This window comes from Mus caroli, unplaced genomic scaffold (genome assembly GCF_978045245.1).
Source record: "Mus caroli unplaced genomic scaffold, Mus_caroli_1 scaffold_2, whole genome shotgun sequence".
Lineage (NCBI taxonomy): Eukaryota > Metazoa > Chordata > Mammalia > Rodentia > Muridae > Mus > Mus caroli.
Window position 1 is genome coordinate 20,921,040 of NW_028227257.1, and position 71,085 is coordinate 20,992,124.

Here is a 71,085-nt window from a genome sequence, read left to right on the forward strand (position 1 = left end):
TAACTAATACAATAATTGATTAAGGAGGGAAAAAGAGTCAATAATAAATGCTAAAAATGTTGAATGAAGAATTACTCGATAAGGGAACATTCACTTGTTTGAACACATTACACAGGGCTGGGCATGGTGGCATACACCTATAATCTCAGCACTTGGGGGCCTGAGGCAGAAAGATCTCAAGTTCAAAACCAGCCTGGGCCACATAGAAGACCCTGGCTTAGAAAACCAAAACAAAGAAACTCATCTGTCTTAGTTGGGATTTCTACAGCTGGTACGGAGCACCATGACCAAAAGGCAAGTTGAGGAGAAAAGGGCTCATTTGGCTTACACTTCCACATTGTAGTCACTGAAGGAAGTCAGGACAGGAACCCAAACAGGGCAGGAACCAGGAGGCAGGAGTTGATGCAGAGGCCAGGGAGGGGAACTGTTTACTGGCTTGCTCCTCGTGGCTTGCTTAGCCTGCTTTCTTACAGAGCCCAGGACCACCAAACCAGAAATAGAACCATCTACAATGGGCTGGACCCTCCCCGATCAATCACCAAGTAAGAAAATGTCCTGCAGCTGCATCTTCTGGAGGTCTTTTCTCAACTGAGTTTCTTCCTTTTCAGATAACTATAGATCATGTCAAGTTGACATAAAACCAGGCAGCGTATCACCCACAGATTATTTACTAACTTAAAAGGGGGTCACACACACCTTCACAGTAAAAAGATGCATCTGTCTCGTTCTAAAGGCTCAAACTCAGTGTCATCCCGGAGGGGGCCAGTGTGACCTTGTTTGCTCTCTAACACGATGCACGGAGATGACCCAGCATCTTCAATGTCATTTTCTTGCCAAAAATACTTAACCTGATTTTAATCATGAGGAAAATTTAGACAAATCTAGAATGTGGGACATTCTAGAAGCCTAGAATCTCTTAAAAGTTAGTAGCCCTTTTTAAAGGTGGGAGTTATTCTAGGTTAATAGAGACTAAAGAGGCATAGCTCACTCTCTTGTATATGTGCATGCGCCTGTGTGTATGAATGTATGCATTTTGATTAGATCCTGGATAGGAAAAGGGAACAGCTAAGAAAGGAAGGCAGGTAGCTAGGAGTTCAGATGTTCTCTGTCCATGAGGAGATGGTTAGAACTTGATTTTGTTTTTATTTTAAGACATTTGTTTTTATTTTATGTGTATGAGTGTCTGTCTGCATGTATGTGCATCACATATGTCCCTGGTGCTTGAGGAGGCCAGAAGATGGCATCAGATCCCCTGGGGCTGGAATTTATTATAAGAGGCTGTAGTCCCTGATGCCGCTGGGAATTGAACCTGGGTCCTCTGGAACATCAGTGAGTTCTCTTAATGCTGAGACATCGTTCCAGCTCTGTTCCTTGGTGTTTTAACTTCTCTGGAGCTTTGAAATAAAAAGTTGGGGGGTAGGGTGGGAGAGGCAGAGTCCTTGAAGATCTGCAGTCTATGCCCTGGAGTGAGGCCTGGGATCTGCAGTTTTAAAAAGTGCTCAGATGACTGGCGTCTGGTACAGGATGTCACCACCTCCAAAGCCATTTTGGATGCCCCCGCAGCAGCCTGTGCCAGACGTTCAGCCCAACAGCTTTGTCTCGCCCTTTCCCCTCTGCCTGGCCCACGTCTCCACCCTTCCTTCAAGTCCAGATTCAAATGTCACTTCCTCAGGGAAGACCTCCAAGAGCACACTCAAAGACTGGAGAGATGACTCAGTGGTTATGAGCACTCTCTTCCAGAGACCTGAGTTCGATTCCCAGCACCCATATGACAGCTCACAGACCCATATACATTAACCTATATACATGAAATAAAAATTTTAGTTAAAAAAATAATAAAGAATTCAGTCACTCAGAGCCCCAGGCACTGGGCTGTAATTTTGTATCCAGTTGTGACTATTGAATTAATGTTGCCCCCTCGCATTCGGCAGTATCATAGTGTCATGGCTCAACCTCCACTCCGATGCATATGTTAAAGTTCTTACCCTCAGCTCCTCGGACTATGGCTATGTCTGCAAAGAGGCTCTTTGCTATGGCTTAAGTACATATGTGTCCCCTCAAGGCCAACTTGCTGAGTACATGGGTCCCCTGGGTGGTACTACTGGGAGTTTCTAGGTCATTAGGTCAAGTTCGCAAAGGGCACTGTGGAAGCCTGATCTCTCCCTCATTGTCTTTCCATCCTGATTTGTAGCATCAATGGTTTTGCTCTGCCAGGTCTTCTGTTGTCGTCTGTAGAGTTAATTTAAGGCAGCTTGTCTCTGAAAAAGAAGCTAAAATGCAGCCAAGTAATATTTTAGAAGTTATGAGGCATTCTTCCCTCCCATTTTTGTTCAGTTGCACAGTGGCTGTGGCCCTCAGCTCTCCAGTTAATCATCTATTGTCTGTAGTTGAGCCTGGATATCACTGCCTAGCAAAGAGGACAGGTTCCCCAGTCGTGATGTGGGACGTCTACAGCAGGTGGAAGCCTGCATGTTCCCACCTAAAGCAAGGGAGGAAGAGCCCTCCGAGTTCTTAAAAATCTAGACTTAGGAGAGACACACACAGAGCTGAGTTGGTATGACAGGATGTTTATCCCCGGACAGCAGGCAGGTTGAAGAGTGGCCCAGCTTCTGACCATCAGGAAATGTAACTATGGCAGCCAGGATGTAAGCCCACAGCCACGTGACAGAGAAGGTCTGCCAGCGTTCTTGCAAATGAGGACTGTGGAACCTTGGACCGACATGGCATTATGTAAGAAAGTTGGATGCACAAGTCTTGTCACCCCAGCAAGCAGGCTTAGGGTGTAGCTCAGTCGGTAAAGTGTTTGCCTAGCAAGTGCAAGACCCTAGCTTCGATCCCCAGGGCAGCGGTGGTGCACACCTGTAATTCCAACACTTAGTTGGTGGAGGTGAAAGGATTGGGGTTCAAGGTTAGCTTGGGATACACGAAATTCTGTCTCAAAAACAATAGGAAACCTAGGAAATGGCCATGCCTGCCTAGAGAAAAATCCCCACCTATGCAGTAGAACCAATGTCCATCTGTAAGAGCAAACACACAGCAGGCTAAATGGCTGCCAGCAGGGAAGTAATGGGACTCTAAACAACAGAAATGAACTGAAGTGGAGCCACCTGTGGAACATGTCACGTGTGGCCAACAGGACGGAGGAAAATTATAGCCACGCTGGAAATGACACCTGCCGTGGGATGTCTCTATGTTTTAGAAGTATGTGACAGGCACATGGGCAGCAGAGGGCTAGAACAAGGTGGGCTGGCTCTCCTCGATGATCCCTATAGATCGGCTCAGCTTCCCACATCGCTGGGGGAATAAAACTGTAAAGGTCACCGTTCTGCTGGCTTCTCACAGGGTTCAGTCCCAACAGACTAATGGTAGGTCCCACAGAACAGCAGGAAGTGAGTTGGTTGTGTCCCCCGGCTGAAGACCCCAGACCCTGTAAGTGGTTCCCTCCAGGATGTGGCCATTTCTCGCTCCCCTTACCTCAGTTTCCCTAACCATAAAATGGGGATGATAAAATCTCTTATAGTCACTATGTGGGATGGGATGGTGTGTCTGGTGGGTTATAAACACTGAGCAGGCATTACATTCCCTTTAATATCGCCTACTCTCTATCATTGCAAAGAAGCCTTTTCTCTCTCAATATAAAGATTGTGTGTGTGTGTGTGTGTGTGTGTGTGTGTGCATGCGAGCCACAGGCCAACATCTGGTATCTTCCTTACGTATTCTACACATTATATAAGCTTTTAAAAATGTTTGCTTTTATTTTATGGGCATGAGTATTTGCCGGCATGTGTGTATGTTCACCACATGCATACCTGATGCCTTCTGAAGTCAGAAGACAGCTTCACACCCCTAGAACAAGAGTCACAGGCAGCCGTGGACTGCCTACGTCATCTGCAAATGCAGCAAGTGTGGGTTTTTCTGTTTGGCTTTTTGTTCATTTTGTTTTGTTTTGTTTGTTTGTTTATCTGTTTTGTTGTTTGTTTGTTTTGTTTTGTTTGTTTTGTTTTTGAGACAGGAGTTCTCTGTGTAGCCCTAGCTGACCTACATCAGGCTGGCCTTGAACTCACAGAGATCCAACTGCATCTGCCTCTTGAGTGCTGGGACTAAAGGCATGCGCCACCACGCCAGACACAGCAGCAAGTGTTTTTGATCACTGAGACATCTCTCCAGCCCCCATGATATATATATATTTTTTTTTACAAACATTTAACCCACAACAGTGACAGACTGTGAAAGTCTATGGAGTGGATGAGTTACTTAAGAGTTTCGGGAAAAGAGCTGTGTGTGCAGATTCTGCTGGCCACTAGGTGGCAGCATCCCCTCTGTCAAGGCCGGGAGTGTTCCGCTGGGATCTGGTTGGTTGTTGAGATCAGGGTTTTGCTGTGCTGCCTGGCCTAGCCTTGAACTCCCACTCCTCCTGCCTCAGCTCCCAGTGCTGAGATTACAGGCAGGTGTCACTATACCTGGACGTTTCTCTGCTTTTACAGGGCAGATCAAGGCTGGTGGGAGCTCCTTTGGGAGTGCTCTGGAGAGGGAGTTATGAGTGAAGCAACCCTTTCACTAAGCTCATGAGTTCTACCGGTCCGGTCCAAATTTAGAAGGGGAGCATCCAGAACACCCTGGCTCTGTCCCACACAACTGGGCACCAGCTGGAAAGAGTCTATGGCTGACCTGGAGACATCATCATCCAGGTGTCTGGTGAATAATGGAGATTGCTGGGGGCTTGGGGGTGGGGGCGTGCCTACCGTCCTTCAGGGTGGCCCACTGAGAAGGTTTAACACAAGTTTCCTACTTCAGGGTAACTAGACTCGAAATCAGAAGCCATGATTTGTCCCTTGAATCCCAGAACTCAGGAGGCAGAAGCAGGTGGATTTCTGCGAGTTATAGGTCAGCTCATTCAACCTAACAGTCTACGTACAGTTCCAGATTAGCCAGGGATAGTGAGACCTTGTCTCGAAATCAGCAGCAGCAGCAACACCATCATCATCTTTAAAAGATAAAAACCAACCAACCAATAAAAAGAAGCATGCACTTTCAAGGATGTACACAGAGCCCCTCTCTGGGTCACCATGTCACTGGATAAGATTAGCACTACCGTCCTGACTATGTCAGGCTGACTGATTTCCCTGGTTCTGGGTGTTAAGAGATCCACAGTTGAGGGAGCAAGCCTCAGGCGCACTTTCTTCTGAGCCCTCACTCTTTGACACATTCCCGCATGACCTTTCCTCTGTGCACACATGCCATGGCATCTCTGTGTTTAAGTTCTCTCTTATAAAAAAAACAGCAGTCAGATTGGATTAAGGCCACTCCGACAGCTTCATTTTAATTTAATCACCACTTCGAGGCCCCGGTCTCCAAAAATAACCCCATGCTGTTGGGAGCCCAGACTCCAGCATATGAAGTGGGCATGGACCACAACAGGGCCCATTACAGTCATAGAGCATGGGGTGCATTCATCTTGAGAAAATGCATTCTGTTCTTGTGGTCTCGTCCAGAGCCAGATTGTTAAGTGCATTGCCACTCTGACCCCCAAGCCTTTGACCCTTAGATAAAGGGTGGTCCCAGCAGGAGGCTGGCAGGCAGGGGTACTTCCCTCTTGTTCAGCCATCCTGAGCCCCTGCTCTCTAAGGATTCCTGATGCCTGTGGCAGGCTCCACTAGCCACTGTCATCTTGCATCCCCTTTGTTGCATTGGTTACGGTCTCTGCCACTTACAGCCTGCTCCCCTCTCGAGAGAAGCACTTGCTAACACATTTTATTGCACAACCTTGTGCAGTCAGTTGCACAGACGGGAAGACCAACAATGAGGACGTGGAGGGCCACAGAACTGGTGAATGGCAGAGAGAAGACTTGAACCCAGCTCCACCTGGCTCCTGGGCCTGAGTTCTTGCTACTGAGTCTGAGAGCACTGGCCTTCAGTAGCCCTTTCTTCTGTGCTCCCCCTCCTCTGATCAATCCTCTCACCAAAGCCTAGGCTCTTCAGTAGCTCAGTCTACACTGGATCTCTTACATGCTTGTAGTTGGCCTCCCTCGAGAAGCCTCCCCACCCACACCCTAGACCTGGGCTTATAGACAGAAGGTGAACCAGGCCTGCCTTGTTCTTCACACCACATCCCCATGACATCCACAGGGCTGAACTTCCTCACTGTGCCCCCACAGTGGCTTAGAGCACATCAGGGACTTGTTTTGGCCAAAGGGCTACCAGCCAAGAGAATACAGGCAGGAGATCAAAAAACTGACTATGTGCCTGGCTTTCTTGGAACACGCCCACCTCATGCATGGAGCCAGGGTAGAGAGGCTGGCAAATGGCCCAGTCCAGTGCTTGCCACCAAACCTGAGGACCCGAGGATGGATCCCCAGCAGCCACACCTAAGGCCAAAAGTGGGCGTGTCACCCCAGCCATGAGGAGGCCCAGACAGGCAGATCCCTGAACTCACTGGCCAGCCAGTCCAGCTAAACTGGTGCACTTGAGCTTCGGTGAGAGACCCTGTCACAAAAACTAAGGTGGGGTGTGGCTGAGGAAAACACTTGAGGTTGACCTCTGGTTGACATGTGCCCATGCACGCACACCACCACCGCCACCGCCAATAACAACAAACCAGACAGACAGACAGACAAACTACTACTGTACACTGTTGATAAATTGGCTCAGCAAGTGAAGGCTCTTGCTGCCAAGTCTGACGACTTGAGCTTAATCCTGAACCCCACATAACGGAAGGAGAGAATTGATCCCTGAAAGTTGTCCTCTGACCTCTACACATATGTCATGGCATGTACACACACACACACACACACACACACACACACAATAGATTTGAAAAAGGAAAGCCTAGAGAAGATCTTCATTGTTTTGAGACAGGATCTCACTATGTAGCCCAGGCTGTCCTGGAACTCACTATGTAGACCAGGCTGGCCTCAAACTCACAGAGCTCCACCTGCCTCTGTCCCCTGAGTGCTGGGATTAAAGGTGTGCACAACGTGCCCAACTAAACTAAATGACAGGAAATCAACAGGACCTGGTGGGGGCATGCCTGTAATGTCAGCCTAAGGGAGGCAAAGGCACCAGGTAGGCATAGGCCCAGAGCCAGCCTGGTCTCCAGAGCAGATATGAGACCAGCCAGAGCTTTTACAGGGAGAGGAGACTCTTGAGAAGGGCCCAGTCTACCCCTCATCCCAGAAACCCTAGCTGAGACTCCAGACATGAGTGAGGCCACCTGGGCTACCTGTCCCAGTAGGTCTCTATGACTGTAGACACAGCAGAGACTCTGACGTGATGTGCTGGAGATGATCCTCCCAGTGAGACCCAGCAGGAACGGCAGATCCCTGGGATACTGGACAGATGTAGTAATCCTTTGTACTGGCTAGTTTTGTGTCAACTTGACACAGCTGGAGTTATCACAGAGAAAGGAGCTTCAGTTGAGGAAATGCCTCCATGAGATCCAACTGTAAGGCATTTTCTCAATTAGTGATCAAGGGGGAAAGGCCCCTTGTGGGTGGGACCATCTCTGGGCTGGTAGTCTTGGTTCTATAAGAGAGCAGGCTGAGCAAGCCAGGGGAAGCAAGCCAGTAAAGAACATCCCTCCATGGCCTCTGCATCAGCTCCTGCTTCCTGACCTGCTTGAGTTCCAGTCCTGACTTCCTTTGGTGATGAACAGCAACATGGAAGTGTAAGCTGAATAAACCCTTTCCTCCCCAACTTGCTTCTTGGTCATGGTGTTTGTGCAGGAATAGAAACCCTCACTAACACATCCTTATGCACTCAGAGCGTGGGAGCTCAAGGTTTCTTGTCCGTTGTGGATGCCAATCAGTGGACAGGAACTGGATCTTCAGAACCACTCAGAGAGCCCCCAGTCTGAAAAGACCATGGACCAATATCCTCAAAAACGGTCTTCCAACTCACCACCAGCCACGCATTCTACAGAGAGAAGCAGAAGGTGGTAGTTAGCCATTCTGTAATACAGTCTTGCCCCTCTGGGCAGGTAGGGAACCTACCTGCTGCGACCTGTGATATCTGTGCCTCTCTCATTATCCCTGCACTCGTCCCTTATTCTCTGGATGTCTGGACTTGGGCACGTCTTGGAAAGCTGTCTAGTGTTTGCCCAGTACCAACTTCACACTCCTCTAACAGCCTCTGGGTTTCTGGGAGGAGATTAACACAAAACAACAAGCCGGTAGCCATGTGCAGTGTTAGCATGTATATGCTGCCTCTTTGTCACAATATGGAGTACATGTGTGTCTTTATAATCCAGAACATGGGTGCCCCTATCATTTGCTTTAAGGCACTTCATAAGAATGGTTGGCTCTGTAACAGGGGGTAACTGACCCCTTATTGTTGCCCAGTCTGCTCAGGCACCCTTCATCAAAGCTTCTAGAACACTCTCCCCACTGCCGCTATTGTGTCCATTAGAAAAGCATTCAGGATGTGAGGGGCCAATGCCGACCCTAGGGACTGTTTGTCTCCTGGGGCCTGACAATCATGTTTGTGGCTCAGCTCTCAAAGAATTCTGCCTGGAACACGTTCAGGCAAGGCTGGATCCAGAGCCTGGTGATGTCTTCCTGGGCTCTCTGCTTGATTCTGCTTGATCCTTGTTCATTGGGTTGACTCTGTAAACAGCCATAGCCTTCAGGGGCTTCCATATCCTACCCTGGCATGGGCCATGCAGGGGCTTGCCACCAGGCGTGCAGTGGAGAAAGATGTGAGCTAAGCCTCCACAGAGCCGTGGTGGTCACTGGGTCAGTGACTCATGGCCTCCAGCCAGGAGACAGACAAGCAGTGATGCCCCAGTTGAGACCAGTGTGAGAACTGGGTTATGGTCATTTTATTTCTCGCTGTGAGCTCCTCCTGAGTACCAAGCCCGGGACCCACATTACTTTGTTCCAGCGTAGTCTCTGAGTTTATCCTCAGATTCGCTCTGATGTTTTCATAGTATCGTGTTCTTCTTCCATCTGCCGATTTCTTTCTTTATAGTCACATTGCCCTCGCCTATGGTTGATTTGTTGTTTGTGGGTTTTGTTTGCTTGTTTGGGTTTTGTTTTTGTTTGTTTGTTTCGTTTGTTGGTTGGTTGGTTTTGGAGGGCAAGGAGATAGGTTTTTCAACATAGTCTAGACTGGTCTTAAACTCACTCTGCTTCCCAAGCTGGCCATGAGTTTGTAATCCTCCTGCCTCAGCCTCCCAAGTGTTGAGACTGACAACTATCTGCCACGCCTGGCTGGCTTGCTTCCTTGCTTGCTTGCTTGCTTCCTTCCTTCCTTCCTTCCTTCCTTCCTTCCTTCCTCTCTTTCAATCAGGGTCTCACTATGTAGCTCAGGCTAGCCTCAAACCTGTGATCCACCCTGCATCAGCCTATAGAGTGCTGAAATACAGGCATGAACCACCACACCTGACTTCGCTATTCAAATTTTTTGGTCTAGCAATTCCATTCGTAGTAACAACATTCCCAGTCACACACCCAAATGCAATTTGTGCAGGGGCTTTTTTTTTTTTTTTTTTTTTTTTTTGCAGCACTATTTATAATCGAGTAAAATTGGAAACATTTATTCAAATGACAGCCAGAGGTGGAATGAAGTGAAGCACGATGGGATACAATTCAAGTGCTTACACAAGTGAGAGGCTTCAGGAGAAATGGGTGGGGACCTTGCAGATAATCCCACTAAAATCTGTTATGTGAGATGAAGGCCTGGCTGCAAAGAACGGGCACATCTCGCTAAGGGACAGAGGATCCAATAAAGGAAAGATACTGCCTCTCTCTGAATCAATAATAGGATGCAAATAAGTATACCAGCAGGATTATTTTGGAACCTGACAAATTAATTCCAAACACATCACAGAGAGAAAACCAATAGTAAAAATTAAATAAGGGCCAGGGAAACGGCTCTGTCAGGAAAGGGCTTGCTGCACAGGCATACAGTCCTGAGTTGGGCTCCTCAGCCCCCACAAGCAGTCAGGCATGGCAGCACATGCCTGTGATCCCAGCCCTGGGGGGACAGAGGTGAGTAGGTCCCTGGAGCCTAGTGGCCAGCCAGTCTAGACAATCTGCCAGCTCCAGGATCACCAAGAGTCCCTGTCACAAAAACAAGGAAGAAGTCAATTGAGGAAGATAATCACAATGTCACCCTCTGTCCTCCACACCTGCCTTTGCAGGCTAGTGCAAATGTATACATACCTGCACACTCAAGGACATAAATACACACACTCACACACACATACATACACACACACATACATACATATATACACATACACACAAACACACATATATACTAAGGCAGAGAGTAATCAAGGACATCTAATATCAATCTCTGGTCTCCACATGCACATATACACACATGCATCTGTATACACAGGTGTACATGCACACAAGTAATCATGGAAGAAAACTAAAAACAACATTGAGGCTAGAGAGAAGGGAATAGGGAAAAGGAGGGGGGAAGGAAGAAGATTTAGAACTCGAGAACCACCGAATGATCTGGGGAAAATATGTTTGTTTAAGATAGGGTTTCTCAGTGTAGCTGTGGCTGGTCTTGAGTTCCTGATCCTCCTGCCTCAGCTTCCACTCCTGGGCATACAGGCTTGTGCCGCCATGGATAGAGAGTGACTCTGATGAATGTGTTACTCTTGGTGATTCAGAATTAAAAAGAGATGAATGGAACGGACAAGTGAGTCTGAAAGTGGACCCAAGACACAAATCCTTTATATACAATGCGAGCAGAGTTTAAACAGTGCAGAGAAGACTGATCGCTCAATAAAGACTGTTGGTCCGACTGGCTAGTCCTCTGAGAAGACGTTGGAGCCCCACCACAATCCCACACCAAGGCAAATGCCATCTGGATAAGTAAATGATGCGATACACAGGCAATAAAATAGCACACAACAACAGCAGATGGAATAAAAGAAAGAAAAAAGCCCGATCCCTTAGTCCATCAAAGGAGCTCAGGCACCTGGATTCTTTGTCATGCCAATGCCGGCTGTGGAATACAGGGCCCAGTGTGCTGCAATAGCTACCTCTCATTCCTAGGACAAAATACCCAACTAAAGCAACTTAAGGAAGCCTGCGTTTGGCTTACGGTTCCAGGGGTAACAGTCCGTCATGGTAGGAGCCTGAGACGGCTGGTCACATTGTGACCACAGACAGGAAGCAGAGTGAGGAAGGTTTGCTCGCCAAGAGCCCCTCCCCGTGGACTGGTGCCTCCCACATTTCAGGTGGGTTTTGTAAGATGAGTTATTTTTAATATAAGTGTAGGTAGTAAATTAATCCAGCACTATATTTCTTTACCTTTGCTAGCCCCCAATAACCACACAGAGGAACCAAGATTTATTTCAAGCTGAGCCCCAATAGCTGGGTAGCTAAATGGCTATATGAATCCTTTTTGGCTAATCTGTCTACTTCCCAGTCCCAGTCCATGATACTTTGTGATACTATGTGATTATTGACCTGGCTTTTTGGTTTTTTTTTTTTTCTTTTTTTTTTTTTTTTTTTTTTTGGCTTTTTTCGGATGTTGTTTTTCTTATGGTGTCTTCTCAGACTCTCTCCTCCTCTTGGAGATCTGAATCAATCAATCTCTCTGTGTTTCTGTGTCTCTGTGTCTCTGTGTCTCTGTCTCTCTCTCTCTCTCTCTCCCCAACCACTGGATGATCAGCATTTATTGACAAGGCAGAGAATAAATGGTAAGAATTGTTTCCACAAATTTCAGAGAGGAGGTTCTTTCTTTTTGGGTTTTTTCTTTTTCTTTCTTTCTTTTTTTTTTTTTTTTTTTGGTTTTTCGAGACAGGGTTTCTCTGTGTAGTCGTGGCTGTCCTGGAACTCACTCTGTAGCCCAGGCTGGCCTCGAACTCAGAAATCCGCCTGCCTCTGCCTCCCAAGTGCTGGGATTAAAGGTGTACGCCACCACCACCGGGTGAGAGGAGGTTCTTGACCTAAGCATTACAGTGCTGTGTCTGGACTGAAACAAGATCCAAGGGCAGATAAATCAGCATTTGAATCACACAAGGACAATCTTTACATGGTTCCTGGGTGCTTCCCATCTCACCTAATCTAGATAATCCCTCACAGACACACCCAGAGGCTTGTTACCATGGCGATTCTAAATCCCATCAAGTTAACAATCAATCAAAATTAAACCTTATGGGCTGAGGAAACGGCTCATTGTACACAGTGCTTGTCAAGCAAGCACGAGGATCGGAGTGTGGATCCCCAGAGCCCACATAAAAAGGCTGGGCAGGTGTGGTGAACCCACCTGCAATTCCAGCAGTCAAGGACGAGGCAGGGATTCCCAGAGCAAGCTGCTAACTGGACTAGCCAAGCTGGTCAGCTCAAAGATCAGTGATTCTAGCTTGGGAGAGAAGTGCCAACCTCTAGACTCAACATGCATGCAAATACACAGGCAAACACACGTACATACATGTACCAACACATGAGCACATTCTAAACAGGTGCAAGAACAACAGAGCCAAACCCGGCCCACCATGGAAGAAGACTCACAAGACTTTGGGGTGTGTTATTATTAGTGGGGTGCTTCTTCAATGTGGGTCTTGGATGTCCCCAAAGGATACGCAAAAGCTGTCACCCCCAGCTTCATGTTACTGGCAGGTGGTCAAACTTTAAGAGGTGGGGCCTTCTGCGAGGACAAAGGTCATTGGGAGTGTGTCCTTGAAGGTGATAGAGAAGCCACAGCGGCTCCTCTCCCACCTTCTTTCCCTGGGCATCTGGTGATGCCTCTGCCTCCCTACACCAACCACCATGCTGCAATGTATGCCTTTACTCCAGACCACGATCTGAAAACAGCAACACTGTAAGCCAAAGGCAGGCTTAGGAATCTGCATCCCAAGCTGGCCTCAGACTAGTTATGCAGCCTAGGGTGACCTCGAACTCCTGATCCTCCAGTTTGGACCTTCCAGGTGCTGGAATTTCAAGCGTGTGCCACGTTATCCAGCTGGAAACTAGCTTTTGTCTTCAGATTTCATCATCACTGTGTATGTGCATAAGCGTGTTCATCACGGCTGGTGTGAGGAGCTCCCACCCCACCTATGTGGACTGGAGGGATTGAGCTCAGGTTGCTTGACTCCCCAGATGTGCCTTTATCTACTGAGCCTCCTTCCCAGCCCCAAACGAGTATTTTTGAAAGAGAAGATACATCATGTGTTCGTATTGGTATCTGCAATTCTGAGTAACTGAATCTTCTTTGTTTTATATTTTTACATCTTGTCACACTAAAATGTTTGGCTCCTAAGATTAGAATATTTATTTGAATATAGACGTATATTGATCCTCAGAATAACCATATTGTACTATTATTAACATAATTATGAAAATATTCCTTTGCCACTTCTTTCTGTTTTAGAACACATCCCACTAAAGATACACACTCAACTATTTTTTTCCTCAACAACTGTGAAAGTCACTTAAAAATAAAGTGATCTACTTTAAGTCATTTAAAATGAGCCCTTCTGTGTAAGCCGCCAGTTATATAATTGGGCTGCCTGGCTTCTGCATGTCACTTCTGATTTATGGATTGTGCCCTTATTTGGGTTAGTTTGTCACAACACATGACTTCCAGTTCAAGCACACAGAATACGTGCAGGTTCCTTTGTTGTGAAGCTGGGAATAGAACTCCAGGTCTTACACATCTGGGCCAAGGGCTGCATTCCTGAGATGACCATACTCACACCCTAAAACATGGATTCTCTTGCTTTGTTTTTTAAGGCAGGAAGTTGCTCTGTAGCCCAGTGTCTCGTATCTCTGAGTACTGTGATTATATGCATGTGCCACCACCCCTAGCCAGAACATATTCATTTAAAATGAGACCTAAGGGCCTGGAGCAAGTGCTGGCTGCTCTTGCAGAAAACCAAAGACTGGCTCCCACCACATGCATGGGGCTCACCATCACTCCAGTTCTGGGGGATCAGGCCTCCTCTTCTAGTCTCTGCTGGGTCCTGCACGTACGTGGTGCAGGAAGGTATACGCACATAAAGTACACCTTTAAAAAACAAAAACAAAAACAAAAACAAGCCTGTCAGTGGTGGCACATGCCTTTAATCCCAGCACTTGGGAGGCAGAGGCAGGCGGATTTCTGAGTTCGAGGCCAGCCTGGTCTACAGAGTGAGTTCCAGGACAGCCAGGACTACACAGAGAAACCCTGTCTCAAAAAAACCAAAAAAAAAAAAAAAAAAAAAAAAACATAAAGTACACCTTTAAAACAAGACATAAACCGGGTATGGTGGCATACACCTATGATCTGAGCACTGGGTGGGAGAAGTGGGGATGGGGGGTGGGGTCAGACTTTCTCAAAGACCAAAGCTAAGGTAAAATGAGATATGGGTTCCCAGAATGTTCTATTTTTAAATACTTATTTTAGTTGTTTCTTTAAGACAGGGCCTTGCTAATAAGTAGCCCAGAATGGCCTGGAATTTGTGATCCTCCTGTCTCCTCCAGCCAAGAGCTAGAAATGTAGGCACGCGAGACTCCAGTCCAGCTTCTCAAGAGAAAATGTGAGTTCTGCCAAAGCAGCAATGTATACCTTTGTTTCTAAAAACAATTTAAGTGGGTATTTTCTTTTGATGAAGATGGGGTCTCGGGCTGGCCTCAAAGTTACTATGTATCGCCGTGTATCTCTATGCCTCTCTTGCCTCCCCCTCCTCCTCAAGAGCCGGGATTACGAAACCGCCCATGTTGATGCTGCACTGGTGACTAAACCCAGGGTTCGGTGCATGGGAGGCAAGCATCCCACTGAGCTACATCTTCCGCCCCAAAGCACTTAAAAAACCAACCAACGAGGAGGACATGGTTTGCACAGAAAGCCAGGTGGCTCATGTGACTCCTTTCTTTCACACGGCATTTCAAACAGACTGAAAACAGGATGGGGCCTCTCCATGCAGGAGCTCATTTGGAGCTAAGGGGGAAGCTGGGTTGCCAGCCAGCTATTGCCACATAAGTCTTCATCACACCAGGCCCTTGGAACCAGCTTCAAGATGCTCTCAGGAGCACTGCTTTTTCAAGCTTGCAGGAGAAGGGGAACATCTCTTCCTTGCCAGTCGGTAGGCTCTGCTTTCTGGAGGCCACGTGCAAGAATCCCACAGAAGTACAGAGGGAAAGGGGCACCCACATGGCACAAGGAAAGCAGCAACCTGACCATCCAAACTTCTGCCTGCATCTCTCCCTCCCTGCCCAGCCCCAGCATCTTATATAGCCCAACTGCTAGGACAATAGGCTCCAGCCACACCTGCTTGAAATTCTCCTTGAAGACTCTTCCACTACAGCGCCCCAACCCGCCCTGTCCCAGACTACACCTGTGCTCTCAGCCTCCTCACCCCATCCTCTTGGGGAAGCGCTCTCCAATGTGGTCCTTATCCAAACTGTGTATGGAAGTGCAGCTACCAATCCTGGCACAGAGAGGCCAGGGTGGGAGGATCTAGGGTTTGAAGCCAGTCTATGAATCAAGACCCTGACACAGAAAAAAGGGAGCCAGGTGGGTGGTGAAAGTGGCAGGAGCTCTCAAGAGTCCCTGGGGTCAGAGTCGGCACCATCTTGGTTTCAGAGTATACTGTGCGCTTACAAATAAATTTGGTCCTTTCCGAAAAGCAACCCTGAATTCAGAGAGCCTATGCATTTGCATCCAGGGCATTGTGGCTCCTCAGAAAGCCACCAGGTGGCACTAGAGGACCAGGGCTTGCTGGCTCACCAGTGTATTCCCACAGTGAGGGGCTCCAGGATTGACTGGTATATTCCCAACTTTCCGGTGTAGCTCAGCAGTACTGTAATGTCCATACTTTGGGGGCTAGAATGTGGGAAAAGACAGCAAGAACAGGAGGGCAAGCCCGTGCAAACACGCAGACCAACTGTTATCATGTGCTTATGCACAAGGTACTCCTGCATCTGAGAATGCCTACACCAGTCTCAAGGGCTGACAGACAGGATGCTATCAGTAGGTCTCCAGGCAGACACTTGGACGTTCTTCTGTTGTTACTATGGCCTGAAGCCAGGCCCTCTTGCATGCAAGGCGATCGATCACTCTACCACTGAGCCAAGCATGCCCTCAGCCTGCAATGTTCTCTAGTAACCATCAGGCTTGGCTATTACTGATCCAGCTGTCGGCCTCAGAGCAGTCACACCATCACACCACCTGTGATGAACCCAGGGAAAATCGCCACCGCTGGAGGTACAAAGGAAGAACAGGGAACTCATCCCTCCCCAGCAGGATTAAAACTAAGTCCCCTGAAGTTTGTCTGGGTTACAGAATGTCCACCAACCTCAAGCCCCACCAAGTGCCGGGTGATATCAAGGTGGGATGGTTGACAAAGAAAACCCCAGATTGGCCAGATGTTCAACAAAACATCCTAGGCTGTTAAGACCCAGGCAACCGGACTCAGTCCTCTTACTGAACCAGGTTGAGAATCAGCTCTCAGACCTCTATCTCCACACCCCCAAGGGCTTGATGAGTGTAGCTCAGTGGTGGGGCCTAGCAGGCACGGAGGCCCTTGGTTCATTCCTAGCAGTGGGAAACAAAAAGAAACACAAACAATTCTAAAAGGTTCTCAAAGCCAGACAGTAGCCAGAGGGGAAGAAGGTCCCTTCCTCGTCTTCCTGAACATTCTGGGGGACACCCAAGTAACCCTGCTCTCCTGTTAATGAGGATTTTTTAAACTGCCAGATCCACTTCTCTCCATTCTTCTAGAAGACGAGTGACTGAAAGTATTAATAGACCAGACACAGCAGTGAACATGCTAACACCAAGCAGGCCAGGGTGGAGGCTTTACATCCTACACCGGTGTGACCTTTCAGTTTGGGCTGGGTGCGGGCTGGATGTGGGATGTAGGTGGCTGAGGATGCAGGCTGTCATTGCAGAGTAGCCACCAAGCACTGGCAGAGAGGCAGAGCCCAGTACAAGTGAAACAGAACCCTGGGGAATTAAACTTCCTAGACACACATAGCCAACAGGCGCTGGGAAAGACGTCAACTCCATCAGCCAGCAGGTAAATACAGAAAAGTAGGAACTGGTGAAGAGAAGGAGCCAGAACCCAGGGCCTTCTGCTGGGATGAAAAGATGGCTGCTGCTCTGTAAACAGCTTCCTTAGACATTCAAGTCCAGCTCACACTCCATCCAGTACCCATGCCAAAGGAGGCCTGCAGCCTCTAATGTTACCAACAGCTGAGAGAGAGGTGACCTGCATGCCCAGCACCACAGATAAAGAAGGCATGGAACAGCCCAGTGTGCTGGTTCACGTCTACAATCCCAGCATCCTGGAGGCAGAGGCAGGAGGGCTACCACAAGCTTTGGGGCAACCGGGTTCACACAGTGAGGACTAGGGTAGCCAGTGACGGTCAGACCATCCCTAAAACAAGGGTGTGTGTGTGTGTGTGTGTATAGGGACAAGGGAGAGAGACAGGAGACAATACACACAACTGCAGCTCAGGATGCTGTGCCATCTGTGCCATCACGCTAGGTAAAATAGACCATCCCGGGATAAGCACTGCATGATCCACTTTTACGGGGCCCATAGACCAGTCACAATGATAGAAGCTGACTGACCGCCTGGCCTCCTGGCTTCTGTGACCTATTCCAAAGAGCGGGTAGGGGGCAGAGCAGGATGTTTCTTCTTTCACAGCTCTGAAGGCCAAGGCACCCTCTGCCCTGCATAACTCCTGATCTTGAGAGAAATGTCACTGCTTACAAAGGACCAGCTAGAGTCTAAGGCACACAGTACATGGTGAACACTTGTGTGAAGGCCTAGGAAAACTGCAGGTAGCAAACTCCTGGCTAGCTCTGGGAATGGGTAGGATTCCCTAAGGGCCAATTGGAGGCCAAAGGTAAAAGGTCTGACATACTTCACAGGAGACAAAACTAGAGAGCTCGCAGCTCAGCCCCTTGGCCCTCAGCTCCTGATCTCCTCCTGTGTTGATCACCGCCTAAAAACCTGAGCTATCCAGCCTACTGCTCGTTGCATTGTGTGAAGCACCAGGTTCACCCGCTCCGGGCCCTTCACCACCTGCCTGTCCTCCAAAGGCTATCTCATTTAAACCGAAGAAGGCAGGCTAAGATGGATGGCCAGTGGTCAGCACCATCTCTTGTCCTGGATGGTGCTATGAATACATCTCTCCTATGGAGATTGGTCCATGTTCTTTCTGCCATCCCATCAGTCCTTGGCCCAGCCTAGCACGGCCAATGACTCAATAGGAAACACCTTAGGAACTCATGGGTCAGCTGCCAGGGTCTTCTTCCCCTATACTCAGGCCCTTCAGACCTGCAGTTTCCCAGCCTGAGGACTGGAGATACAGGAGATTGCTCAGGCACACTGAGCACACAGGTTGTGTCCTGGGTGCACCGCAGCAGCATCTCAAGGTTCCCTGGGATCAGGACGTGGCTTCTGTGGTGCCATGAGCTCTGGAGCCACTGGGCTCAGTTCTTGGGTGTGTCTGAGAGTTAACAATCTTAGCAACAATCTATAAAAAATGATGTTTGGCAGGGGGGGGGGGGTGTCACTAGGAAGGCTGAGGCAGGAAGACTGAGGTGAAGCCAGCCTGAGCTGCACCATGAGACCCTAGTCCTAAAGCAACAGAAGGGGAAGAGGGCAGCTACCTGGTCAAGGTCACACTGTAAAGGCGTGGGGGCAGGGGGACAGAGCCAAATGAAAAGTCCCTGGGATGGGCTCTCCCCCCGCCCCCGTCAGTTCTGCAGAGTGGCCTGAAAAGGGCATGTCACCAACAAACCCACAAAAGAGAAGAACAAATCTCTGGCAAGGCTTCAGTGTGGGAGCATCCCCCGCAAAGCAAGAGTTAGAAGACTGGACACAAGCGCCACCTTCCACTTAAGACAGGAACCAGGCAGAGAATGGGGTGGGGGCGGGGTGGGTCTTCCCACTCCAGGGGCTCAGTGGATGGCCACTTCCACAGCTTCAGCAGCAGCTTGGAGCACGCTCTGCAAAGTCAGAGGACAGTGGCACACAGGACAGTGGCACACACAGTATAAACGCTCCATGGATAACTTTAGAGCTTTAAAAACAAAACAAAACAGTGCAAAGAGCAGCACTGCCCACTTCTCCCTCCAGCCGTTTCCCTCACTGCTGAGGAAGGCAGTCCCCCAGCTTGTCCACAGTTCTTGGTGCCAGAGGCCACTGTGTCCTTCACTGAGGTAGATCATCTGCTCTCCTCTGCTGGGTTCCCAGGGGAGATCCAGTCACTGGCCAAACAAGGCTGTTAGACCCAGGCAGCACCATGGAGCACTGTCCTTGTCCCAAACACTGCCTCTATGGCAAGGGCGAAGCACAAGGTCATCTGGCGTCCCCTCTGCTAGGCCTGATCACCAGCTCCACTTCCGCTGGCGCCAGAGCCTCGCCCGGAAGTCTGCGTCTCTGAGGCACGTGAGGCCTGCTTAGGCAGGCGGATGGGGACGTACGTGTTGGAGGCACAATGTTCCTTGAGGTACTCGCCCCCCTTTTCTTCATAGTCCTTCCTGGTGACCCAGGCTCCACTGTCTTCTAGGTGATCCAAGGCCCAGTCACGGGCACCGTACCACGCATCCAGCACAGGGTTCGAGGCAAGCTGAACCTGGAACAAGAAGCAGATGCACTCTAAAGAATCCACGGCTCCTCCCAGGGCTCCCGGCCCAGTCAGGAAGGTTCTGCAGCCTCGGCCAACCATTTGTACATCCTCAGAAGCACACAGAAAGGCCCAGAGATGCCTCCATTTTGAGAGTACACAGTTGCCCAGGGGTGTGTGTGTGTGTGTGTGTGTGTGTGTGTATGTGCCTGCACGGGTGCCTGTGTAGCATTTACATGTCCAGTGCTCATGGAGGCCAGAAGAGGCAGTGGATCTCCACAAATCTGGCCTACAGACAGTTGTGAGCCGCCACGCAGGTGCTGGGACCCAAACCCAAGGCCTCTGCAAGAGCAGCAAGTGCTCTAACCACCGAGCCACCTCTCCAGGCCCTACTGTGTTTCCTCTTTTCACTTCAGCTGATTTAATTGTCTGGGACACGGCTGAGCAGGTAGAGTGGCCTGCACAGCTTGTAAGCAGCCCTAGGCTTCCACCAGTGATTTTTTTCCACCAAAAAAATCACAAAGATAACAAAGACAGTAAAACCAGCAAAAGAAAAACAATGCGATCCGTCCTGTTTGTATCACACTAGAGAGTGAGCTCCCAGCCTCAGGATCCAGACGGATACTCCACACTGAGCCCCAGCCCAGCCCTAGAAAGTCAGTGTTTTGTTTTGTTTTGTCGAGACAGGGTTTCTCTGTGTAGCCCTGGCTGTCCTCGAACTCAGAAATCCATCTGCCTCTGCCTCCTATCCCAAGTGCTGGGATTAAAGGAGTCCGTCTGCCTCTGCCTCCTATCCCAAGTGCTGGGATTAAAGGAGTCCGCCTGCCTCTGCCTCCTATCCCAAGTGCTGGGATTAAAGGAATCCGTCTGCCTCTGCCTCCTATCCCAAGTGCTGGGATTAAAGGAGTCCGCCTGCCTCTGCCTCCTATCCCAAGTGCTGGGATTAAAGGAATCCGTCTGCCTCTGCCTCCTATCCCAAGTGCTGGGATTAAAGGAGTCCGCCTGCCTCTGCCTCCTATCCCAAGTGCTGGGATTAAAGGAGTCCGTCTGCCTCTGCCTCCTATCCCAAGTGCTGGGATTAAAGGAGTCCGTCTGCCTCTGCCTCCTATCCCAAGTGCTGGGATTAAAGGAGTGCACCACCACCCAGTGAAAGTCAGTGTTTTGAAGTTAGTGTAAAATAACTGGACAAGAGCTACTGCTACCTGACACTGCCATCCCACAAACTGATACAGGACATGGGTGGGCACGGTGGGTGCGTCATGAGAAGTAGCGCTCTTACAACCAGGCTCTCACAGCATGGCAGGGGGATTCTCGGATTGCCAAGTGGACAGCATGACCATTCCAAGAGCCCTTTACCCAACAACTTTCTCCTCAGCTGCCCTGCCAGGTCCAGTCAGGCACAGGCTTACAGCCTGAAAAGCCACTCCTTGGTGTCAACACTGCTGTCCCTCCTCCGGCTGCCTCTCTCCTCAACTCCACCGAGATGTCTTCCAGCTCCCAAGCGCCCTTAAAGGCTGGGGTTAGGGCTGGATCCTTGGTGTTCCCTGCTCTCCCAGGGAGGGCCCTGAGTTCCTAATGGCCTCTCACCTTTCCCCTGAGTGCTAGCCACAGCCTGAGACAGTGCATTTTCCTCCACTTCAAGCCTGTCCAGCACTCCTGATCTAGTGAAAAATCTCACCCTCTCCTCTTGAAAATTTCTGAGAATGAGTCTATATAACTTAGGCTGGCTTGAATTTACTCATTAGTTCAGGCTGACCTTATACTACCCCCCTAAAATGTGAATTAATCACATGACTCGTGGCTCAGGCTCCTTCCAAGTCTCGCTTGACCTAAAGTAACAACTATGCAGAGAGGAGCCGTCAAAGCATCTTCCTGGTTACTCCAGAAAAACAAGACCCTGTCCAGAGATAAGTAAACAGCCAGAGACGATGCACTTCATTACGGGAAGACATAGGTGAGAATCCCCTCTGCTGAGGATGCTCTTTGGATTTCAGAACACGCTCAATACTGGCAACTAACAGAAGAGCAGAGCGATATTCAAGTAGGATTGCCGTCCGCATAAGCTGACGGTGGCTTAAAGACAAGGCCAGCAATGACCCTCTGCAGTGGATGATGGGATTGCAGAATCCAGTCCTTACACCCTGACTATGGCAGCCACCACTAATCAAGCAGTCAGTGGCTGGGATGCCAATCACAAACAGTGGGTGGGGAGAGCAGTCTGTACCTGGAAGGAGGACTGGAAGGGCCTCATCTCCAGCAGCTCCTTCTCCACTCGGGCCTTCATGCCTGGGTACATCACGTTCCCACCGGTGAGGAAAACGTTCTGAACCAGGGTGTCCTGAATGGCCTTTGGGTACCTAGGAGAGAAAGCATGGACCAACCTGGCTGCTGACCCCACGGAAGCAAGACCTGGAGAGGCAAGCTCTTGGTACAACAGTCAACTCAAATTAAAAGAAACTAAACCAGTATTTTTGTTTTCATTCACAACTCCATACTATAGGCCATGTGTGCATACTTCCCCCATACTTAAAAACAAGATGAAATAAAAATCACTAGTCTCTCAGGGTCTGGCGTCTACACTTGTGATCCCAGCTACTCTGAAGCTTCAAGGTCAAGGCTGCCGAGTACATAGGGAGACCCTATCTCAGTGAACACACAAATAAAATGAGCACTGGCTTTTAGCAATGGCAAATTTCACATGAAAGCCAGGGGACATCCTGGCCAGGACTCAAAGGCTTAGTTGGTAAAGCTCACAGATGAAGGAATGGAGCTTGTACCTGCTCTGCCTGCAGGCCTGGGTCAGTGGGCAGACTACCTGCATCCAGGCAGCAATGGTAAGAGCTGGCTTGGGGAGGCTGAGGGGTATCACGGCTCACCTGTCCAGGACAAAATGGAGGGTCTCTGCGATCCCCGCCTGCTCCTCTCCTATGAGGGATGGCTGGAAAATAATCTCCGGAGCACGGATCCTCTCTGTCCCAACAGACAGCTGATGATACGCTGCCAAGTTAAACACGGGCTTCAAACCCAAGGTTTAAGAGATGTTTTTAGACTAAGATGACCATTCGCTCGCTGTCAGTTTTCTCAAACCACATCTCCAGCCCAGCACCACCAGCCTTAAGCTCTCCTCCCTTCAAGCTCCGTCTTCTACCTCTGCTCACACTCAAGTGACAAATCCCCATACACTGTGTCACGCCTGAGCCCAAGTTACAGGAAGAGACTCTGAAGTGCAGCAGTCAAGTGGCCCAGAGGGACAGACCCTGTCCCTGCTCACCCTGGTTCAACACCTCCCCCCATCCCCAAGGGCTCAGGTTCAGTCACTTTATTTTGCTGCTACCAGCATAAGAGGCACAGACCCCAGTAAGGATGGTGATAATGGCTAAGAGCCCATGTGCAGGTTTGGAGACCTCAGTCACTGGCAGTGCTCACATGAGGGGTGGCACCAGCCCCTCAACTGTCCACCAGGGGAAAGCCTCTGACTGACGCTGAGAGCACAACGGGGCTCTCCAGTGCTCCCCAAGAAGCGGACTGGGCCAGTCACTTATGCAAACAGCTTCAAATGTACAGGTGGTCTTGGTAACAGTGGTCAAACCTGGACTGTGGTGACTTGCGGCTTCTCCACTTCGGGCGTTTCCTCTGAGAACAAAGGCTCAAAATCACTGATGTTCTCCACATCCTCCATGGTGGGCTCCAGCGGCTCCAGGTCAGGGGTCTGAGGACAGGACAGACAGATAAGCAAACACCAGCAAACCTCAGCTCCGATCTGATCCTGGAACCGGATGGGGTCTCATCTCACCCAATGTTCCAAGCATTGGTGCAGAAACTAAACACTCTTCAAAGCAATTCACATGGGAAGGGGTGAGGATAATACAAGTTAGCAAAAGACTAACATAGGACCAGCAAGGTGGCTCAGAAGGTAAGAGGGCTTGCCACAAAACTGACAACCTGAGTTCAATTCCTGAAACCTCCGTGGGGGAAGAAAAGAATTAACTGCCAAAATTGTCCTCTGGCCTTCATGTTTGTGCACTACAGTGTACACACACACACACACACACACACACACACCTCTTAGCAAAGTTTGAAGCCAGCCAGAGCTGCAGAGTGAGAACCTGTCTCAAGAAGGGAAAAGAGACAGAGTGAAGAGAGCTAGAGAGAAAGAGGGGGAGAAAGAGAGAATACTACCAAAGTTCTATATCTAGTCCTTACAGCATTCTCATGAGAACAAACAACTCGGCACTCCAGGAACCACAATGGAATGGTCTATAGGAAAAATAGATGCTAGGGAATGCTGGTTCAAACTCCCAGCTGTGTTAATTCAGCCTGCAGTCCACAGCTGGGCTTCACCTGTACCTTGCAGGGCCCACACTATTCACTTCATCCTAACTGAATTACATTGTGGCAATACTAAAAGGCAGAACAGATTAGTCAATGTCATGGCTGAGTTCATCAGGACTAGAACTCATCCCACCACCAGCAGTCATCCTCCAACAACACAGAACAACTGCTCCAGATTTGGTGACAGATTACTGCATCCAAATTGCTAAACTGAGTGCAACCTGTGTGTGTGTGTATTGTCCTGGCTAGTTTTGTGTCAACTTGACACAGCTGGAGTTATCACAGAGAAAGGAGCTTCAGTTGAGGAAATGCCTCCATGAGATCCAACTGTAAGGCATTTTCTCAATTAGTGATCAAGGGGGAAAGGCCCCTTGTGGGTGGTGCCATCTCTGGGCTGGTAGTTTTGGGTTCTATAAGAGAGAAGGCTGAGCAAGCCAAATGAAGCAAGCCAGTAAAGAACATCCCTCCATGGCCTCTGCATCAGCTCCTGTATCCTGACCTGTTTGAGTTCCAGTCCTGACTTCCTTGGTGATGAACAGCAGTGTGGAAGTGTAAGCTGAATAAACCCTTTCCTCCCCAACTGCTTCTTGGTCATGATGTTTGTACAGGAATAGAAACTCTGACTAAGACATGTACTGTACACACGTGGCCAGTGTCTTCCTCCATTGTTTCCATCTTACTTAGACACATAAACAATGTGTGTCTATATCTGTGTGGGGTTGTGTGCATGTGTGGCCATGTGCCCCTAGGAGGCCAGAGTCGTCAGATTCCTAAAGCTGTAGAGGCAGGTGGTTGTGAGCCGCCCAATGTAGACAGTGAACATTGAAATCAGGCCCTCAAGCTGGGCGTGGTGGCGCACGCCTTTAATCCCAGCACTCGGGAGGCAGAGGCAGGCGGATTTCTGAGTTCGAGGCCAGCCTGGTCTACAGAGTGAGTTCCAGGACAGCCAGGGCTACACAGAGAAACCCTGTCTCGAAAAACCAAAAAAAAATAAAAAAAGAAATCAGGCCCTCTGAAAGAGCATGCTCTTAAGAGCTGAACCATCTCTCTTGTCCCTCCACCTACCTCTTTGATGATTTTTCCATGAACCTGATGCTCACTGGCTCAGCTGAGAACTCTAAGGACCCTTCTGTCTTTGCCTCCTCCCTGGGCTAGGATTTCAGGCACACTCCACCATGCCCAACTTCTGCCTGAGTACTGAGGATCCAAACTCAATACTCATGCTTGAGGGGCCAAGCCCCTAAAACAAGCTTTGACATACACGTAAGCCTTCCCAAGCCCACAAAGACCTGCTGTGTGTCTCCAAAGCACAGACACGATGCACAAGTCCCCTGACCAGACGGAGGGATGCTGATGAGAGCTCAGGACTATATGATCAGAACCTGCACACAGAAGAGCAGCGCTCCCACTGCCTGGGTCCCGTCTTCGGCTGCTTAGTTCTCCTCTGGATTCAAAGCCCCTAGACTACATCTGACCCTGCGGGACTTGCACATCTTAAGAACACGTTAATGGATGAATCCACAACAGACAATGTAGCTGTAAGCCCCAGAAGAGATCTCAAAAGTGACCTCTGTACAACTACTGAAGATTCCTCTGCATCCCACATTATCAACGCTTACCCAGGATTGAATTCCTATATAAAACTAAACACACCCTTCTCATCAGCATGCAATGTTGTTTTCATTTAGTGAATGGCAGAGCTGCATCTCTACACCAGGATTATGTAAACCGTTCTCTAGGTACAATGGGGTCATCAGCAGAAAAGGTTTTCTAAGCCTGTGCTAGAGCAGTGAGTGGAGGCAGGGATGCAGGACTGAGTGCTGAGCTATGGTGGAGCTAGGAGCCTGTCTCTGAGAGTAAGTCCACATTGACTCAGACACAGCTGTGACATCATGGGGCACACTACCCCATACCCGGCATCAAATGGCACCAACCCTGACTTTTCCATGGTATCGTTTTAGAGTTTAAAGCAAGCTGACTCAATGGCTTGGGGGCCGGGGGGTAGTGTGAATGGTAGTAGAGTAGTTGTCTAGCATTCGTGAGGCAGCCCAGGCTCTGACTCCCAGTACCCCATTAGCCGGTCACGGTGGCAGCACACACTTAAAATCCCAGCACTGGGGAGGCAGAAGCAGGAGGATCAGAAGTTCAAGGTCATCTTGGCTACATGCTACGCTCAAGGCCAGCGTAGCCCTTATGTGAAATCCCATCTCAAAAAGAAGAAGCTAAGGCTGGGTAGATGGCTTGGTGAGTGAACGCACTTGTCACCAAGCCTAAGGGCCCAAAGGGCTTCCCTCCCCAGGCCCAGTCACCTCTGGCTTGCTGTCTACCACATCCACCTCCAGGTTGGCTTCGGCCTGCAGGATTTTCTGTTTGGCCTGCTCCACTGCCAAGGTGAGCTTCTGTATGTAGGACTGCAGTTCTTCTGGGGAGTCCATGTTCAGCTCCATCAGAGCTTTGTGAAACTGGTCCATCTGTCCTTCCTCTAGGAGCTCCTAAAACCAGAGCAATCACAAGCCACTCTCACAGACGGGCAGTGTGGTCATCAACAAGGGGAAGGCAGCTAGGAAGCCAGCAGAAGTACAGGCGGGGGCCCTAGTCAGTCCCCAGCAGAGCTGCCCCGCAAGCTCCCACCACACTCCTACCCGCCCTCCTCTCCAGCTGTCTGGGCCTGCTAGTACCGCACACCGCTTTCAGCACTGCTTAATTAGGCAAAACTAATCTAAGTTGACAGACATCAAAGATGCCACCACCTTGAGAGGGAAGGAGTCACTGAGAGGAGATGACAGCTGCTCCTCGATCTGGCAGCAAAGACAGTGTTACTTTGTGACATTCACAGGGAGCCCCACCCTAAGGTCTGTGCATGCTGCACTTACATGGAAAGAAAATAAATCAATAAACAGAGCTTGAGTCCACAGCTCTCTACAGCCACTTGCTGCTGTGCATGCTAATCATCTCCATGATTCTGGTCTCTGGACTCCCTAATTCAAGGTGACTCGACAGCCAATGCACATTATGGCCAAGGGAACCAGACAGGAAGAGAGCACCTTGCAGAGCAAGGCCAGGGTCCAGCACCACAGACATCACCTGCCTGCACATATAACAGCCGCTCCAGCCGCTCCTGATCCAGTTGCAGCTTCTCCTCCCGCCGCCGGGCGTTGAGCTCTTGCAGCCTGCGCAGCTGCTGCTGCCGCCGCTCCTGCTTCTCCTCCGCCGTCAGTGTGCTGCCCAGGAGCTTGCTGGAGAACGGGAGCTGCATCTTGTGGACATTGTTCTCGTAGTAATTGGGACACTGCCACTTCTGCAATTCTTCAAACAAACAGTTTAGGGGAGTTAGAGAACAGTGAAGTGGAAAGTCGATGCCAGTCATGAGCGGACGAACTCCGAACCTCTGAACACACCCAGGCACACAAAGACCTGCTGCGAGGGTCTGCAGACAGAAACCACACAGGAAATCTGGAACTGCCAGAGCAGGGGAAAAACTGTTAAACTCACGGGCTGACTGCCTCATGAGTGCCTTAAAACTTGATTGATAACTGGAACTAAAACTAGTAATATCACTGTCTGACCAGCTCCCAGCGTTCACAGGGTTAATATGGGAGACACTTTAACACAGAAGCCTAGTGCTAACACTGTTACCCTGACCAATACTTAATCTACACAGATGAGGAAAAGCTATGCATTCCTGTATTTTCTAGTAACCACATAAGTAATACAGGCACAAGGGGGAAGAAAAAAAGTTTAGCTGACCAAGGTGATGCTCACCTTGAACCCCAGGAACTAGCTGACAGATCTCTCAGTTCAAGGTAAGCATGGACTATACAGTGAGCTCCGGGCCAGCTAGAGCTCACAGTGATAGCTTGCCTCAAAAGTAAAATAAAAGAAATCCAGGGCTGGTGAGATGGCTCAGTGGTTAGTAAGAGCACCCGACTGCTCTTCCGAAGGTCCAGAGTTCAAATCCCAGCAACCACATGGTGGCTCACAACCACCCGAAATGAGATCTGACACCCTCTTCTGGTGTGTCTGAAGACAGCTACAGTGTACTTACATATAATAAAGAAAGAAAGAAAAAAAGAAAGAAATCCAATAACCTAAAAAGCAGAGAAAAAAGGACAAAAATAAAATAGTAATGCCGAATTCAAACACAAATACGCTAACTGCAAACGGTCCCAGCACACACAGGAGGCTACTTAGGGGCGCAAGGCCCAGCTGCCATCCCCATGGAAAGAGTAATAAGCATTTATTATAACACAACCACAAGCACATCTTGATGACATTGACAAAGTAGATCAGAGGTAAAGGGATACAAGCAGGGGATGGTAGCGCCTGCCCCCAATCTTAACACTTGAGAAGAGGAGGCAGAAGGATTGAGAGTTCAAGGTTGTCTTCACACATTCAAGGGAATTTTGAGGCTAGCCTGAGCCACACGAGACCCTGTTGCTTAATAAATGAAAGGAAAATATGCCAATGTAAACTGCATTCAAAAGAAAGCTGGGTATTCAAAAGAAAGCTGGGTGCCTTGTTGCCAATGTTATTTTCAGATAAGATCTCACTATGGATACCTGGCTAGCCTGGAATATACTAACAGGCCAGGCTGGCCTCAAACTCAAAATCCACCTGCCTCTGCTTCCCTAATGCTGTGATTAAAGGTGTGTCTAAAAGAAAAAGAAATAAAATGAAATACACTACAGAATGACAAAAGGTCAGCTGACAGGAAGCTATGACCATGTTAAATATGAAACTAACAAGACAAAGTCACAAACTGACAGCACACTCTGACAGATCTGGGCTGGGAACACAGTGCAGAAACAGGCGTGCTCATCTTGTCAATGTTGTCCTCAGTGACAGAACAGAGGAGAAGTGGGGACGCCCACCACCACTCCTAGTGACAGCGACACACTTCTCCCAATTATCAGCAGGACTAGTAGAAGGCAGGTGACCAAGTGCTGGCCACCATCACCACCAGACACCAAAGGACACCAAAGCCACAAGAGCACAGTGCACGCTCTTCAGGTGTGTGAGGAACTCCTGCCAAAGATGATGACATGCCGGGTCATGCAATAAACAAGCTTAGCAGACATCAAACAAAGTTCTTTCACTATAATGGGGCTGAACCAATGATAAATCACAGGAAGGCACTTCACAACATATTTGTAAGCAATCACTTCAAGAAATTAGAAAATATTTGTAAACTCAGTAACAAGTAAGGAAATTTATCAAAACCCATGGGATGCGGACACAGCTGCAGCACTGAAAAGGGAAACACACAGAATCAAATGCTGGTTGTTTTGTTTACTTAGTCTGTGCAGGAGTATTTTGCCTGCATTTGAACAGGAACCACCTGCATGGCTTATGGAAGCCACAAGAGGGCATCGCCCCCCCCCCCCATCTGGGATTACATATGTTTGTGAGCTAGGACTACATAAACAAAAGCAAAAATAAGCTAATACCAAAGTATATCAAGAAAAGGGAGCCCACACTCACAAATTCTCTTTCCATGTCTATCTCCCCAGTTTCTTTGTACCTCATAAACCACAGGTGCTTAACAAAAGTGCTCTGAACACACAGCTTGTAAACACCACTTAATTCTTCGAATATGGTTAAGATGAACCCTTCAATTGGGAAGCTGAGACAGAAGAGCCAGACATGTGATGTTAGGCTGAGCCTACACAGGAGACTGTCTGAAAGGAGAGAGGGCGAGGGGTGGGGGGAGGAAAGGCTGATGGTAAATTTTATGTCCTATGGTTTGTTTGTTTTTTAAAAACAATTAGGATTAGGCTTTATTTGGTTTTGCTTTTTGCTGGACTTTATGTATGCCTCTGCGTAATTTTTTTTTTTTTTTGGTCTCTTTAAACACCACTTCTTTATATTTTCTGTGTATGCGCGTGTTTAAGGGCACTATGTACATGCCCACTGAAAGTGAGAGCAGCAGATCCCCTGAGACTGGAATCAGGGATGATAGTGAGCCACTCCTAAGGAAACACAGGAAACTGCAAAAGCCGCAAAGCTCTGAACCATCCATCCTTCCACCTGCAGGTTTGTTTCTTTGAAGTAGCATCTCACACAGTCTTTGCAGGCTTCGAACTCACCGTGACACAAAGACTGCATATCTGATCCTCCTACCTCTACCCTGGGCAGTGGCAGTGACGCCTTTAATCCCAGCACTTGGAAGGCAGAGGCAGGCGAATCTTTATGAGTCTTTGGCCAGCCTGGTCTAAGAGTTGAGTTCCAGGACAGCCAGGGATAGACAAAGAAACCTGTCTCAGAAAAAAGCAAACCAAACCAACAAACCAAAAGATTGAGATACTTAGAGGCTAAGGCAGGAAGATGGAGGATCTGAGGCCACACTGAGAGACAGTGGCCAGCCTGAGCTATATAAGGAGACTCTGACTCAAAAATAAAAGTTCAGGATAGGTGGGAGACTGAGAGGTGCTGTGACATCACTCTAACGATGTGAGATAAAGCATTTTCAATTGGTATCAAACTTTTTTTTGGCTTTTTGAGACAGGGTTTCTTTGTGTAGCCCTGGCTGTCTTCAAACACTAGACTCCACAGAGGCAAACTGCAAAAGCTATGTTGTGTGACAGGACAACATAGTTTATGTTTATGACAATTAGTTTACTTAATACTCTCACCATGTGAGCACCGAAAGGAGAGGTGGATCTGAGCGAGCAAGAGTCACACTGCTAACGAAGTCAAGAACCCTCCACAGTCAACAGAGTTGGAAACCTGGAGCAAGTTCCTCTGTATCACCCGCCATGCCCCCCTGTGTCACCTGCCCCGTAGTCCTCGGCAATGTAGCTATGCTCCTGCAGGATCTCCTCCATGCGGCTGAGCGTGATGGCTGCCAGGTGGCCCGGATACTTCAGCTGGAGAAGCCGCTGCAGGTAGCCAGCTGCCTGACTTCCTCCGAGATTGATGCGCTTGCAGTTTTTGGCATCGAGCCTATACCGAAATAATAAAGAACAACACTGAGAGTCAGTGCAGCAGAAAAGACAAAATGTAGACCATCTTGGGGAAAGCAGGAGAATTGAATTCAGACAAAGGGGCAGACTAGACTAGTGGAGGGTGAGGACACCTAAAACCCTATCAGGAAGATTCCCTTGGTACAGCCTCTTACCCAACACCAGAACTCCTACTGCAGACCCCGGCATGTGGCTTCTACCGCAGAAAAGTGGTTTAGGCCAGTAGTGGCACCATACCTTTAATCCCACCACTTGGGGGGTAGACACAGGCAGAGGCCATCCTGGTCTATAGAGTGAGTTCCAGGGCTATGTAAAGACCCTGTCTCAATTTAAAAAACAAAACAAAAAACAGTTCAGTAGGATGTCTAAGTGACATGTGACAAGTGTGTACTTCTGGGGGCTAGAAATAATAATAATAAAATGGTCAAGCAGACCAATCCCAAGGGCTACTTGCTCTGGGCCTTAAGAGTCTGATTTCACAAGCTTCCTGGGAACTGCTTCTCTCCACAATCAGATGAACAAGCACATACATGCTGGCTGGTAAAGGGACCAGAGCCTCATCTTAGCAGGGCTGCAAAGCTAAGCGTCCACGCTAGAGCCAGGGCTCACTGCCTGCGGCACACAGCCCTTCTGGCAATGTGGGAACTTTTAAGGGCACAATGCTAGCTTCATCACACAAGAAAATAAAATAAGGGCTGGTGAGATGGCTCAGTGGGTAAGAGCACCCGACTGCTCTTCCGAAGGTCCAGAGTTCAAATCCCAGCAACCACATGGTGGCTCACAACCATCCGTAATGAGATCTGGCACCCTCTTCTGGAGTGTCTGAAGACAGCTACAGTGTACTTACATATAATAAATAGATAAATCTTAAAAAAAATAAATAAATAAAATAAAATAAAACTAAACTCTGAGACATGAACAGACAAAAACCATCTCTGTCTTTTATTCTACTAAACAGTTCCAGAATTGCCTAGTATGTATTAGGCAATGTAATCAAAAATAAAAGGTATGGACAATATGAATTAAAGAGTTTGCAGTGCAAGTTTTTTTTTTTGGGGGGAGGGGGCGGCAAAAAATCTTAATTAAAAATTAATTCCAGAATACCAAGATGGTCTCAATTAAATGATTCAACTAAGAGAAAGGGAGATGGCCCAGCAGTAAAGGCACTTGCTGTCAAGGCTCAGGACCTCTGGGTTCAATTCCTAAGACCCACATGGTGGAAATAGAGAACCAATGCCCTTATACGGTTCTCTGCTTCCAGCTTCCTGTCAAGCACTGTCAAATCCAGACAGACAGACACAGATGTGCTCCTGCACGCAAAAGCACACAAGCACACACACAATTTTTTTTAAGAAGAACGAAATAAATATAATGGAATAACTTACTCAAACCATGCTTACTGAATACCTACTATGGGCAGGTATCATGTTAACTGTTCCCCCATAAATCAGAATTATAACACTGTATAACTGTCAATCAGATATAAGACCAACTTGAAGTCCCTCCAGGAGGTCCCAAAGGGCAGGTAGAATAACTTGTGAAGGCACTCACTGATGTAGGTCTGAGCCCAGCTCAGTTAAACCATCTAGCACTTCCCAGACTTTCCAACAGGCACCTTTTACGTCCCATGTTTCCAGTCAGCCCTAAAACGATGCTTCTCCAACACAATGCCACGGCACAGCTCACCTTCCTTCCAAGACCGGTAAGATGTGTGTGCACTGGTAGCCGGATGAAATGATGAGGCCGCTGGAAAGGGCATTCTTGGGCACGTTGTGGTAGAAGCTGAAGAGGCTGTCTATCCCATAGGCAACCTTCGGGATCCTGTAGCATTCGAAAAGGAGCTCCGACATCATTTGGCGGGAGTAGAGGGGGTTACACACAGCCTCCGTCAGAACTATGGGATGATCGACGCAGCCCTACTTTGAAAGACAAGCACAAAGAGACAAACGGAAGCATGCATGAAATGCAAAAATAACCCAAATCCTTACTGCGGGGCTGAATTTGCTTTTGATCTCTAATTAAAAGCATGAGGGTGTGGAGGGAGACACACTCAAGGCTAGACAAGAGGACTAGAGAGAACACATTAGAACCCAACTCTGTTGCCCAGCACCTACTCTCTGACTCCTGTCACAGAAGATCGCCCGCCTAAGGCACCTACACTCTTGTACACAAACACTCTCACACATATAACTTTGAAATAATACATCTTTAAAAAGGTGCTCACATGCCTTTTCTTTTTTCTTTCTTTCTTTCTTTTTTTTTTTTTTTTGGCTTTTTTCAAGACAGGGTTTCTCTGTGTAGCCCTGGCTGTCCTGGCACTCACTTTGTAGTCCAGGCTGGCCTTGAACTCAGAAATACACCTGCCTCTGCCTCCCAAGTGCTGGGATTAAAGGTGTGCGCCGCCACCACCCGGCTCACAAGCCATTTTAAAGAATACATTTCATCTCTATTGGAGATTATTTTGGGAAGCCAAAATAACATGGTCAACTTAAGCTTTTCGTATGTCTGTCTGTTGGTTTTTTGTTTTTTTAAGATAAGGTTTCTCTGTGTAGCCCTGGCTGTCCTGGAACTCACTCTGTAGACCAGGCTGGCCTTGAACTCAGAAATAACTGCCTGCTTCTGCCTACTGAGTGCCCGGATTAAAGGGCGGTGAAACCACACCCGGTTCATTTCAAGTTTATTAAGTCAAACTTTGGCTAAACTGTTAACTGATAAACCCCGTTGGTTTTATCTTCAAAATACTTCCAGGATCGGACTGGTGCTGGTAAAACTCATCTCACTTGGACTATTGCAAACTGGACCCTTGTGCCTGTGACAGCCCATCTCTGGAAGATACAAGACTTCGTGGTGTACCCTTAGCTCCTAGCACAAGGCCGACAAACTTGTGTTCAATACCCGACTGCCTGGCATGACGGCTGAAGCGGAGCGCGCCCTGCCCGGCAGGCCCTCACCTGCGAGGAGACGCCGAGGTGCTGGAAGCTGTAGTCCAGCAGCAGTTCCTGCAGTTCCAGGTTGACCGGGACGTTGCGATCAAAGGGCGAGCGCAGCATCCAGCGCAGAGGCTCCAGGCTTCCCAGCGCGTTGCCCACCTGCGGCCCCGGCCCGCCGCGCGCCCCGCCGCGGCCGCGCGCGCACACGGCGCGGAACTGCAGGCGCGGCTCCGGACCCGGGTCCGGCCCGGGGCACGCCCACCCGGCCCGAGCCTGGAACGACCCGTTGTCCAGCACCAGAGGCACCGGCTGCGACCCGAAGGCCACCGGCCCGGCTTCGAGCACGGGATCCGGAGCAGAGCGGGCATCTCGGAAGCGGAACACGTTGGCCTCCATCTTGGCCAGCGCCGGTCCCGCCCCGACGCCGAGTGCGTCACGAAACCTCGGGCCGCGTCTGAGTCTCAGGGCCCCGAAGCGTCCGGAAGCCTCCTTCTTACGGGAGGACTCGCTGGTTTCAGCACCTCATTCCCGCCTGGCGCTCCAGAACTTTCTGTGGGTTTCTATTCCCCGCTGATCCAAGCCTCAAGTCCAACCGTAGATCTAGCTTGTCCGCAACGGCCTCCGTGTGGCCACGCCTCTTCGCGCTAACTGGCTGTCCACGAGCCCCGCCCCCAGCTCGGAACGTGGAGGCGTGGCCACGCCCCTTGCTCTAACTAAGGGACCAAAGGCTCCACCCACACTAGGCTGGACTCCGCCCCTCCCTGTCCCCTACTCTCCCTTGGTCTCTGTCTGCATAGCCTTGCAAATCTAGCCCTTAATTTTGTGACCGTGTTAAGCTATTCTCCTTTCCCTTTGACTTCTTTTTCTGTTCATTTGTTTATTTATTGCGTGATTGGTGTGGGAGCGTGCCAAGATGCCTGTTCTCTTCACCCAATAGGTTCCAGGGATGGAACTCAGGGCCCTCAAGGGCCCAGTCAAACTCCAAACTCTGAGGTACTACTAACTTCGGTTTCTGGGAGTGGCAGCTAAAATGAATATTTAATGAGTTTGTAAAAATTCATCAGCTGGGCAGTGGTGGCGCACGCCTTTAATCCCAGCACTTGGGAGGCAGAGGCAGGCGGATTTCTGAGTTCAAGGCCAGCCTGGTCTACAGAATGAGTTCCAGGACAGCCAGGGCTACACAGAGAAACCCTGTCTCGAAAAAAAAAAAAAATCATCAAGCTATGTACTTAAGATTGCATATTTCACTTTTTTGTTGTTGTTGTTGTTGTTTTTTTTTGGTTGGTTTTTTGAGACAGGGTTTCTCTGTGTAGCTCTGGCTGTCTTGAACTTACTTTGTAGACCAGGCTGGCCTCGAACTCAGAAATCCGCCTGCCTCTGCCTCCCAAGTGCTGGGATTAAAGGCGTGTGCCACCACTGCCCTGCTTTGTTTTTGTTTTTAATCATGTTGTATCTCATGCTGGCCTTCAACTCTCAGCCATCCTCCTGTTCCAGCCTTTTATGTATTAGGGTTATTGACATCTCACACACACACACACCAGTTTACCCCTTGTTTTGGAGTGCATTCTATAAAAGCTTCTGGAATACAGAAGAGGATATGGGAGATAATTTTTTTGAGACCGATCAAGTGTCTTCATTTTATCCATTGCCTGATTGAACATTTGACTGAATTCCTACCAGGACGGCTCCACCCTATAAGATTGCCCTGAAAGCCTGCTGACCATCCTCCCCCCCCCATCCCCCACCCATGCTTTCTGGTCTTTGCAGCTGTTGTTTGGGGCTTAGACACCCTGATCACCACTCCAGCATTCTTTTTTTTTTTTTCTCTTTCCTCTTTCCTCAAGCAAGTACTTACTCCATGACAGCTCTAGTTTTCCATTTTCTTGATTGCTGTATTTTCTTTCTTCTTTTAAGCTTTAGCCCCACACTTTGAAGGCTGGTTTATTTACATGACGTTTTAAGAAAAGTGGCCAAAAAAAAAAAAAAAAAGCCGGCCGTGGTGGCACACGCCTTTAATCCCAGCACTCGGGAAGCAGAGGCAGGCGGATTTCTGAGTTCGAGGCCAGCCTGGTTCCAGGATAGCCAGGGCTACACAGAGAAACCCTGTCTCGAAAAACCAAAAGAAAGAAAGAAAGAAAGAAAGAAAGAAAGAAAGAAAGAAAGAAAGAAAGAAAGAAAGTGGCAGCCCACTACGGTGGCATGGGCCTGTGGCACGGGCCTGCCATCTCAGCACCTGGAATGTGGGAACAAAGGGATCTAGACTCTAGATCTTACAGTTCATGGCCAGCCTGGGCTACACAGTGAGATGGAGGCCAGCCAGGGGATCTGAGAGCCTGTCCTTGCCATTTTATTTATTTATTTATTTTTTTGCATTTTTTAAAAAGAAAAAAATGTAAATAGACAGAGGACCATCAAGATGGTGAGCAGTTAAAGACACTGATGCCCTCACAACCCAAATTTGATCACAGGTCCCACAGGGTGGAGGAAAGGAACTGACTCCTGCAAGTTGTCATCTGACCTCCACATGCACACATGGTATATGTACAAACACACACACACACACACACACACGAAAGAAACTTGAAGTCACATTACCCTGCTGAAACCCAGGTTTTAGTTTGCTCCATCCTTGGGCCATAGTTCATGCTCCCCACTTTCCAGGAAGAGCACCCATTGCTTTTACACCAAGAGGGGCCTGCAGGTTGGACTGTTATCAGTTCAAATTCCCCTGGCCCTTACCTACTTCTGCTTCCTTACTGGGAACCTCCCATGGTCATTCTCATTCCTGCCCAAAGTCTCCCAGTTGTCCTGAAACTGCCCAGGTAACCTTCCAGATGTGCCTACTAACATCTCTTCTCCCAGAATCCTTCAGGCCCTTTTTGCCATCAGTGGTTCTTAACTTTCCTAATGCTGCAACCCTATAATACAAATCCTTACATTATAGTGACCCCCAATCATAAAATTATTACTGTTGCTTTGCAATTTTGCTAGTGCTATGAATCAAAATATAAATAGCTGATATTCAAACCCTGTGAAAAGGACGTTCAACTCCCCCTATGGGGTCATGACCCACAGGTTGAGAACCACTGCCTTATGGAGTTCTTCCACAAAGCCAGAACTTCGAGATTCTGTGCCAACACTGTTTGTGATGGTTTATATATGCTCGGACTAGGGAGTGGCAGGATTAGAGTATGTGGCTCTGTTGGAGTAGGGTTATAAGACTCATTCTAGCTGCCTGGAAGTCAGTATTCTGCTAGAAGCCTTCAGATGAAGATATAGAACTCCTGCACTACGCCTGCTTGGATGCTGCCATGTTCCTACCTTGATGATAATGGAGTGAATCTCTGAACCTGTAAGCCAGCTCCAATTAAATGTCCATATGAGTTGCCTTGATCATGGTATCTGTTGACAGCAGTAAAACCCTAAGACACCACTGTCCTGGCAGACAGATGTTGTTTTCCTCATTTATATTCATTGTTTGGAGCCACAAGCCAACATGATTTGGTATTTATTGTATGGCAGAGACTTAAGTTTAACAGCTTTTGTGTTTTTCTAAATAGCCCTTCTTCCTAGGGCCAGCGCCAGCTCTATTTTCTAGAGCACATATGCCATCAGGTGCCGTGCTGGCTTTAGAATGTCCCCACTCCACACCTTCCTTTCCTGGTTCTTCCCTGAGAACGGTTTCTCTGCCAGGAGGCTCCCCACTACCTCACACACATTGACTACATGGTCACACTGGCAGAATTCTTAGCCAGAAGCCCGTACAGGGTATGCACTCCAACTGTGGGGGATGCAGTCAGCCATCTGGGTTGAGAGATCAGCAGTACATTCAAAGGTGACACAGTGTGACATTAGAAGGTGGGTGCCACACCTTATAACCTATCATTCTAAAACCTCCCCTAAAACTTCTAAACTTCTAGTGTATAGCAGTCCCCTACATTACCACTGTATACATCAGCACCTTCACTGACTTTAGAACCTACAGTCAGAGAGCCCCTCATCTAAAGTCTCCAGAGTGGGGGATTTCCTTTGCTCTGTGGGCTGCTGTTAGATCTCCTAACCCAGCTTCTCCCATGGTGAGCAGCTACTTGTGATAGAAGCTACTTAATGCTGGAGGTTCTCTTAAACCCTCACTTATCATTTGGCCTCGTGAGCTTGAGGCCAAATGATCTGGTTCTCATTTTAATCTCTGGGGCCTGTGCCAAGGCCTCCGTAACAAATGACACTGGAGCCTGGGGACATTGTGCTAGGCACAGCTACCAAGCACACTTTGGCTCCTTACTGTCCTGTCAGTGCCTGTGCTGTATCTAACAGCTTTCTGGGACCACAGAAACATTTTGAGGGTATGACAGGCTGGAAGTGCGCCGTAACTACCACCACGTCCCTGAAGCTCCAGCTGGTGGAGGTTCAACGGTGATAATTCATGACCTCTGCCCCCCAAATTTCTCATTGGGAAGCTGTGTTGCTTCCTGGGGGAACCGAGCTCCAAGTTCCCACAGGAGTATACCTGCCTGTGAGCTGATCTTCGTTTTCTGTCCCTTACTTCTCTGCTGTGGCTCAAGTGATCCTGGTACTGGCTAGCTAATGTGTTGCCCAACTCAAAGGCCTCCAGTGTGACCCCTGTGTGCTGTGTCACAGGGAAACCCTAACTGCAGGCAGCCAAGTTCCCACTTCGGCTTTGTTTCTGTGTGCTCTTCAGAACCCTCTGCAGAGATGGCCCGACAGAGATGGACACTTTTCAAGTGCTTGCTTCCCTGCTCCTTGGGAAGCTGCTTGGGTTTCCTGGGACAAAGGAACAAACAAGAGGGCATTTGTTCAGAGAAAAGAAACAAAGTCTTTCCCTTTCTTCCTTGAAAGCTGTTCTTCAGTTCCAGCTTGTCAACCTGTTGTAATTCTACCTCTCGGGCTACCTCTCGCCCATCTCGACTCTTCCTCTGCTTCATCTTGAAATAGTATTTCTCTAGAGCCCTGCCCTAGGAATTTTGTTCCACAGACTTCACTGGCTTGACCACATGTCTTGTTTTCCTGTGGTTTTACTATTTCAACGTGATGATAATCTTTCTGTAAACATATGGATCTATCTATTATAAAACCCATTCAGGTATGTTCTGCGAATGAGATCCCTGTTAGTGAAGATACAGTAGGGAACTAAACAGAGAATATCTGCCCTGGAAGTTTACTACGCTTAAAGATTGTCACCGTGAGCCTGGTGTGGTGACATACACCTGTAATCACAGCGTTCAAGATGTGGAAGAACAGGGAGTTTAAAGGTAGCGCTGGCTACAAGCAAGTTAAAGCCAGCCTGGACTAGGTGAGATTCTAAATACTAAACAAACCAGGTGTGGTGGTACACACCTTTAACCCTATCACTGAGGAGGCAAAAGTAGGGGGATTTCTGTGAGTTCAAAGCCAGCCGGGTCTGTATAATGAATTCCAGGTTAGCCAGGTCTGTATAACGAATTCCAGTGAGACCATGTCAGAACAAAACAAAATAAAACAAAACAGGAGAGTTCCCCTGGACACATTTACCTCTACTTTCCTTTCCTCCCATCCATTGATCTAGACATTAATCATTTCACTGACTCGTTTACTATCTGTCCATTTTTCCTTCCATTCACTCATCTACCTACCCATTAGCTCATTCATCCAACCACTGACACTCATGGCAGCACTCACCCACCATCCATCTGTCCATCTGTCCGTCCATCCATCCATCCATCCATCCATCCATCCATCCATATATCCACCAGCCCATTGCTTCAGTCTTCCTCACAGCAGCGGTCCCAATGATACATCAGGAAGAGGGGAAAATAGAGTAGGTTATTAACTCTGAACTTATAGGTGGGGTAGGGGAGAAGTCTCTGACGTACTTGTCGTTTGACCCTACTTCTTCCAGCCTGGCCCATGTCTCTGAGTAGATATCTCAGGAGAGTGGGGTGCTACTGTGTTAGATGAAAACCTTGTTTTTTTTTCTTTCTACGTATTATTCCATTAAGTGATTAAAAGTCTTGTAAATAAATGTCTTGCCTTAGATTTCCACAAAAGGAACCCCTGAGATGAAGTTTCCAGTGCACTCTGTTTGTTTAGGAGGTGATCCCAGGCAGTGCAGGGAGGGAACAGGGACAGAGGAAGTCAGAGAAAACTTGTCTGATGAGCCAGCAGACCCCTCTGGAGCATCCTTGTGGGACAGGCCTCAAAGCCACTCTATCGGAGGGCCAGAGACAGGAATCACTAACTGGCTCAGTGTTGGGGAATAACTCTCTAACTCCAAATTGTGCCTCAGCACACCCTAGGAAGCCTTCAGGGAGGTAAGCCTGGAGTTCAGGGGCTGGGAGGCATCAGAGTTTTAGGTATGCACAGCTTCCTTCAGGTGAACTTGGGTGCATCCAGGAGATGAAGGGGTGGCATTGACAGTTTTAACAGAGACTATATCTGTCTGGTTGACTACTGTACTCTGGGGATAACTGTAGCTGGTGCTCCGTCATCTGCAAGTGGTTCCCTGGCATCCCTGAAGCAGGAGATGTGCAGCCCTAGCAATCCCTTTCCTGTGTCCACCCTCACCGCTGCTTCCCTCCCCAGCCCAGGGGCTGCACCTCTCACCCCTTTTACAGCACCCTCAGTTTCTGCCATGTTTCACCCCCACCCCATAGAGCTGGGTCCTCAGCATTGCAGAGTAGCTTCTTGGGTGCCTCTGGATGGGAGCTGGTCTCTCTTGTCCCCTTTGAGACCCCACAGCGGTCAGAGGCACCCACAGCATCACTGTGGAGTCCCTTGTTGACTGTCAGAAATGTTCAAGCCAGATCTCCAGAGAATTTCCTCCTCTCCCAGGCTTTACCTTACACCCAGGGCTGCGAAATACAGCTGGAGGCCAAAGGAAAACACTGGCCTCAGGAGCAACATTGAAGAGGGTGTCAAAAACATGCAAGAAGCAAGTTGCATATCTCTTTAAAATGGATTTCTGTTTGTTTTGTTTTTGTTTGTTTGTTTGTTTTTGAGGTAGAATCTTTCTCTGTAGGCCATGCTAGCCTGGAACTTGAAGTATTCCTGTCTCTGCCTCATAAGTGGTTGCACCACAGATGGGTACCACGACCTCTGAGTTTTCAGTACTTGGGGGCAGATGGAGTTGGTGACAGAAATCAGAACTCGAGTCCTCTCACGCCTATGCACTAAGAGTTCTATTGATCAAGCCATCTCCCCAACCATTTTTTGTTTTGTTTTTGTTTGTTTTTTCGAAACAGGGTTTCTCTGTCTAGCCCCTGGCTGTCCTGGAACTCACTCTGTAGACCAGGCTGGCCTTGAACTCAGAAATCCACCTGTCTCTGCCTCCCAAGTGCTGGGATTAAAGGCGTGCGCCACCATGCCCAGCCCCAACCCTTTTAAAATAGTTTTAAAGTCAAAAGCAATGCAAAACGAACCCTGCCGTCCACAATAGTCTGGTGGTTATAAAAGTGAAGTGTGAAGTAAAGACAGAACTATGGTTGACAATATGTAAAGACAATAACTATGGTTGTTTGCTTTTGCCTTGGGCTCCAGGAGCGCTTGACTAATACTGTCCCTCACCCCCAGGTCACATCAAGGTCCTCCTACTTAAGTATCAGAGACTGAAACAGATGAGCATAGGCGAGCTAAGAAGGCATTGCTTTTAAAGGGCTGCTGGATGGACAGATGTACGGTGGCTGGTGTCATGGAATGAGTGTCTTTATGTCTGGGTGATGGGTATCCACATGTTGAGTGTAAAATTCTCTCTCTCTCTCTCTCTCTCTCTCTCTCTTTTGTATTTTAGAAAGTGCATAATATTCAACAGGGAAAAATAAAAGAACACTAGGGTGGGGGGTACAGGGACTTAAGGCTAGCTCTCTGGGGTCAATCTAGCCTAACTGGAATGCCTGGATGGCTGTCCAGCCTGCTCCACCCTCAACCCCATTCATTTCCAGGACTAAGCTCCTGACTCCATCAAAGTCCCTCTCTGAATCTTGTCTCTGATCCCCCTCCCAACAGCAAGGCCTGGTTCCCTTCCACTGCTTAATAGTTCCCCTTGGACCTGTTTGGCTCTCTTCGTCCATCTAAGGCCCTTGAGCAAGGAGCACGTCAGTCTCTGAGATAGGATGCATCATAAATAACGAGCTATCCCGTAATAGAGCATCAACTCAGCCTGGCAAACGTCCACTATTGAAAAGTGATAATGGGGATAAAGTCCACAAAGCACTGGAGGATGGGGGCGAGGGTAGGAGTCGGGGTGGGGATGGGATGGGGGTGGAGGTGGAGATAGGCTAGGGGAAGAAGCAGTAAGAACTCTGAGATCTGCCCCCCAAACAGTTACTCAAGTCATAAAGAAAGAAGCCCGCTTTAGGCTCAGCAGCTTGTGCTCTGGCCACTGGGGCGGTGAGATGGGGTCACTTGTAGACTCTGCGGCTGACCCTCGTGGTTTCTCAAGGGCACAAGTCTGGAACACCAACATATCTCTGCTGAAGACAGGGGCAGCTTATTGGCATCAACGACAAATGGAGTCTGATGCACTGTAAGAACGGATGGGAGCCGTGTGTGTGTGTGTGTGTGTGTGTGTGTGTGTGTGTGTGTGTGTGTGTGTGTGAGAGAGAGAGAGAGAGAGAGAGAGAGAGAGAGAGTTTTCCTAGGGCCCAGACACCTGAGACTAGTACCCGGTAGCTAGGACTTTTGCTTTTTATTCATGCACACTGGAGAGAAGTGAGGAAATGTGGAGCCGGGTCCCATCTGGCCTACATTTATCCCAGGAGCCCAAATCCTAACTTGATAATTAGTGACCCACTCACTAGGGTGTAGCATTCCATTTTGACTCTAGGGTACTGTCTGCCAACCTCAGGATTTGCTCTTGAAGACCTGAGCTCCTGTAAGTTGAGCCCAAAGATTGGAGCCAAAACCCACTGGAGGAATGTAAGCAAAAACCCCCAGAGCTAGCAGCTACTGTCCATAACCTGCCGATAATCTCATTTGTCCTTCTGAAGATAACAAGGGCATAGCTGGCACAGTGGAACAGAATACCACCCTTTATAGCTTTGTCTCGGGGCTGCAGTGTAGGCTCTGAGTCTGAAAGTACTCCTGGTCCACTGAGGAGCAGACAGATACAAGGTGGGAGGATGGACAGCCATGCCGTCCTCTCTGGGTTAGTCATGGAGGACTGGAAACAGAATTCTTTGGTTTGTGCTGGGGCCCAAGCATTCAGCAGTGAGGAAGGGAAAGAGAGCGAGGAGGCAGGGAGGGGGACAGGCATCTCAGATAGCCTTCTTAGAGCGGCTTGGCAGCCTTCTTCCTCCTACTACTGTTCTGTGGCTGCAAAATCACAGGGACTCCAGCTCACCTCTGTCGTAGGTGCATCACAGACCCGCCCACACACACACTCATTTACCAAGGTTTTTCTGAGACATAGATACACCTCTTTACCTTCCCTCGCCTCCTTTCTCCCTCTCCTCTCCCTCCTTCCGACCTCCCCCATTGCAGAGAACGGCACCTCTATTGGACAGCAGATTCACTCTAAACGTCCTTGCCTAGATGATGACTCCTCCCACAGTGGGGGCGGGGGGACCCTAGAGCGGCTCAGCCCTTCAGCTCCCACAGGGGAAGTGTACCCCGATCTTTCCCAGCAGCCCTAGGAAGAAGCCTCTGAAGGCAGCACAGGAAAACAAAAACACCCAAGGCAGTCCCGAGGCGATTCCTCGGATAAACCAGGCAATCACATCCCTAAGTGGCCAGTCCCTTTCCCGGGGCTGTACATGCCCCAGCTGGGGCGTGAGACAGGGTGCTTTCGGGTATTAGATGCCTGCAAGGCAATGGTTTTGGCTCCTGGTCCAGGGGGCTGGGGGGTGGCGGGCTGGAAAATCTACAACCCTCTTCTTTATCCGTCTCTTCACAGTTTGCAGTCCCACCGGGAATTCATGCTTTTGGTAGTTTGTTTGTCTGGCTTTCCCCCCCTCCCTGGAATCCACGCCTCCCCCACCCCCACTCGGCCCCTCATTGTAAGCTAAGAGTTTGCTCTGTTTCCCAATGCAACCCTAGCCCCAATAGTCATTTGTTCAGTAAATTTGCACCCCTCCCGCTTTAGGGTTGGAAGCAGAAAGAACTCACCACATTTGCTATGCATCCTCCGGGGCGTTAGCTCTTGCATCCTAACATCCCAGAGCGAACCAAATTATTTCTCCCAGGACCCTTTAACCACAGTTGCTCCTTGCCTTCGTCCTGTCTCCCTTGTCAAAATCTGATGTCCTCCATCACCTGCCTCCCACTTACCACTGTGCTGGGCAGCCGTGAACAGAAGGCCAGAGACGCCTTTGTTTCTTCTTTATTTGCGGATATAATTATTATGCACCGCACTCTAAATTAGAGATAGATTTTTTTTCTGATATACATTTCATCTTATTCACCACGAGCACACCACACGCACAGTATACAGTTCCACGACCGGATACATTGCACAAGATGAGTTTGGGTTCCTGAAAACCGGCAGGCAAACGGGGCCCCTGCCGCGGCTTCTCCAGAGTGAAGTCGCCCGCCCGAAATGAATTTCCCGGTTAACCTTTCAGGCCGCAAGGTTGAAATGTCCAGGGCATGGGGAGCGCTCTTGCTGGAAATGGCTGGACGCTGTAGATTCCAAGCACTGAATGGCTGTGAAATGGCCCCACCCCACCCTCAAGGTCAAGTTTCCAAGCCTGCGAACTTTCCCTCCCTTCCCACCCCCGTCGTTGACTGGAGCCAAAATTTGGTGGTGGTGGTGGGGTGTTCCAGGAAGGACAGAAAATACCCTTCACTAATTACGCTCCTCTCCCTCCCCCCAATCAGGGCGATGTGGAATAGAAAGGACGACAGAAACGCAGACGCAGTGGACCTTGGATGTCTATCCCCTCCCTCCCCCACCCGGTCCCCGAATAATCAGCAACTAGGAACCGGAGGTGTTTAAAGCTCGGCCTCCCTAGCGCAACGACGCAGGGGGCTGGGAGTGGGGGTGGGGGCGGGGATGACGGGGAGTTGGGGTGGGCGGGGAGGGAGCTGGGGGCAGGGTCCCCACCCCCTAGTCCTCTGCGTTGGTTCGGTAGGCCTCGATGAGACCCTCGAGTGAATGCACGAAGCCGGACACGCTGCAGATGCCGCCGATGACGAAGATGGCCACATCGAAGAAGACCTGGTGCCACAGCAGCTTGCGCCAGAGAAGGCGCAAGTGGAAGAGGCTGGGCAGCAGGAAGCAGAGGCCGGCGCCTGTGAGGCTGCCCGTGAGGCCCATGAGCAGCGCGAAGTGTGGCACGTAGATGGCCATGAGCAGTGTGAAGACCACCAGCGCGCAGCGCAGCGTCAGCCCCCAGGACTTAAGGCGACCGTCGCCTCCATAGCAGGCGGGGAAGAAGGCGCGACTGCCTTCCTGGAAGAGAGACTTCTCCAGCACTTCGACGGCCGCGAAGAAGGGCAATGGATAGGACAGCAGCGCCTTGGCCACCAGGAAGAGGTTGACCACGGCGCGGATGGAGCCGGGCAGGTTATCCGTGATGACTTCCTTGGTTTCGTCGGCCCAGGTGAGGTAGGCGACGAGCGCGAAGAGACCCTTGAGCACGCAGGCGGCGATGTGTGTCCAGTTCATCATGCAGTGGAATTCGCTGGGCTGCTGCATGTTGCCTTCGAGAGAGGGCAGGAAGATCTGCGACGTGTAGCTGAACACGATGATGCCAATGGAGATAGGAAACTTCTTGACGTCGATGTAGAACTTCACCTTCTCCCAGGCCCAGTCACGCGCGCGAGAGAGACAGTAAGCGATAACCAGGATGTTGATGACGAAGTGGGCCAGCGTGCACAGCAGACTGAACTTGGACACGGCCTTGAGATTTTTCAGGAAGGCGCAGGGCAGCAGCACCGCCGTGGCTATGATAGACCAGGACTTCTGCGACACAGGCAGCCCCGGGAAACTGTTGTACATGAGGTTGCCGCTCACCACGACGTACAAGATACACGTCATCACCAGCTCGATGATCTGCGCCACATTGACCACGCGGCCGCCCAGCGTGGGGAATCGAGGAGCGCAGCACGCGTTAGCTATGGCCACATACGAGTCCCGCACGCGCACCACCTCCCCGTCTTCGTTCTCCTCGTACAGGCACGCGATGAGGATCTTGCCGGTGTAGCAGCACACCACTGCGGCGAAGATGATGAGGAACAACCCCAGGTAGCCGCCGTGGAGGATGGCGTAGGGTAGGCCCAGCACGAACATGCCCTGTGGTGCAAAGAGGCAACCAGATCCAGGAGCTCAGCTGATCCTCTTGAAAAGGGACCCTGGGGTATAGCCCAAAACTATCGCTAGGGGGCGCTAGATGGAGATAGACTTGTGCCTAAGCCATAGGACGAGAGAATGGGGGTGAATCCTCGTGAAAGAGGCCCTAATGGAGAATCTGAGTGTTAAGTTAGAAAGAAGCCCGGTGCCTGGGGAGGATGGAGGAGGCTGAGGGAAGAGAGGAATGTAGAGATCCTCACAGATGGTTCCTGGGGATACAACCAGAAGAGGGGATGAACAACAGGGGATAGAAGAAGTGTGGACCCAGAAGGGTGCTTTGCAAAGGTCTGGAGAACTGGACACTGGATTTAAGGTGGACTGAAATTAGGTGCTCATTAACGAGAAAAACACGAAGGTCTAAGAGTCAAACCAGAGGAGTCGAGATCGGGTAGAGAGGAACCTGCTGAAAACGGAAGAAAGCCACAAAGGAAGAAAATATGCAGACGTTTTTGGGTAGTAGACACATGATCTTGGGGAACGGAGATGAGGTGTAGATATAGGTTTGGAAATAAGAACCCCATAGGATAGGACTGGGGTTGGGAAACCCTAAGCTGGGTATTAAATGGGATCTGCAGAGGGGATCAGAATAGAGAGCCTTCCAGCCCACAAGCCCTACACTGCAGGAAGCCTAAACCAGCAGGTCTCTAGAAACTGAGGAGAGGGGAGGGCCAAAGCTGCGCAATATGGTTTCTAATTTACATAGGGAAGAAAAGCTAACGGAATATAGGATTTCCAGAGGCCTGCCAAACTCCAGCCTACCGCCCCCGCCTTTCTCCAAGCTACAGAACAGAACCTTGAAAGGCCCAAAGAGAAGCACCCCACAACAGCAAAGGCCTTTCGGATGCCAACCCTGTCCTGTATTCTGCCAAGACTATCTCAGCAGCACCTGGAGTTGGAAGTGTCACGGGATCAGACTCCTTGGTATCCTGCTGAGTTCATGTTCCAAAGAAACTCAGCAGTTGCCTTCCACTCCAAAGAAACCTACGTTTTCTGTCTTAACGATTCAACACTCCAGAGATGCTAGGGAGCCAAGACACAGAGCCCCAGGGTGCCCAGAAACGAGGCCTCTTCCCTCCCAGAAGTTGGAACCCACCAACCCCTGCCAGCCTCCGGGGTCGTTTTGTGAATTCCAAATCCTTCAGCGGAGAAGTGCCCTGTTCCTGATGGGAACGGGACTGGGATAGGGGTTGGGATTAGAGGTTATAGGTGGCGGCCTAGGGATTAGAGGTTACAGGTTTGAAGGCCTAGGACCCTTCTCAGTCTCTGGAGCAGCTTGGCCTGCTGTGGAGGAGGCGCTCAGATTTCTGCGGTGCAGCCGGGATTTCCGGCAAGAGGAGCTAGTCTGCGCAGCTTCGTACCTCGGAGTCCCTCTACCATAGACCTTCCTATGTACCTGTATCTGTATATCTCCAACAGAGCTGCAGCAGCCAAGTGGGTGCTGTCTGCTTGAGTGTGTGCGTGTGCGTTTGTGTGTGTGTGCACACGAGTTAAGATTAAGCTAATGCAGAGGCACTTGCTGTGTAAAGGTATTGCTGCTATTGCAGTGTCTTGTGGTATAGTCAAGTACATTTAGGGTAACCCTGCGAACTATAAAGAGATGCATGTCACATGCCTGTTTGTTAGTGAGGAAGGGGAGCGTGTCTAGCCCTGTCCGCGTGCACGACTTCTGTATGTGTCACGAGGAGGAGACTCCCTAGCTCAGCTTTCTCCCTGTCCTCCGAAAATGCAGCTGGGACTCCATTCTGGAGCTCAAGGCTAACGCTTCAGATCCAGGTTTTCTCTCTTCTTCATTCTTCCCCCACCCCGACCCCTGCCCTTCCCCAAGTCTCCAGCTTTTGTAGGGTCTTTGGATTTGTGACCCTCCCCCGCCCCCGCCCCCACCCCAAACCTCAGCCAGGCTGTCCCGTAGCAGGAACAGTAAGAGAGTGGATCTGAGCAGAACACCGCCTGGGGGCGTAGATCCCTGTGGCTAGGAAGGTCAGAGAAGGGGAGATAAATTATCCAGTCCTGGGAGAAGGCGGCATTGAAACCTAGACCTCTGTGGGGTTCGTGTGGGGGCAGAGCCTGGCAAGGACAGCTCAGGTGGGGGTGATGGCAAGCAGATTTGGGGATCCCGCGCTCACCTGAATGGCATTTGTCACGTTCCAGCCCGCTTCCCACGCCGTGATCTTGGGTTTGTCGTGACCCCCGAACTCGCCACCAGCTCCCACGGCCTGGTCCTTGGAGCCCGAGGGTGGCAGAGGAGCGCCGCCGCGCTGATAATGAATGTCTCCCTCGACGGGAGCTTCTGCGCCCTCGTCTCCGCAGGGCTCGCCTTCCGATTTCAGGATGTCCATCTGCAGGCCCTGGCGATGCTCAAAGTCGAGATCGTCGCAGTGCGCGAAGCCCACCGCTTCCTCATCGGTGGCCGCCTGAAACCCCATCCTGGCAAACATGCCGCTCACCTTGGCCTGGGACTTGTTGGACACGGAGGTGGCCACATTGGTCAGCTTGCTGCGGAGGAGGGTGGCCATGGCGGCGGCGGGGCGGGAGAAAAGGACAGAAGGGTCTGGGGACGCGGCGGGCGCGCGTCAAGGCAGCGAGGACCGCTATCTCCGCTGGGTCTCGGCGCGGCGCCCCAGGGCGCTCTGGCTCATGACCCTCGCGCCTAACGTTCGAGGCTGGCCCCGTCACGACAGTCTGGCTCTTGGTGGGACCGGCCCGAGAGACGACGAGTGCACTGCAGAGCTGGTGCGGGTGCCGGCTGGGCTGCGGAGGGCGGCGGCGACGGCAGCGTCAGAACAGCTACGCGAGGCTGGCGCGGCGCCCCCACGCGGGCGCAGCCCAATGCGCTCGCACCCCTCGGAGTCAGGCGGTGCGTGGGCGGAGGGCGGCGAGGGGGAGATGCTGTCCAGACCAGGGGGCATGAGGTGGGGGGTCGGGACCAGGGAAAGAGAGCACAGAAGGTTTCGGAAGTGCGACAGAAGCTGGAGAGGTGCACCCTTGGGAGGTCGGTGGGAAGGAGCGCGCGAAAGGGTGGGGGCCCCCCAAGTGCTGCATTTCTGGAGGAGGTGCTAAGCAGACGTCCTGGCCCGTCCCACCTTGCTGCCGCCACAAGGAGGGAGGAGTTCAGTGTGGGCTGTTTCTCGAAGGTCCCCACCCTCGGAACTATCTTCCAGAGTCCCGGAGCTGTGCGGGCCCCGGATCCTCTGGCTAACGGTCCGGATAACCAACAGGACAGCCAGGTGAGAGTCTCTAGTTGAGCTAGGCCGGCCGATCGGTCGTCTGTTTGTGTCTCTGCCATCTATCACTTGTTCTGCAAGTCCATCCTGATGACAGAAGTGACTGTCTTGGATTACTTTTGAAGAAGGTCAGCCCTGGGTTGGACCATCTGAGCTGTTTCTGCCGTCCAGGGGTGCCGTGGTAGGAGCTGGTGCCTCACCATCAACTGCTCTGGAGATGCGCGCAGAGTGGAGGGGAAAGGCCAGCCTTTGGGCTCTGTCTCTGTCTCTCTCTGTCTCTGTCTCTCTGTCTCTGTCTCTCTGTCTCTGTCTCTGTCTCTGTCTGTCTCTGTCTGTCTCTGTCTGTCTCTGTCTCTGTCTCTCTCTCTCTCTCTCTCTCTCTCTCTCTCTCTCTCTCTCTCTCGGAGGGATTCTGAGGACGCCCCCTCGCCCCCTCGCCCCCTCGCCCCCTCCATAAGCAAATGCTTATCTGAGAAGGTCAGGATTGACGAAAGGCGAGCTGACAGCCTTGCGGACCAGAGCTCAGAAACATGGGTACGCTCGGCCAGGCGCCCCGGACTGCGAGAGCTTGGATGTTTCTGTTGAGTGTCGTGCGAGTGCGCGCGGGCACGAAGACGAAAGAGATCCAGAGACAAAGACATCGCATTAGATACAGCTGTGGATTGGCGCTGTGTGAACTCTGAGCGGGAGCTTTGGTAACAGTGCGTATTCCATGTGTGGTTTGCTGCGCAGACCACATTGCGGGGCTGGTGCTTCTGAATGGAGTTGCCTTGCGTACGTGCTGGCGTGAGCCCCTTTGTAGTCTCCATGAGGCATGGGTCAGCTGTGGCTGCTTTCTGTGGGTCCCTGTCTACGTCCCCAGCTGGGTTCTCTCTCAAACTCCTAAGCAGCAAACCACGGGATGGGACCAGCAGCAGTCCCAGCCTAGATGAAGGAGAAGCATTGTTGTCATTGGGCCTAAGAAAGCTGACAGAAATGACAAACTCCCGATCCTTTTCTCCCCCTCTGGAGACTCTTTCTCACTGGGAACCCCAGTCTCTACCTCCCCTGCGGTATTTTTTAGATTAGCTCAGGTCAGTGCACAAGTAGGGCGGCCTGAGGGCTTTGACCAGCAAGTAGGAGCTGCCAGGACAAGATGGGCTACCCCTAGTCACCCCCCTTCTCCTCAAGCACTCTCACAGTCTCTGGAAGAGGTCTTTATCCCAGGTTGGGGACCTTCGTACAACAGACAGAGTGGTCTTCATCACTCCGCCACTATCCCTTCCTTCACATGCCCACTGCAAAACCCCCACCTCCTGCTAAACCATGACCAAAATCCTTCTCCCCAGCATGTTGAAATCTGGTCACCCTCAGGCACTTGACAGAAGCAAAGAGTGTAAATGCAGGCACCTCATCTTCCCAAAAGGCTTTGGACAGAAGAGACTCTTCACCCCAGAGCTTCCTCCAGACAAGGGTTTCCATCCCCTTCACGGACCCCCTTTCCTGGAGGAATTCTTTTGCCCACCTGACATATGTATCAGAGGGACCTAGTACCTTTGTAGTGACCTCTTGTGCCCCTCCACACCTTAAGATGGTCACGGATGCCTTCTTTGACAAGGAGGTCCCAAGTACTTAAGCTTCTCCTTGCTTTGCCATACAGTGCTTTTCTTACAGGAAGCGGGATGGGTTTTTCACCAGTGAGAAATGGGGCCATTTATGTTCCACTTTTTACCACCCTAACTGTGCATGGCTATTCTCTTGGAATTACCAGAGCAAGTGTAGCCGCCACCTGCACTTCTTACCCTTAATTCTTGGCTCTGTGAGACCCAGTTCTGAGAGATCACTTGATTTATCCTGTCTTCCATCTTCAAATATCCTGACTGGGCCTCTTTTTATTCCTAATTTTACAGATAGGCAAACCCACAAGCATGTAATGCAATAAAGTGTCCTGCTCAATGTCAGCCAGAACCTGAAAGAAAGCCAGGTTAGAACCCAGGAAGTTAGATGCTTCCCTCCCCCCCCAAGCGCCCCCCCCCCAGTACTTTCCTCTATGGAAACCTCCACCCCTTCTCTCAGGCTGTTGTTTGGTTTTTGATCCTTCACTGCCCAGGGAGATGAACTCCAAAATCAGATCTCAGTTCCTCTGGATAAAATGAGCTGTCAGCTGTTGGGGAAGGAGCCCCTTCTCCCGCTGTTTACAATAAATGCCTTTTTCCCAGGCTGGAAGTGGCTGTGGCAAGATCCCAAACAGCAGAATAATCCTGCTTCTGGCTTCACTGTAACCATATCCCAGCTCTGGGTGTTGGACTCTCTCCCCGATTTCTTTTATCTTCATTTCTTCATCCCTATCCTATGAGAGCAGCTTCATACAATTATGCAAAGAATCTAAAAGTCTCTTGTATGCAAAATGCTTAATCGTGTTTTGTACCTAACATGTGGCAGCCATGGTATTATTGTTACCATACCCAACTGGTACTTGTAATTGTTGTGTGGGGGACAGATGTATAGACAAGAAGCATGGGGCTGGGGCTGAGGGGCTGAGCAAATGGGGCTAGGATACTTTTGGTCTTAGCCCCACCTCTGTCCTTGCCCCTTCCAGTGCTAATTTGACTTGGAGATAAGGGAAAGATGGTCAGAGAGGACCAAGGACATGACATCTGGGAGGTGGCCTCAGGAGGCCAAAACACTAAGCTAGCTGAAGATGAGTTAGGCTGTGCAATGGTGAAACCAACTCTATGACCCTTAGTAGAAATATAGCATATACACATACATGCTTTCACACACACACACACACACACACACACACACACACACACACACACACTGACAAACCAAGGGGCAGAGACATGGAGAAATGAGGACCAACCTATAGCTTCAAGTACATTGGGAGATTCATACAGATTGACGGAACTATATAGAAACCAAGGACAGCCCAGCATACAGACAATGCAAGATTCGTACTGAGACTGGCCACCGTACAAAGAAACCAGACAGGAAGAATTCCTTCTCACAGGCAGACAAACAAGGTCAGACACACATCAACACAAGGATAGAAACGTGCATGGAGAATCATACACCAGTAGGCTCCCAGACATGAGGACAGGAACGCACATGATTCACTCTGAGGACAACACTCAGGAACATCCTTACGTGATCACTGATTGTGAAGAGCAGAGAACAAAGGAGAGGGAGCAAAAAGACAAAAAGAAACAAGAAGAGAATGAGACTGCCAGGCAGAGCCATGAGCCAGCAGAACACGGAAGAGGGAAAGAGGCAAAGATGCCTCAGCTTTTCCCTCTGGCTAAGAAATGGGGAGGGAGGGCTATGGGGAGAGAGCTGGAGCTAAGTTGCCCAGCTTGGAAGTGGGTATTTTCTTCTAGGGTCACCATGGGGTCCTGATGCCTTGTGGGGGAGCTTGGGCTTCCCGACAGAGGACAGAGTGTAGATGGGGACTTCCAGTACCCCTGGGATTCAGGGACTAGGGATCAGGATTCTGGGGTCCAGATAAGACATATCTGTTTTCCTGATGCATGAACACCAGCAGTCACTGAAGCTTTCCGGTATCCAGGGAGTTAAATGCTTGCCTGGCAGAGATGGAAGCCACTTTGGGGGAAGAGGTAGGGTTAAATAGAACTGGGCTTATCTCCCAGAGCAGGCAGTGACATGGGGGAGGGGGACCCAGAGCCCTTGAATTAATGGCCTGAAAAGCAGTCATCATGAGCACCATTTCGGGGCTGAATGATCACAGACAGACCCCTTTCCCTGCCCCCATTGCGGCTCAGAGCCTTCCTTTGCCTTTTCCTGCCGAGGAGGGCAGGCTCTGATATCCTGGGGTGGAAGCATTCTAAGGTTTTTTTGTTTTTTGTTTTTTGTTTTTTAACAGCAGGAAGAAATCATGTGGTCTTGCCCAACAGCAGAACCCAATTTCCTCATGCTATGTCCACAGGCACAAAGGAGGGGGCAGAGAGCCAGACAGAAGGTTTCGGGTAGGCAGTATCCACATGGAACAAAGATCCAAATTCTGCATGCAGTGGGGCAAACGAGAGGGTAGTTTTCTGGCTCAGGGTAAGTACTTTAGTAACTGTAAACACAGAAGGTTTCCTTGCTGAGGCAGTGATGCATCCTCTCCTGGAGGCATCCAGGTAGACGTTGAATGTCCTCCCAGGGACAGTGCCCAAGGACTACTAGATTTCAAGATCCCTGGGCTTCTAGGCTCATACTTTCTGTTCTGAGAGCATGGAAAGCAACTAGGGAGCAAGGGACACGTGGGCACAGTCCTTGCTCTTGGAAGCCCTTAAAGCCACAGGAAGCTGCACAGAATTAAAGGAAGAACCCTGGACCTGATTAGACTGATGATGTTCTTTGCGAAAATATGACCTTCGTGTGTGTGTGTGTGTGTGTGTGTGTGTGTGTGTTTGTGTGTATGTGTCTGTGTGTGTTTGTGTGTGTGTGTGTGTCTATGTGTCTGTGTGTGTGTGTGTGTGTGTCTGTGTGTGTGTAGTCTAATGGCCTAGTCTGGCCCTAAATTCTGAGTTCTATAACCCATGTGGCTTCAATACACACACACACACACACACACACACACACACAGACGAGATGTAAAGGGTTTTTTGTTTGTTTGTTTGTTTGTTTGTTTGTTTAAACTAGCTTGGGGACCATGCTCAGATCTAGAGAGTTCCTTTTGGAACCTGAGGTCACCAGATACAACACCTAAGAGAGACAGCAGGGCAGAGGTTCCGATCCAGCAGGCCATGTGACAAGGATCCTGGGCTCCAGGAGTTCAAAAGCAGTGTGGTCTGCCCTATACTCCTGGGCCTGCTGGGGTAGACTGAGTCCTATGGGGCTTAGGGTGTGCTTGCTGCTATTAAAGTGCTCTCTGGAGATTGTTCCTGGTCTGTGTCTTGGTGGGACGTATTCAGATACACCAGTGAGTGCCAATAGCTTCATGTTCTTTTGCTATGGTAGTCCACTGCCCCGTAGGTGGTTTCAAAGCACGGTTTGCAGAAGCAGACATTCGAAGATGACCTTGAGTGGGCAGTGTTACAAATAGGGAAAGGGGAAGCCTGGGAGGGAGCATGGTGGCTGAGGTGGGTGCTGGGTAACTGAGGGTAAAGGAACAGTCCTTGATTCTACTAGAGGCTTCTTTGGTCAGGCTTCACTGGACATAACCCACACTCAAGTTGGGTTTGATGGCACAGGCAACTGGGAGTTGGACTTGGAGGTTAGCCTGAGCTACATAGTGAAATTCTATCTCAAAAATTAAAAAACAAATAGGGCCAGTGTGATGACTCAGCAAGTAAAAATGCATAAAAAAATTTACCCGGTGATCTGTGTTTGATCTACAGACTCCACAGCAGGAAAGAACTGACTCTCTGGGGTAGTCCTCTGATCTCTCTCTCTCTCTCTCTCTCTCTCTCTCTCTCTCTCTCTCTCTCTGTGTGTCTGTGTGTGTGCGTGCGCTCGTGCATGTATACACACACCATACAAACACACATTATTAATAAGTTTTATTATAATAAACCTAATCAATGAGTGAAACAAACATTGGTGAGGCTGTAGCTAGCCTAACATCCACAAAGCCCCGGGGTTCCACCTCCAGCACTGATAAACTGCAGGGTGTGCTAAGACCTGCCCCTGCCAGACCCTGGCAGCTCAGGGACCAAGGGTTCCTCTCAGTCACAACCCTTGTGGACGTCTGATGGGGCCATGGTTCCCTATCTAGATCCAACCCTGGTGAGTCTGTGGCCTGAGGATTCATCTGGAAGCTTCTCTCAGAGGCTTCTTTTAGTTCGGTTGAAAGCTAGAGTTAGTTGAAATATCAAAGGTAACATTTGGGGCCGTTGAGATGTCTTTGTGGGTAAGGCACTTATGTGCAAGCCTGGTGACCTGAGATAAATTCCTGGGACCCACAGTGGAAGGAGAGACTCTAGAGTTTTCCTCTTTCCTCTGACCTCCACACATGCACTGTGACATGTGCTCGTGTGCTCTCCCTCCCTCTCCCTCCCTCTCCCTCTCCCTCTCCCTCTCTCTCTCTCTCTCTCTCACACACACACACACAAATAATAAGATTTTTTTTTTTTTTTTTTAGCCAGTCTGGTCTATAGACAAGTTCCAGGACTGCTGGGGCTACATAGAAAAACGCTGTCTAAAAAGAAAAAGAAAAAAGAAAAGAAAAAGAAAAAGAGGGCAGGCATGTGGCACACGCCTTTAATCCTAGCACTTGGGAAGCAGAGGCAGGTGGGTTTCTCTGAGTTCAAGGGCAGCCAGGACTACACAGAGAAACCCTGTCTCAAAAGACCAAAACCAAAGAAACAAATAATAAAATTAAAATAAAAGATTTTTTAGATGTATGTTATTTTATGTAGATGGTGCTTTGCCTGGATGTATCTGTGCACCACATACACGCCTACTGCCCACAAAAGTCAAAAGAGGCATCCTATAGACTGGAACTGGAGTTACAGATGGTTGTGAACCACCATGTAGGTGCTGGGAACTGAACCCACATCCTTTGAAAGAACATAAATTGCCCTCAACCAGTAAGCATCTCTCCAGCCCAAGAATAATTTTAGTAGGATTTAATAAACATTCATTCTCCATTCGGTCAAGGCTAAAGGTACAGTTTGGGTTATAGCACCAGAAACAAGTCTCACACCATCACTGAGTGTTAATAAGTTTCATGTCCATTTTACAGACTGAGACATTGCAATATAAGATTAAGTAACTTTGCCAATGCCTCACAGCAAGGTGGTGGAGGATCCAAGATGCAAGCCTAAGACCCAAAGAACAGCCTCCATATTCAGGCCAGTCTGCCAGGAAAAGCATTGGTTTCAGAATTCCAGGAGGGGGCTACAACCTGGTATGACCCCCTCTGGCCAAACATGTCAGCTCTTGAGCATTCTACTGGCATGGGCTGTATGATGCTCGGAGGGGCTTGATCTGGCCTCTGTGTCTGTCTTATGCCCTGGGCTTTCCAAGATCACGTAGCTCTTCCCACAGGATAACTTAGACTCCTGTGCCTGATAAAGGGTCCTGGGATACCTACTGATTTCCTAGAATGGCATGTGTGAGCTCAGACGGAGAATAACCTGATTTCCTAGTGTATTCTTTTATATCTAGAATATCTAACAGCAGGTTCTAAGTCTCTTGGATGACCCAATCCTGCTTAATTTCCATGGGTCCTAAGATAAAAGAAACGGAGGGGGACTAACCACGGAAGCGCAAGGAGTCGTGGTGGTCACCGGGTAAGCGCAATTTAATTTGTGCCTTACCCCCATCCATCACGTTGCATTAATTGTGTTATTTTGAATTTGCTGGTTTCATAGCTCTGGATGGAAGTGTTATATTTTATTTGCTTTTCCAGTTGTAAGTTCCTAGAAGGATAAGCCGTCTGTCTGTACCCAGTTGTGCCTATTCCAGTAACATTTTAACAAAGATAAACGTGTCAACTGTTGGGAAGAGATTGTGGATTCCGCCCCCCTTAAGACTGGCTTGTGTGTTACTCCAGTGTGAAGACCGTGCATTTAATTCAGTCTGACCAAGTAGAAAATAAGCTCCGAACACTGGTGCTCCCCACTGCCCGCGCCACCTGGACCGGCCTCCATCCATTCGTCTCCCCCACCGCTGCCTTCGAGGGGAAATATGACAGCGTAATGAACAGTTGTACGACGTGCTATAAAAAGGCAATTAAGGGAACTATCAGACTGGGACAAGCCAGCGTGACCCGGTTAATAGCTCTGAGCTCTGAGTGGGGCCGTGGGGAGGACAGGCTGAAGGAGGGGGAGGGGGCTTGCTGTTTACAGTGAGGGACTGAAGTTAGCCTAGCAACTATCAGCTAACAAAGGGCCCCTGGCTGCCCTCATGGCCGCTGGGTCCAGGGACAACTCTAGGGTCATGTTAGTTGAGAGTAAAGCTCTGCTCCCAACCCTGCTGCTGGTGGCCTTGACCTGGGCAAATGACCCCTAGTCTCTTGGCTACAGTTTCCTGTTTTGTTAAAAGGGATGATCAGCCGGGACCTGTGTTCCAGAAGTGGGGGAAAGGATACATTTTTATTTGGTTCGTGTGTGTGTGTGTGTGTGTGTGTGTATGTGTACACATACATCATATACAGCATAAACAGTATACATCATATACCATATGCATATATATCATATATACCATGTACACATGCAATACACATACACACATATATATGTATATATATGGGGATTTCTTAGAATCACTTGCAGGCTACGGTCCAATTAATCCAACAATGGCAAGTTACAAACAGAAGGTTCAAGAATCCAGAAGTTCCTCAGCCTGTGGTGCTGATGTCTCAGCTGGTCTTCAGCAGATGCTGGGATTCTGAAAGAGTAGGCTTAAATGCAGTGGTTCTCAACCTTCTTGATGCTGCAACCTTTAATATATTTCTTCATGTTATGGTGACCCTCCACCATAAATTATTTCACTACTACTTCATAACTTATTTTGCTACTGCTATACATTGTAATGTAAATATCTGAGATGCAGGATATCTAAGATGCAACCCCCAGAAGGGTCACGACCCACAGGTTGAGAATAGCTCTAATGTCAGTGAGGGAAGGACTTGCTAGCAAGGCAGAGCAAACAGGCAAAGAGCAAAAGCTGCCTTCTTCCATGTAACTTCCATGTAGGTTTCCAGCAGAAGGTGTGGCCCAGGATAAAGGTGTGTCTTCCTGCCTCAAGGTCAAAGGCGTGCACCTTCTTGCCTCAAAGGTCTGAACTAGAAGTGGATTTACCTGCTCCACACAAAGCAAAAGTAATTTCTCACAGGTGTGCCCTCCATTTCTGGATTATAGTTTGTTCCAGATGTAGTCAAGTTGACAACCAAGAAGAACCATCACAAGGTCTGCCCACGAAGCCATCTCCCAGCCAGGATGGGAAGGTTTTCATTGTGGAATGTCAGTGCAGGGGGAATTGGCCCTTAGCATCCAAAGGAACTTAGGTGGAGGCTCTATGTGATGTCCCAGCAGGAAGCTCCAGTTGAATACAATCTTGGGTTGTGGTGAGTGCTAGAGGGTAGTTTGGCTCTTCACCCTTCATGCAATGCAAACTCTCTGGGCAGATCTATAGTCAGCCTCAGGCCATTTGTTTCCCTTTTAGGATCCCTTGAGTCACCTCCTCCATTCCCCAGGCTCTGCTGCCTTCCTATTTTTTGTTTGTCATCCACATGACCTGCAGGATAGGATCAGAGACACTCATGCTCGCCCTAGTGCTTGTTTCTCTTGGCTTCACAGTGCGGGTGGAAGGAGTGATGGGTTTTCATACTACACAGGGTAGGAAGTCACCACTTGGCACATGGTAAAGGCTCAATGGGTACCAGTTATTGTTTAGATCATAACATGACTCTGGGTTTGTATTTAGTACGTAGCTCATGCTGACCATAGAGTGAGTGAGTGTTTGGTAACTGTTGTCTGAAGTGTTGGAGGAAATCTCACCTGGGTCTTGTTGTCTATCAGACCTCTGAACCCATTATCCATCAGTCCCATAGGGAGATGATCCTGTCTAGCGGTTAGAGAAGTGTGCCATCCATAGAGTGGTCCCTATACATCCCCACCTGCATCCGCATCCTGTGCCTGAATTTCTCAGAGCTCAGGGAGCATTCAGCTCTCCCTATTTATCTTAAAATAGGAAACCAGTATACTCAGGGTCTGCGGAGACCCCATTCCCCCGCCTCCGCCCCATCCCCCACTCCTGTCCCCTCCTGTGCTGCTGCAGATGGAAGCGACTGACAGCCAGCCCAGTGACAAAGGAGCAATCAACAGTCATTAGGGCTCATTTAAGGACAGCTCAAGGATGGCTTGAAAATCCCAGCATGCTTCTTACTCCAGATGAAGAGGGTCTGAGTCCCTGGGCTCTCTCTCTTCAGCACCTACCACAGAGGAGGGCTGTGCCAGGCAAGTGGCCCAGGACTTTATCCCTCAGGCCTGTGTGCTGGCATCCCTTACCTCTGAAGGTACAACGGCACTGAGAGCCAAGTGTGGTCCTCACCATTGAGCCACCCTCACGTCAGAAGCAAAATTGATCCACATCACCAGAGCAGAGCAGAGGCCAAATGTAATCTCCTATGTGGCCAGGAGACTCATCTGACACACACAGAACCTCGGTTTCTGCTCCTGTTCACTGGGCATAACTAGACCTTCCCCTCATAGTGGCCAAGAGGATTGAAGGAAGGACATAGCTACAGTGCTTACATGTAATATGAACATACATACCTCTTCTACCATGCTTACATGTAATATGAACATGCGTACCTATTCCACAGGATCACTGCTCATTCTCAGGTCTCTATTTAAGAGGCCACCTCCAGCTTGCATGTAGGTTCTTTTCAAGTCTCAAGTTTCAAGCATGTATTCTACTTCTAAGTACCTTGACACCCTCTGTGTTTCCCTGGAATGTTGCACACATATGTGATTCTGGGCCCGAATCCAGGTGCTTAGTATGAATTGTGTCAAAGAGGAGGCTCTCCACAGACCTGTGGGGAAACCACTGTGCTGACAGCCCAAAGAGGGCTAAATGGGATGATGACATCACTGGAAGCAGAGTTCCCATTACCCTGGACTTGGAGAGGTGGGAATGAGTCCTTAAGTCACCCAGCTTTGTATATCAGCAAGACTGGCCTTCTTCTTCTCACCCTTGCTCAGATGTTTTCCTCTTTGGACCTTCTATGCTTGTCCAGGGAGTCCTGCTGGACCATCTAGCTCACAGTGGTCTGTAGAAATGGAACCTGCCTTTCTCCAGCCATAGACTGGCTCTCAGGGGATGCATATGGGCATAGTCTGTGTTCTTGTCCTAGCATTTATCATAGATAGTTCTCATTTTTCTCATCTGGTGTGTTGAGTGTCCCTTGTGTATCACTTCGTTATAACCTCAGCTCCAGCCACTAACTCCAGTCCAAAGGACCATTCTTGGAAGCAGCAAGGTTCCAGGGCACTGCAGGAAAGGCAGAGGCTTCAGGAGAGCTGGGACCAGGGCCCTTCTCTACTTTTTCTCAGACTGCAAGGCTCTCAGACCAGAGTTAGATACTTGGCTCCAGCTGGCCAAACTCTTTAAGACAAAGAGACAGTCCTACCCCAGGGGAGTCACCTTTGAGAGGAGAGGTTCAGGAGCAGTTAGCATTGAGTTTAAAGATGCCTTTTGAAGACAACCAGCACTGCACATCAGTGTTCACAGTGTTACAGTGTCCAGGCATGACCCTGGCAGGACTTCTGGGAGTCTCTTGACAAGATATCAGGTCTGCCATTGCTTCCCCAGGTGGGTACAGGTAGAGTGCAGCAAAGCAGGAGCAGGGATTTCACTTTTGCCACCCAGCCTTCGGCGTGTTTACCCCTTTTCTCTTCTTTTCACTCTCCTCAGGATGGCCTAGGACCTCCCCATGGAGGCTTTTCTTGATGTCTTTATCTCTATCAGCCACCACCAGCTCTGCCCCCTCAGCCACCATGGGAGCACATGCAGGGACCACAGGCAACACACAACAGAGATGTGTAGGATAGGAAAATGACTTTGAAAATCCCTGAGGCTCCTCAGGATCCATCTTAATGTTTCTGGTCTAAGATCAATAGGTGAGGAGACCTCCAAGCCTATAATTAGCTTGAATCCTCAAGGAGAGGGACCGGAAGGAGATATTCACCCAGCATCCCCAGTCAGCAGGCAAGGGACATAAGCTCTTATTATGGCTTTTCCCAGAACAGAAGTTCCTATGTTTCCTCCTTTCCTAAATTCCCTTTTATTTCATATGACTCAGAAATGCATGTGCCTACATGTTCACGGTATGAAATGCATGTGATGAACTCTAACTCCTGTTTCCTCCACGGCAGACTTGAACTGCATGTGGCTATTCCTGGGGAGGGGACCTTTGCCTGTGAACACAGTGTGGGCCACACAGGCAGATGTGCCATTGAACCCTCCGTCTGCTTGTTTATTTGATTGTTTGTTTATATTTGTTTTGCTTTTTGCTTTTTTCTAGATTAAAACAATTTTCTAATATTTTGTTTTATGTGCATACATGTGTGTGCATGGGTTGCATACATGCCATGAGAAAGGTGCAGAGGTCAGAGGACAAACTTGTGGGGATCACTTCCGTCTCTTCACCAAAAATCAAACTCAAGTGGTGTCAGGTTTGGAAGCAAATGCCTTTATCTGTTGAGCTATCTTTGTAGGCTCTTAATGACTTTATTGGCATATATTAATTATACATAATGATGCAATTCATATAATGTACTTGATCTGCTTGCTCTCCACTGTTACTCTCTCTTGTCCTCTTCCCACTGATACTGCCCCCCCCCTTTGACACTGATACATTATTAAATTTTGGTTTTGTAACCTGAAGAGTATTACAATTGCTTGCAGGGACATGGGTGAGAACTTACCACTGGCTACACCATTCCAGAAAAACCTCCCTTTGCCCAGCTGCTGTAGCTCCTCACGGAGGGGTGAAGCCTTATGCTAAATGATGGGAAGTTGATGAACTATTATTAGGCTGGTTCTTTCATTTACATATTTTCTATGCAAAGCACAGAGCTTTCTCCACCCTTTGTGCATGTTGGTTTTTAAAACTTGCCTCTGGAGTTCTTGAGGTGGGGGTGAGCCTGGAGAGAGCTCAGAGGTCAGAGCAGTCGCTGGTCTTGCAGAGGACCTGGGTTTGGTTCTCAGTACTGAAGAGTCCATAACAGTATCCTCTTCCGGTCTCTGTGAACACCAGGCATGCATGTAATGCACATATACACATATAGACAAAACATGCATACACACAAAATCAAATTAATAAATATTTCAACACAAAAATTTTGAAAATGAAGAAATTATTCAGCATTTTTAAGGAGCTGAGAATGGACAGTGGTCTTTATTTTTTCCCTGCCCTTTCTAGTTGTAAGTGTTGTCCTCTGTAACCCCCAAATAAACTTTTCCTTCCTTTTGTCTCCTCCCACCCCCAATCTCTTTCTTCATTCTCTAGTGCTCTGCCCTGAACCAGCTCCTGTGCTTGGTGCTGGGCTATAAAAATTAATTTACTCACCTTCTGTGATGGCTTGAATATGCTCGGCCCAGGAAGTGGCACTATTAGGAGATATGGCCTTGTTGGAGTAGGTGTGTCACTGTACAAGTGGGCTGAAAGACTTTCATCTGCCTGGAAGTCAGTCTTCTACTAGCAGCCTTCAGTTGAAGATATAGAACTCTCAGCTCCTCCTGCACCATGCCTGCCTGGATGCTGCCATGCTTCTGCCTTGATGATAATGAACTGAACCTCTGAACCTGTAAGCCAGCCCCAATTAAATGCTGTTCTTTATAAGACTTGACTGAGTCATGATGTCTGTTCACAGCAGTAAAACTCTAAGACACTCTCTTTCCTTGGAGAAAATGGAGCAGACGTAGCAGCCCCCCAGTGAGCCATGACTGAGGGTCATGACCTCTGCACCTGCCTCATGGCCTTAGCTGACTTCCATATCGGTGCCTTAAGTGTCCTATGTCACCAATGTGACTGGAGTTCCTCTTTTCTTCCCTTCCTGAGCCTTTATAAGCCTAAATGTCGGGGGGGAAACAACTCTTCCCCATTCAGAAGCAGTAATGGTCCAGTTAGGCTGACACTTATAAAGAACTCTAACAGGGGGTGGGGCTAAGGTTTTTTTAATTTAATTTTTTTTTTAGGGTACTAGAAATTTAGAGTTTAATGTGCAGACAGTGGGATGGGGTGGTGGGAGCATAATGAAAAAATGGCTTCTGTCCAAGCAGCAAAGTCTCCCTTCCCAACTGTGGTGGTTTGTATATCCTTGGAACAGGGAGTGGCACCATCTGAAGGTGTGGCTTTGTTGGAATAGGTGTGACCTGGTTGGAATGGGTGTGTCACTGTGGCTGTGGGTATAAGATCCTGACCCTAGTTGCCTGGAAGTCAGTCTTCCACTAGCAGCCTTTGGATGAAGACATAGAACTCTCAGCTCCTTCTGCGCCATGCCTGCCTGGATACTGCCATGCTCTCACCTTGATGATAATGGACTGAAGCTCTGAACCTGTAAGCCAGCCCCAATTAAATGTTGTTTTTTATAAGACTTGCCTTGGTCATGGTGTCTGTTCACAGCAGTAAAACCCTGACTAAGACAGCAACCCTCAAAGTCCACCTGTGGGGACCTTGGGGCACTGTACAGCATGGGGTAAGTTCATCACAAGACATTTTATCCCCCTCCCTTTCTGTTTTTGACAGTCTCATGGAGCATAGGCAGTATTAGCTGGCCTCAAACCCCTGACCTTCCTCTACCTCCCAAGGACTAAGTTTTATAAAAAGCAAATTCATTATCAGAATTTAAGTGGGTCTCTGGGGAATCAACCAAAAAAAGAAAAAAAAAAAGTCCATTGTCTTCCTTTGTTCTAGTGTGGGCAAGAATGCTTGTGCATAGGCGTGTGTGTTCCACACTGCGCACATGAAGGTCGGAGGGAGGACAATGTTCAGGTGCCAGTTGACTCTCTCCTTCTGCCACGTGGATCCTGGGAGTGAACTACATCATCACACTTGTCCAGTAAGCACTTTTACCTACTGAGCTGTTTCTCCTGCCCTCTGTTATGTCTTTTTGTTTGTTTGTTTGTTTGGTTGGTTGGTTGTTTTGTTTTGTTTTGTTTTGTTGAGACAGGGTTTCTCTGTATAGCCCTGGCTGTCCTGGAACTCACTTTGTAGACTAGGCTGGCCTCGAACTCAGAAATCTACCTGCCTCTGCCTCCCAAGAGCTGGGATTAAAGGCGTGTGCCACCACTGCCTGGCCTGTTATGTTCCTAATACGCAGAACAGAAAACGATCTGCAGACAAGCTTGCTGGCTGGGGAGAGATGCAAAGAACAGGTGAGAGAGTCCTATGGGCCTGAAATTGTGTGAATGGAGACTCTTAATTTCTTATGATGGCTATTTCCTTTGTTGGAAGCATAAGACACATTCAGTCCTCTAATGATACGTAGAAGAAGGCAGCACCTGCCCTCAAGACACACAGACACTGCTTATTAACTGAAGCCAATCAGTGTCCCAGAAGCCACACAAGGTGGATATGCTTGTCACCCACACGGTGCTGACGAGGAGGCTGAGGCACAGAGCCTGAGTAGCATAAGCGGTCTCTCTGTAGCATAAGCAGTCTCTCTGTTTCCAGAGTGTGTTACCACTGTGAGATACCATCCCTAGAGAATGGCCCACCGCTCTGGGTCTCCACATTTCTTATCAGCGTAATAGCTCTCATACGACATCAAAGGACTGATTTCAGGATTTAAAGTGACAGCGTTTATCGAGTATCTTGCCCAGTGACTGCTATTAATATGATCTGAGGTTATTATCAGCAATACTGCCATTTTCAGGCTGCCGAGAAGCGGGTCACTTCGGGGCAGAGCCCTGGAAAGACCGTTTCGCGGCCAGGAGGTGAGGAAGCAGAGGATGAAGGAGAGCTCATTGTTTTAATAAACCCACACTCAGTCTCAGTCTCCGTTTCTTCGTCTCCTCAGAGCTGCTCCTCTGCTGGCATGCTATGCTCCCTCTGGGCAGGGAAGTCTGTTCTGCTCCCATTCCCATTACACACTCCACTGAGCATGGGAGAAGGGGAGCCAGCCGCCAGCCGGCAGTAATTAATTGCCTATTTGGACTCCTGCTGTGGCCTGGGAGGAGGATGCTGGACAGTTCCTTCCTGGCCCCGCCCATTGACTCTGGGCGCAAAGGTCCTGGCTCACCTCCCCACAATCACCTACTCTGAATGCACACAAGCCCGGGCTGGGAGGGACCTGGGCAACATCGGGGCCACATCTGTTCACTTGGGGGAAAGTCAACAAATCTCTCTGTAGTGTTGCTTCCAGTAGCTTCTCAGAGAGCTCCATCCACCATGGGGCTTTCTAGAAGGCCAGGAGGGTGGCTCTCAGTGTGAGGAAAGAACCCTGAAACCAACGTTTTTGGTTTTTTTTTTTTTTTTTTTTTTTTTTTTTTTTTTTTTTTTTTTGAATCCCTGTGCCTCAGTCCTGGTTTTAATACACATTGGCTATGTGACTTTGGGCAGGACACCAGCCATCCTGGATAGTCCCTTTCCACTGTCTTTGTAGAGTGGGACAGCAATGACAACAGGCCCTCCTTATCCAAGGTTTTGTTTTCTGGGGTTTAGTTGCCTGCAGACAACCGAACTCTGAAAATCCTATTTGTTTTGAATCTCTCTAGAGAGGAGACCACATTTTGTTAGTGTTTCCTGTGATATTCATTAGAATTGCCCAGGTTGATAGCTATGGTAGTTAATCTTTGTGTTTCATCTATAAACACACTGACAGACATTGTGTATGGATCTGTGGCTCAGGGTTGATGTTTTAAGCAGCACGACATCTCCCTCACCAACAGGGCTGTTGATTCTCACCCACTTGTGCTCCCTGTCACTCCAGAGTCTGTTCTCTGGAGCATTTCACACCGATTCCCCCCAATCCATGCTGTCTAGGTGAGGTCTCCCTTTAGGCTTTATGGACAGATGTAGCCTGACTTAGACACCCCGTGGGTATTATTCTAGTAAAATCAAGGTGTGTGTGTGTGTGTGTGTGAGCATGCATGCACGTATGCAATGTGTATACTATTGTTGCTTTCAAGTTACAAAAGAGTGGCTCAAGTTTGGTTACAATTATCCATATCAAGCATCTCATAACAGCTTGTAATTCCATGCACACACACACACAAATACACACACAAATACACACACATGCACAAATACACACACACTATTAAACATATAATAATATATTTATTATATATAAAATATATTAAACATATAATAAATATAATAAAAATATAAATTCTTTAAAACAATAAAGGCAAGGAAAAGAAAAGGAAAGGAAAGGAAAAGAAAGGAAAGGAAAGGAAAAGAAAAGAAAAGAAAAGAAAAGAAAAGAAAAGAAAAGAAAAGAAAAGAAAAGGAAAGGAAAGAAAAGAAAACCACCATCACCAACAGCAACAACAATAAAGGCTGTGGGCTGTGGTGGTGCACACCTTTAATCCCAGCACTTGGGAGGGAGATGCAGGAAGATCTCTGAGTTTGAGGCCACCTGTTTTTGTTGTTGTTGTTGTTGTTTTGGGTTTTTTCGAGACAGGGTTTCTCTGTGTAGCCCTGGCTGTCCTGGAACTCACTTTGTAGACCAGGCTGACTTCGAACTCAGAAATCTGCCTGCCTCTGTCTCCCAAGTGCTGGGATTAAAGGCGTGCACCACCACTGCCCCGCGAGGCCACCCTGTTCTTAAGGTTGACTTCCAGGACTACACAGAGAAACCCTGTCATGAAAAAAAAACAAAACAACAACAAAGCCCAACAAAGAACAACAAAGGCCTTACCAATATTGACAAATGTGAGGATGAGCTGTAGAAAAAGATAATCACCAGATGCACTTTGCAAGCCTCCAACCACAAAGCATATGTACAGTTGTCGCCATTGTCCAGCATATGTCTCTGGGCCAGATGGTGGTGGTGGTGGTGGTGATAATGGTGACAATGATGACAATTATAGATGTATCTCTCAGTCTTTGGCCACAGCTAGCAGGCAGGCACTCCTGGAGTCTGAAGGTAAGTTTATGTGGATGGGAAGAATTACGACAATTAATTAGTAATACCAGCCCTGGGTACATGATGGAGTGAGGAGTCATCCAATGGACACGCTGTATTAAAAAAATGCTCAGGGAGCCAGGTGCTGGTGGTGTGCACTGTGAATCCCAGCACTCAGAAGACAGAGACAGGCAAATCTCTGAGTTTGAGGCCAGTCTGGTCTACAGAACAAGTTTGGGGACAGTCAGAGTTACACAGAGAAACCTGGTCTCGGAAAAAAAAATGTTCAGGGATGGAGATTGGAGGGATATCTTAGTAGAGGACCCAAATTCAGTTCCCAGCACCTACATAAGGTGGCTCACAGCCATCTAGGACCCCAGCTCCAGTGGATCTGATTTTCTGGCTTTCATGGACAGACAGACAGACAGACACACACACACACACACACACACACACTTAAAAAATAAAATGAGAGTCTTTTAGGAACACTTCTGGTATTTCAAGTAAATTATGGGATCCCAAACTAGAGAATAATAGGGCTCTTTCGATGCAGGCCTGATTTTATCCATCCAAAGCCAGAGTTCATGAGAGCCCTTCCTTCCCAAAGGTGGGGTGGGGGTCTGAACTTGAGGACTAATGTTATAGTCTTCTTGTTTTGTTTTTGTTCAAGGGAAGGTCTCTCCGTTTTAGTCTTGCTTATCAGAATTCATTGTGTCGATACACTGGCCGCTGACACACAGAGATCCTCCTGCCTCTGCCTCCTGCATACTAGGATTAAAGGTGTGTGCTAACACACCTAGCCTCAGGTTCTCTGCTCTCAACATCTGGAGTGATCTTGGAAAGAAGAACGGGCAAGAGGTCCTCAGGAGGGCAGCTGGAGACAGCTAGGCCTGGAGGTCCGTGGTTGAGCCTCCTAGGCTGTGTGGTGATATTCTTACCCTGCCATCGCTGGCTGATGCCTTCACATCCTTCATCCTCACAATGGAGTTTGGAATCTGACTCAAGATTCTGCAGCCAGAGCTATGCCTCTCACTGTCCTACCGTTCATACCAGTTCATACCACGTTACTAATTCTCAGCCGCAGTCTTGCCAAAGACCCAACTCGAGCCTCACTCCCCTTTTCCCTATCACAGAGAATCGAGTGTGGCTCTATGTAAGTCTGACCCTGTCCTGTCCTGTCCTGTGGCTTTCCTCTCATTCACTTCAATGGCCAGAGACTTTCCAGAGGACCTCGAGGTCCTGTGTGATCTCTCCTCTCTCCTCTGATGCCTTCTGCCTTCTTCATTATACCAGCCTGTTTATACCTGCTTCTTGTGTTCTCTCTTGCTCCAGGAACTGGCACTAGCTGTGCCCAGTACCTAAAGAATTCTCTCCTTCAGTGTCCACTGGCTTGGCTCTCACCCTTCTTAGCTTGTACTCAAACGCCAGTCTTTGGCACTTCCAGGTGGTCTTGTGAATGGCTGAGGTCAGCTCTCAGGACCAGAGGAAGCCTCAGGCTGATAAGTGCAAACTGAGCATCTGAAATGGGCATGGGCCCATGGACTCTGGGACTTGAGATTGGCTAATGTGTTCGGGGAATGTGTGGGGAAGCCTCAACACAGCCTGCCTGAGGCCATCATTGAACCACCCCATACCCTTACCTTCCAGACAGCTGCAGAATCCTTGTCATTCTAGTGTTTGAGACAGCCACATGTTCTTTGGGGACAGTTCATAATGAAGTCTGTTTGAGGCTCTACAACTCCATGTATGTGTGCAGAAGCCCCAGGGCAATGGGGGAGGGTAGGCCAGAACAGTAAACGATGCTGTATGTAGTGACTTAATCTGGTACTTGTCAGGGACTGTACAGAGCCAACCCTGAGACAAAGCCTGACCTCTGACCATGGGGCTGACCTCAGGCATCTGGGTCCCACCAGAGAAGGGTCTTTCTTATGCTATACATTCCTGCAGGAAACCGCCAGAGCAGATGGCAGGCCTGGCCAAGGGAGGCAGGCAGGGTTTATAGAGAGCAATACAGTCTGATGGTTGTCCAAGCTGTTTCCCTCCCAGCCTGAGCAGAGGAATCCTGTCCAGATGGAGCTGCCAGGGCTGCAGCTGCTGGAGATCTGAGCAGAGTGTGCCTGGCCTACTGCTTGCTCCTCAGTCTTGGGTCTTCCTGGGTGGCCCCAGCGGGATGGTGAGTGTGGGAGAATGTGCTAGGGGGGTGGGAGTGGAGACAGCCTGTAACCTCAACAACAACTTGGAAATGGAGACTTCAATAGATAGATTAAATGAATCAGTCATAGATCAAAGCAAGCCAGGTGTGGGAAGAGCATTTGTCTGTAATCCCAGTGCTCAGGAGTTAGAGACAGGACCAAGAATTCAAGGCCAGCCTTGGCTACATGAGTTTTAGAGTAGGCTGGGTTACATAAGACCCTGTTTTTTTTGTTTTTTGTTTTGTTGTTGTTGTTGTACACAGATGAACACACACACACACATTTAAGGAGGCAGGTATACTGTAAGGACATTTACTATTGAGCCTTCACCTGTCCCCTTCCAGGTGGAGGACATCAGGGTGGAAAGTCGTGGCACTCCCTCTCACAGCCTTCTTCCCTTTGAGAGCTCCACCCAGCACTCTTTGAGTCTACAGGCTAAGGGGCCTTGTGGGGTCATCTTTTCACCTGCCTAAGGATTGGGGCACTGAGGAGTCAATCTTGGGGTGATGATGTAAGGCTGGCACCTTGTAAGACTCTAAAACTAGAAAGAGAGAAAGCACTTGAGGAGGGAAGGGAAGAGAGCCACAGAAGACGTCTGGAAGAGGGCTGATGTCACCTTTTGGTTTTTCTAGCTTGTGCCACTGGGCTCAGTACCACTGGGACCTCTGGGAGACTGACAAGGATGCAGTAGAGGGTGGTTCTTCACTCTGTCAGGCCACAGGCTGACGGTTGCTCCCAGATCTGACTTCCTAGGTGTTTTGTCCCTGCATAGATTGAAGAGTTAAAAAAAAAAAGTAATTACCTCAGCCCTGCCTTAGTCACCAAATCCCACCTTTGGTTGCCTCCTGGAACCTTAAGTAAGCATCCCTGTGATTTCAAGGATGTAGGGAAGCTGTAAGGCAAGCCTCATTGCATACCGAAGCTCCCTGACTCTGCCCTGCGCTTGGTGGCCGCTGATGCCCTCCTCGCTTTCCATAAAGGCGGTTTCCTTTCATCCCTCTCAGCATCTGCTACCTCCTGGGTGTCACCTCTACCCTGGAAGGACTGTCCCAGGTTAGCCCCTTCACTTAACAACTGAAGAGAGGTGTTTTTTCACCCCATCAAGGCCCATGCATATCTGTCTAGATGCTCCTCAGAGTATCCCTAGGCACTGGGAAGGAAAACGGGGACTCCAGTCCTTCTAGTCACTAGAACAGGGGCAACAAGGAGTCCATGCTGCCTCCCTGACTTCGGTGTGCACTGTACACAACTCACAAGCATCACACGATTGTATTGGTGAAAGGGGGCCTTTGCACAGGGCCAGACTACATGACGTAGACATGCTAATTCAGTGATCATTTTACAGTGTGTACTCAGATACACACACATGAAGGTGTCTCACAGTGAACCACCAAACTAAATTGGGTACAATCGCTTGCTGTTTCATATAACACACAGCTCACAATTTATCACAACATGGAATTGAATTCTGTTAGAAAAGTCCATGGTTTATGGTGGCTTATGGTCTAACAATGACACAGTTACTCATGACATAATGCTGTGGAGCATCCACCAGAAAAGTCTGCTCAGACATGGATTTAAGCCAATAGAAAGTCTTTATTAGCCAGCCAGCAACTACTCTGCATGTTTGAGATCCCAGTGTAGCATCAAGCCTTTTTCAGGGTGAGCTTTTAAGCACAAAAAAACGTGTCCAGGGTCAACATACTCGGTTAACAAGAACAGTTAGCCAGAAGCAGAACTAAAGAAGCTAAAAAGCAGGGTTAGCCCATTTAGAGACTTTCTCAGAAATATGGGCTTTGTGGGTTAGGTCTTTGTTTTCATTTTGGCAAGCAGTGCTGTCTATGTGTTGAGTTTTACAGCCTGAATGTTACTTCTATCATGGTGTCAGTTTGTGCTAAAGTCTGGGGCTTACTAAGGTCTGGGACCCTGCTACAATAATACATTTACATAATAGGACAAAGTTGCCTGGACACACACACACACACACACACACACACACACACACACACACACATGAGTAACTAAACCCACGGGAGCATGCACAGACTTCTATACACTGACAAAAAGAAACCCACCCTGATCATGGCCTCCACAGACCATGCAGTCAAAGTGAAGATCATAACATGACA

General features: G+C 49.1%; 2 protein-coding genes across 2 annotated transcripts; both read right to left on the reverse strand.

Annotated features, from left to right (window-relative positions):
* Window positions 1-18,954: 18,954 nt before the first annotated feature.
* Actr5 (actin related protein 5) lies at window positions 18,955-34,388 on the reverse strand. The gene is made up of 9 exons (XM_021154184.2): window positions 33,772-34,388; window positions 32,507-32,736; window positions 30,631-30,800; window positions 26,947-27,164; window positions 26,168-26,350; window positions 23,116-23,235; window positions 22,403-22,542; window positions 21,751-21,883; window positions 18,955-19,535 (listed from the first exon to the last, which is right to left on the reverse strand). The coding sequence occupies exons 1-9, from the start codon at window positions 34,144-34,146 to the stop codon at window positions 19,278-19,280; spliced, it is 1,827 nt and encodes a 608-aa protein (XP_021009843.1). The 5' UTR covers window positions 34,147-34,388; the 3' UTR covers window positions 18,955-19,277.
* A 9,664-nt stretch (window positions 34,389-44,052) lies between these two features.
* On the reverse strand, window positions 44,053-48,774 carry Slc32a1 (solute carrier family 32 member 1). Its single transcript, XM_021156185.2, has 2 exons — window positions 48,157-48,774; window positions 44,053-45,976 (listed from the first exon to the last, which is right to left on the reverse strand). The coding sequence occupies exons 1-2, from the start codon at window positions 48,544-48,546 to the stop codon at window positions 44,789-44,791; spliced, it is 1,578 nt and encodes a 525-aa protein (XP_021011844.1). The 5' UTR covers window positions 48,547-48,774; the 3' UTR covers window positions 44,053-44,788.
* Between the last annotated feature and the right edge of the window lie 22,311 nt (window positions 48,775-71,085).

Bases quoted from the DNA above. Each gene is read 5' to 3' on its own strand.
- Actr5 (XM_021154184.2), bottom strand. From the start codon at position 34,146: ATGGAGGCCAACGTGTTCCGCTTCCGAGATGCCCGCTCTGCTCCGGAT. The intron at 26,351-26,946 runs GCAGGTGATGTC...CTCTGGTTTTAG, and splicing joins AGCGGCTGTTATATGTGCAG to GAGCTCCTAGAGGAAGGACA. The intron at 23,236-26,167 runs GTGACTGGGCCT...TCCTGTCCTCAG, and splicing joins TGGTAGACAGCAAGCCAGAG to ACCCCTGACCTGGAGCCGCT.
- Slc32a1 (XM_021156185.2), bottom strand. From the start codon at position 48,546: ATGGCCACCCTCCTCCGCAGCAAGCTGACCAATGTGGCCACCTCCGTG. The intron at 45,977-48,156 runs GTGAGCGCGGGA...TTTGCACCACAG, and splicing joins ACGTGACAAATGCCATTCAG to GGCATGTTCGTGCTGGGCCT.